The 72,089-nt window shown below is 36.6% G+C and overlaps 3 protein-coding genes and 1 long non-coding RNA gene across 4 annotated transcripts; 1 reads left to right on the forward strand and 3 right to left on the reverse strand.

Annotated features, from left to right (window-relative positions):
• Positions 1 to 2,833: 2,833 nt before the first annotated feature.
• Positions 2,834 to 11,624, reverse strand: LOC121430589. The gene is made up of 8 exons (XM_041627906.1): positions 11,439 to 11,624; positions 10,593 to 10,691; positions 9,606 to 9,821; positions 7,199 to 7,273; positions 6,262 to 6,552; positions 3,993 to 4,199; positions 3,432 to 3,522; positions 2,834 to 3,008 (listed from the first exon to the last, which is right to left on the reverse strand). The coding sequence occupies exons 2-8, from the start codon at positions 10,663 to 10,665 to the stop codon at positions 2,834 to 2,836; spliced, it is 1,128 nt and encodes a 375-aa protein (XP_041483840.1). The 5' UTR covers positions 10,666 to 10,691; positions 11,439 to 11,624.
• Positions 11,625 to 22,009: 10,385 nt separating this feature from the next.
• On the forward strand, positions 22,010 to 23,490 carry LOC121431147. Its single transcript, XR_005972104.1, has 2 exons — positions 22,010 to 22,464; positions 22,560 to 23,490. It is a non-coding gene; the product is annotated as an uncharacterized LOC121431147 (long non-coding RNA).
• A 2,827-nt stretch (positions 23,491 to 26,317) lies between these two features.
• Positions 26,318 to 34,216, reverse strand: LOC121431146 (retinol dehydrogenase 8-like). The gene is made up of 5 exons (XM_041628653.1): positions 34,053 to 34,216; positions 32,351 to 32,618; positions 30,686 to 30,865; positions 29,494 to 29,587; positions 26,318 to 27,204 (listed from the first exon to the last, which is right to left on the reverse strand). Exons 2-5 carry the CDS (start codon positions 32,613 to 32,615, stop codon positions 26,880 to 26,882), a joined length of 864 nt encoding a protein of 287 aa, XP_041484587.1. The 5' UTR covers positions 32,616 to 32,618; positions 34,053 to 34,216; the 3' UTR covers positions 26,318 to 26,879.
• Positions 34,217 to 40,765: 6,549 nt separating this feature from the next.
• LOC121430822 lies at positions 40,766 to 65,593 on the reverse strand. The gene is made up of 8 exons (XM_041628235.1): positions 65,156 to 65,593; positions 58,758 to 58,910; positions 56,442 to 56,657; positions 55,551 to 55,625; positions 54,899 to 55,192; positions 44,794 to 44,946; positions 42,381 to 42,459; positions 40,766 to 42,015 (listed from the first exon to the last, which is right to left on the reverse strand). The coding sequence occupies exons 1-8, from the start codon at positions 65,193 to 65,195 to the stop codon at positions 41,337 to 41,339; spliced, it is 1,689 nt and encodes a 562-aa protein (XP_041484169.1). The 5' UTR covers positions 65,196 to 65,593; the 3' UTR covers positions 40,766 to 41,336.
• Positions 65,594 to 72,089: the final 6,496 nt, after the last annotated feature.

Here is a 72,089-nt window from a genome sequence, read left to right on the forward strand (position 1 = left end):
TGAATCTGGAAATTAATTGGAATCGAGTCAACCAGGCTTTCTCCATGATGTTTAGCAGGTGAATTGTGGGATATACAAGGGTGGTTGTGGTCAGTGGCGTACATAGGCAAATTCGTCCGCCAAAAAATTTGACAAACAAAAAAAAGGTCTTTAAGTTAAAAGGAGCGGGCCACTTGTGGCTCTTCAGGGACCAGTTGTGACCCCGTTGTGACTCGTCAGGGGGGCAGTCTGCCCCCTCTGCCCCCCCCCGTAGGTACGCTAATGGTTGTGTTGAACTAGATGGCAAAATTACAATTTTAAAACATTCGTGTCAAAGAGAAAAGAATGTTCACAGTAAATGTCGGTAGAAATTAATCAACAGTTATTGTGATTTCGACCATTATTTTCTTTGGTATACAGTATCTTAAGTTATGTTAATTAATTTGTAAGTCGTATTCAGGAGAATGAATTCAAAATAAGGTGATAATAATTATAATTACCATTTTATGTATGTTCCATGCATAAAATCTGAGAGGCAGATTTCACCCCTTTGTATCATTTACGACCAGCGGGCGAGGACCCTCTTCAAATTATATCAATGCATGAAGACACTTCGAGCTGTTATGATTATCAGGTTTGTGATAGAGAGTACTGCAAATTGTCTCGCTAGATTTCAATACATAGCTTCATGACACGTGCATTCCGAAAACTACCTCTTTTCTTGGTAGAGGGTATGAAGTATGTACCTGGTTTCACAAACTTTGTATCTCAAACGAAGGTGGGATCCTGTCAGTACGACGCGACGTTCCTCTGCGCGAATTCTATTTCGAGTTTCCAATACATTCTAGCATGTCTAGCGGTTATGGCATCGTCATGCAGAAAACACTTTTCGGGAAACATGGCCTAAAATGCCACCCTTTCTGGCACTCCTTTTTATGTCACAAAGGAACCTCTTTGTTTGCTTTCTATTGAGTCTACTCTACATTGCTGATCAAATAATTGAATAAAAGGCGAACAGAATAATTTTTAGAGTCAAGTTCCTCTTTTACGAACACAACCTATTTAAAGATCGTGTGAGAATCTCGCTCGAACGTGATTTTTTTTTTCTTAATGGTAAACAATCCATATCCCAAAGCAACAGTGTGTTTCATTATATCCTTATACTCTTATCTATCGTTTTAGGTTGTCATTCAAAATTATTCACAGAATAATTTAGAATTATTACTATTGAAAATGTTCCCTCCCCCTCTCTCTCTCTCTCTTTCCCTCTATTTCTCCCTCTCTCTCATATACATGATGCACATTCTTGCCATATTGTCAATTTATTCAAGTTTCAAAGAACAATTTCAAATAAAAGGTGAGTTTATTTCAATATGTTTAATGAATGGTTTTGTGATTTATTTGTGTCTTCTTGTACATTCATGATATCATCTTTCTACCTCAAAAATTACAATATGGGAAGATTTTTTTTCAAATTAATTTTTCAATACAGTATCAAAGAAGAAAGTAAATAAACAATCAATGTTCATGAACAATTGTATTTCTAAATATTTTATTTGCCTAAATTTAAAATGCACATTATTTATTATTTTTTCCTGAAAAATGTATTGCTGTTATAAAGGGTTATATCATTAAATGTACACATTATACCAACTAAATAAGCCCCCCTCTCTCTCTCTCTCTCCCTCTCTCTCTCTCTCTCCTTCCCTCTCTTTCTCTTTATATTCTTGGCAATATGAGTAATTTTTTTTGCAAGACCAATTTTGAGATTTCAGATAAATACTTGCTTAATATCAGGAAATAGCCTTTTTCATCTTAGAACCCCGGGCCAAATCAATTTCCGAATGAAACAGAAATGAATAAAGTAATAAATGTATCGTATGTGTATAACGTTCGAGTATCATAGCCATACTATACATGTATGATTTTTCAGTGACGACGGGTCTAATGAACCTTCCATACATGATATACTCAAGAACACATTTGACAACCACATTCCCATGCTCCCTTTGATTGCCGAGAAAAACATTTATATTTTATTTATTTATTTATTTCGTTTTGTTTACCCAGGGTAACCCCATTGGTGGACTAAGCACTGTTTTTCTTGGGGGCCCTGCATACAAGTAACAAATACATACATGCAATAAATGCAAACAATGGAAAGGTATCAAACAAGGAAGAAAATATGTTCAAAGAGACAAGCGACCTTCAGGACATACACTCAGTCATACTAAAATACATGTGTGTATGTAGAACAAAAGTCAAGATTGTGCTTATGCAAATCCATATAAATGTAGATTCCCTATAATCATTATGTTTATTGATCAATTTTGTGTTTACTTGATTTGCCCGTCCCTGGGATCAGTACAATAGAGGCAGTTATTTTTAATTTAGTAGTTTCTTGCTCTCCAATAAGATGTAGCGAAGGATTGCCTCGAAACTGCTCTACGGGCATGACGGGTATTACTATCATGACTATCCAGCTGACTCAAAAGAATGACAGCGCTATGAGACAAATATATTTGTATAAAATATTATGTAATAAATGGTCATACAATTAAAAAGTCTTCTAAATGCATAAACCATATTCTTCTCCACTTTCACACCTGGACTATGTATGACGACACACACCCACATTCACCCACCCTACACACCCAAGCTCCCTCACACACAAGCACATGCTCTCTCTCTCTCTCTCTCTCTACACTCACATAAAATATGTGCGTGCAAGTGTTGGTGGGTGAGGGAGGGTGCATTTGTTTGTATGTGTGTGTGAGGGAGTGTGTATGTATTCCACCCTTACATCGTGTAAGAGTGGTGTAGAGCAATGGTGTCGTCAGGGTCTATCACGTTTTTATTTGTATATCTGAGAGGAGTAGTAACCATCGCCGTCAGATGTTGCCGATGGATCCGATTCCCTGATATCCTGAATATTCCGATAAAAACTTGTATCACTTTCAGGCGAACTTGATGACTGAATCAAATCCACATGTTGTGTCTTCTGATCCTTGTTAGAGTCTTTCATCATCCTGTAGAGTACAAAAATTGAAACAAAATATGAGACTAGAAAAGTCAAATGGCGTATAACAATTAAGTATTGGTGAAGGATTCTGATGAAACATAAGATGATTTTTCTTTAAATAGAGCATTTGGTATTCTAAATTTTTTCAACTTAATTGGACGTCCCTTGACCTTTTGGGTAACTGCATCATGGGTTGCAATGGTCATTTATGAATCTTGACCAGAATATTACGTTACCTTTGGGCTTAAAACCGAACATTATCATCGCTAAATCATTCCTAATAACAATAAGATCGGGTGTTTGCATTAAAAATGAATGCATGATTTTGCCTAGTTATATGCTTCAGCTCCCAGAAAGTGATGTTCCATTGTGTAAACATCTACTCCTTTATGTTAATAATACAAAACTTTGTTTAAATAGTAGGACTCACTTTCGGATTCGAATGTTGTATATTACCGAGACGATGAGAAGGACACTAAGGATAATGATGACAACACCTTCACCAACTACAGCACCAAAATCTGTAGAGATTACATATTATGCAGTATGCGCATATCAAAAATTACTAATTTTCGTTTAGGTTAAGGCATATATGTATGATATAAAGTGCATTTTATTTTTATTTTTATTTTTATTTCCATTGTGTTTTATTCATGTGAATATATGCATTTTGTTGCATTTCTGTGGTTATCCTTGTTTTATTACTTAATCAATGTTACCTTATTGCGACCGGTAGCGATATTTTTCTATTCTTCTCCTTCTTATTTGTCGTTATAAAGGGCCAATGTTTGCTATATGATGAACATAAACATATTTCTTTAGGAATGATATATGTAATTTTATTTGACTAGAGTTACTCTGACCTACAGTAGTCTTTAATGTCAAATTGACCACTTAATACCATCATTTTCATTTAGAGACACGTTGGTGGCTGCTTCAAATCAGAAAAGAATGACGTTCCTTAAAGAAATTAACAATTTTGTATAATTACAAGAGCTGTTACAATATTGCTGGAGCGTCGGGGAGAAGGTTGTGGTCAGTGGTGATGAAGTCAGCTCGTCCCTTGGACTATGATCACTGGTCTTATCAGAACTTGGTTGATAGGTCATCACTTCCGTTTGGGGGCTTTCTTCTTGTATCTCCTCTGTAGACCACGTTGACCCAATAGTAGATGTGGTTTCACTGGTCTCAGTGTGAACTATTGGTTAAGCATGTCATTATACTTTAGTCAATTGCAAAAGTCTCGCACTATAATGATAAAGATAATAATAACGATAATTATGATAATGAAAAAATGTTTCTCTTTTTTAATCAAGAGAACATATCCCAAATCATCATCATCATCATTACCACCACCATCATCATCATTATCAGTACCATCGGAGTCTCTATAAACTTGTATTTTTAATGAACATAAGTTTATACATTTCGATTCTCCGTAAGTTGAACCCGTGGAAGCAAGCCAGGAGGGCCTGCCGTCCCTGGAGGATGACCTGTCCTCCGAGACGCATGCCCTTATTATATCCTATTACCTTTCGGGAACTGTCATACCTCAAAGCGCACTCCATTGTGGCATTTTGTTTTCTTTTGCGTAAACAATATTGAAAATGAACCATAAATATCTGTTTACATTGCTTTGATTCTTTCATTCAGATGTTGCATTTTTAGAAAAAAATAATAATCTCTGTATCATCTACTAATGAATGGAGAGCAAATTTGACAAAAGCAGGCATTCAAAGAAAAATATTCATTTGTGCTTCATTCTAAATGGCAAGATCGGCTAGATGCACCATTGTCTAGGAATCCCGGGGGCCACTTCCATTCACGAGTGGATACCATGCGCGACCATGGGGTCTCGAAAAGCACCCTAAACACGTAATTTCCATATTCTGAAAATGCACCCCTTAACAAGTAGTGGCGAGTGAAACCCTACCCTTAACAAGTATAGGAAACAAAACGATACTCTTGGCAAATATTCCCTGAAATGAACCCCTAAACAAGTACAGGAATGTTTTATTCTTACGGGTCTTTCGGTCGTCGGCTCACCCTATTTGGTTTAGTACGACCCCACCTTCTGCACCTCGCGCAAATCGGACTCTAAACACGAAGTGTTGGGGCAAAAAGGACATCCTTTATGAAACATTTTAATTTTGTTTTATCATCCCCGCAAATTCGACCCTAAATACGTAATTTTCCTAGTGAAATAGACACTTTTTTTTTATTTTTTTTTGTGTTTTTGACACCTAATCACGTTACGTATGTAACGTGCCCTATCGTGAAAAAGACATCCTTTTTACATGTTTTTTTTTTGTCGCGCAATGGTATCCACTCGTCAATGTAAGTGGCCCCCCGGGCTAGGAATGATGACTTAATGCAGGGGCAGCTCCCGCCAATAAGGGGGCCGATTTTTTTCACCCATTTTCTCCCCGATCGGCTGCTCAAAGTTGATTTTTGTTTGTTTCTATGGGCGGGTTGTCCAGTGGCGTAATGAGCCAACATGTTTGAGGGGGGTCGATACGACATATCGCGTAAAACTAATAAGAAGCAAAAATGTTTAATACAAAAGTCAAAGTTTGTGATAAATTTTGACATAACATTTGGAAAATAATAGGCCTATATTTCACCCTTATCCCTTTCCTTTTCATTTTCAACAATAATGCGAGCGCAAATATAAACTGTCATAAAATGGAGATTTTAAGTAGTTTTTCATAGAGTTGATATATAAAGAATCTTATGGAATAAACAAAGACATTATGTAGCGCACAGCGCAAAAAGCTGAAAATTATATCACACAATAAATTGGACATTTTACAGAGCACTTTAAAAATCAATACGAAAATCAAACAAAATAATGAAAGCTCGATGTCCGAGCTTAAATATGCTTTGTATATTGACTAAAAAAATAATATTTTAACCCTATCTAGGCCGGGGGTGTCGGAGGCCCCCCCCCCCCCCTCCCCTCCTCAACGATTCGCGCAATATTTTCGCCGCACGAATTTTTATGGCCCCGTCGCTCGTTGACATTTTGCTTGCGCAACATTTGAGACCAACTTTGTGTCACGTCTTCCCTGCCTGATCTTATTTTTATTCACTCATCTCCCTCCTCTTGTTTTTCCTCCTTTCTTTCCCCTTCTTTTTCTTTTTTCTTTTTCTTTCTTTCCCCTTTTTCATTTTTTGTTCCGCCAATATGGGGGCCCCTCGGGCCTTCCCCGTTGATCCGCCTATGATTTACATGTATTGAGTTTAAGAGTGTAACTAACTTCTAAAGACAGTTATGTGCCCGTCTCCCCCGCAGCTCTCGGTACTGTCTCCTGAACATGCAAGTTGGCACTTCTCATCTGCTCTCACTCCATGTCTAGTATAGTTATCACTGGCTTCACCACAGTAGCATTCATCTCTGTATTCAACACCAGCGAATGTATAGTTGGCCGTGGTAGACTCATTACAGAATTGGATGCAATAAGAAATGGTCATCAATTTATCTATTAGGCTTTCGCCTGACAACACCTGGTCAAACCTCATATCCAAAAAGCATCCAAGATATCCCTCACCTATGAGAAAGAACGAAAAATGTAGGACGATACTTTCTGGTTTGACGGTTCTTTATTTGTAGAAGACAGGGCAGAGCGGGCTGAAGTGGGACGAAACAGACAAGACTGTTATACTTGAAGAAACATAATAACCCGTCTACATTTCTAATCAGTTTATGGTAAATACAGAAGTAACATGTGCTATGTGATCGATCCTTGACGAAATTCCCGATTGGGCAGTTTCTTGAAAATAATCATTACAAATAGGGAATCTGTTACAAGATTTGATCCGTACACCGTGTATCGAGCTTGGACGAAATGCTCAAGTAATAGATTTTGGGAACTTGTTTAAAATAAATGTTGGTTTATTTAAAGCCTATCTAAAAATAATAAATCATAATCTTTATACGTATAAGCCTTACTAAGGAGTATAGGCAAATGTGTCACAAGCCCAAGCTATCCCTACACATAGGTACGATTTTGCTTTCCTCATGCTCAATCATGTCAATAGCGTATGTTTATTTCATTGATTTTGATAACAATAGAAATAAAATACCGGTATATTGTTTATTTGTCTGTTTGTTTTGTTTTTGTATAATGTTAGATATTTTAGGTATAATAAATTATGATTTGCAGACAGATTACACACTTTTAACAGGAACGTTACCATGACAAGAAGCTGCCGCTGCTACAGAACATTCCGTTGAGTTTGCTACCGAACAATCAGACAGGTTGGTATCATCTGAAATATTACAAATAAAAGCTTATGACATCGAATTTATTATGCTTATCTTAACCTCGACAAATTGTATTATATATCAAGGGCGCATCCATTGTTCTTGCATATCATGTGTGGAAATATCTTGGTCGTGGTCTAGTGGTTACGAACTCGTCTATCAATGAAAAGGACGTGGGTTTGAATCTCACCCACGGTGGGTTTTCCTTCAGCAAGAAATGTATCCACATTGTGCTGCACTCAACCCACGTGAGGTGAATGGGTCCTCGGCAGGATTACTTCCTTGAATGCACTAAGCGCTTTTAGCAACTGGAGCTACAGCCGCGTAATAAATAGTGTGCCATTAAATAGGAAACTAGATAAATCGGCGCCTCAAAAAAATATTTGTATTATCATTGTTATTGCCATTATTATATCATCATTCTTTAAATAAACTTTAAGGTTGTGTAGCATCATACACACAATGATGAGCGCAGATTATGCCGCCAATTATTTTGTGTATACATATACACACTAAGATATCCCGGTGCAAATGGGGTGTACGATAGCTCTTGTGCGAGAGTACGTGTCTGTTGTACACCCATGTACTCTTTGCGTGCACCCAACCAGTCTCGCTGATAGACGTATGGTATAGGTAAAGTTGATTTGTGATCGAAGATTACTCGAAATAACAATGAACTTACGCCACACTTAACCGAAGGGAAATAATTTTTTTAATATTTAATATTCATGTGATGATAATTGTTTCCAAAACACATTTGATTACGTATACGCTTGGATAAACAGTAATTATTATTATTATTATATTGCTAAAGACCTCACCAGGTCTCAGCGCTTTTCACTGGCAGCGGGAAGAATCTTGACTGCAGATTTAATGAGGTGCGTTCGAATCGAACTAAGGTAACAAAAAGTAAGTAAAAATCGATACAGAAAGTGAATGGACCGGAAATCTAGAAAATCTTTTTATCATTTTAGGTGGTGGTACATTATGCACCCTAAGGGGTAGACGAGTACACCTTCTCAGGTGCAGATGGTCACCCTAAATAGAGCACTGCACACCCATATTCTGGGTGTACGTGTGCACCGCTAGGGGTACTCGTCAGGGACAAGCCTTTGCACCCCTAGAGTGTAAAATTGAACCCGAATTTCTTAGTGTGTATATATATATGAAGAGTTTGATTGCAAAAGAAGTTAAGTCCACTTTGGCCCATTGCGAGAAAAATCATATTTCTATTCTCACTTATTGTAATATATTAGAAACTAAATTGTCATGATGTACTACCCTATCATGTGAACATAAATTTGTGTATGAAACAAATCTATCAGTCTTCCATTTTTTTTCTATATATTTAAAAAAAAATATCATTGTGAAGCTAGCCCCTTTTACAAGCAAACTGAAATGAATCAAATCTCTTTTGAATAAAAAAGTGATTTTTCTTTGTCACTTTTATTCACGTTTTAAAGTGAATTTCAAATTGTCTTCGGGTATCATCATAGCGACTAGAAATCTATAGGTTCTGAGACAGAAAACATTAAAATTTATGAAAAATGGACCTAACCCCTTGTGACAAATGAGCTCTTCAGAAGAGTTTTGTTGCAAAAGTGGTAATTTCCACTCCAAAAAATGATTTCTCTTATTCTCCTATACTACAATATTCCTATGCGAAACTAAATTATCATGATACCCTACCATGTTAACGTAAAATTGGGTATAAAAGAAGTCTACCTGTCTACATTTTATTTTAGATATCCTTTTCCAAAGAATTTCTTTGTAGACCTAGCCTCTTTTGCAACCAAACTGTAATGGATCAAACATCTTTTGAAAAAAAAAAATATTTTTAGCCATTTTGGTCACTTTTTAATAGAAATTTCCACTTTTGTTTGGTATTGTCATATAGGGCAACTGAAAATCTATACATCGAGACAAAAAAAAAATCAAATTTGATGAAAATGGCCCTAATCCCTTTTGCAAATGAGCTCTTCACATATGTGTGTGTGTAGGGGTGTGTGTGTGGGGGGTGGGTGTGCTTGATAGGATGTGTATGTGTGTGTATGTATAATTGCAGGGAGGCTGAGGATGTTAACCCCTCCCCCTTAAAATGCACACAACACACTTCTTTTTGTAGACGTGTACAAAATACATGAAAACATAGACAAGAAACGAGGGGTTTCCAAATTGATAAAAGCTAACAAATCATGGAGATGATCTGCATCATAACACACCTAAGTTAGTCTGCCCCAATTTTATTTATTTTCTTTACCATTATAGTCACGGTAGTAAAAACAGTGACACTAAAATATCAAAATAATCGTATTGTTACTTGAGATACATCATTACCTTTATCACATAGTAACCCATGGTTTGGAGTTGAATTCTGTCCATAAGGCGTCTCCTGTATTGCCCTGCTTGCTCCCTTGAATCCCAATTTTTGGCAGATCAACATGACATCAGTGTAATTAGTGTTATTACCACATACTGTCTCCCATGTCCCGTTGTCTATCTTGATCTCAATGGTCCCTTTATTAGAATCTGGACCGCCAACAAGATGCACATCTGTCAACAAAAATAGAGTTAAGGAAAAAAAGTAAATTATTTTTAAAAAACACTCTCGTTCTCATTCCAATTTGCGGGATTTATTTTGCATCCCAATGGTGAGCAAATGAAAATTGAGGGGCCTGGACATGGCGTATTGCCTACAATTATAAACAAGAAGTTGCGAGCGAGCAAAAATTTATACATTTTTATTACAAAAATTCAAGTGTGTGAAAAATTTTGACATATTATTCGGAAAATGTCATATTTCACCCTTATCCCTTTCCTTTTCTTTCCCTTTCTTTTCTTTTTTCCGAGGGGGGGACCTCAGTCGCATTTCCCCCAACGACCGTCGTACGGCGAGCCGAAAACAGCCGTTTTATCTCATTTTATTCAGACCAACCATATGTAACTGGTGTGTTGGCTCAGTTGGTAGAGCGTCCGTCTCACAACCGGGAGGTCGGGGTTCAAACCCCGGCCGCGTCAGACCAAAAGACGTAAAAAGATGGGAGTTGCTGCTACCCTGTTTGGCGTTCAACGATTAAAGGGATAGAGCCTCGTCGATCTGGCGCTGCACAGTGGCCGCTGGGCCCATGATCAATTGGGCAAAAGCAAATTTTCGGAGTATTTCATTTCATGTCTATTTCGAACAATAAATTATGGATTTATTTAACTGATACAGAAAATTTTTAAACGGCTGTTTTCGACTCGCCATACGGCTGCCATTAGGTAAATGTGACTGAGGTATCATTCTGATGAGGTTTTAATTAGTGTATACTGGAATCTGGTTACCTGTTATGACACCAATGCTGAACCGGGTCAAAAGAATCACAAAAAGCACAATGGTGATCCGACTCTGATACATGTCGAATGTTGTAATCACTGACGAATCTGCATAAATTTGAAAAAAATTCAAATCAAACAGACTATTCAAGTTCGAGATACCGGTTGGTGGTAGTTGTAAATCAAGTCGAAGAAGTTCAATCTTAAAAATATTTCGACAAAAAATCAATACTCATGTCCGAAAGAAAACTCTCTAAATGAATAATGTTTGTAGATCGTACCCAATGACGAAGTTAACTTAATTCATTTCAAGTAATTTGGTGAAATGCGTTTTAACTTATACTGAAATATGTTATTTTTATAAACAGTGCCCTCGTTGATACCAATTATGATTGATAAAAACAAATTTTAATTTGATGTGCGATAAAATTTAGAAAGAATTCATTTACAGCCTATAGTGCAAACGATATATGCCGTGAGTGAATCAAAGCGAAAACTTTCATGTGCTGACTCAGGCGCCTCCCTCTACTCATCCTAGATATCACAATACTAAATATCATATTCCATTTAATATCAGTTATAATTTCTTTTGAAAGTCACATTCGCATAAATAGAATCATAAAAAAGAATTACAGTAATAACAATGACAATTACCTTTTTAAATGTTTTTGCTCCAAATATGCCAATGTAGTCTGAGATGGAGATTTCAAATCCCTATTCAAGACGAGCGGATGATGCTAAGTAATCTTCCAATATTTCAATGCATGTTGATACCATGCACTGTAGGTTTGCTAAAAATTGTATCGTTTAATTTTTATACAGATCTTATTCACAAACGTCTTTCGTGACACTTACCTTTCGGACTTCCAGCTCTTTTTCTTCATAAAGTTATGTGACTATGCATGCGGTTCTGTTGCAAATTAAGGATCAGATTTCAAGTTTTCAATACCTTTTGATGCCTATTGCTCCATTTTCCAGAAACCATAATTTGGGAAAACATGGCAGAAAACACTGTTCTTTATGGCACTCCCTCTTATGTCATGAAAGAGCGGGCTCATGTTTGATTCATTTGCATTGTACCTGAAATTATTGAACCGATAAGTGGATAATAGCCAAGCAGAGTCATTTTCAGAATCAAGTTTCTATTTTAGGACCACGTATTCACATGCTTATCCTATTTGTAATACGCTTGGGAATCATGAATAAAAGTGGAAATTGTAAAGATTTTTTTCCCCCTAAAACCTTAAATTTCATACAGGATCTATTTCTTTATCTGTAGTTCTCAATGCCTGCAATTATTATCATCACATGTTATGATTTCAGTATTAAGAAGTTATGTAGCACCTAGAAGTGGTAGCAGGAGAAGTAGCAGTAGAAGCAGTAGTAGGAGGAGGAGGAGTAGTAGTAGTAGTAGTAGTAGTAGTAGTAGTAGAAGTAGTAGTAGTAGTAGTAGAAATAGCAGTGTTAGTATAATAGTATAGTAGCAGTAGCAGAAGTAGCAGTAGAAGTAGTAGTAGTAGAAGTAGTAGTAGTAGTAGTAGTAGTAGTAGTAGTAGTAGTAGTAGTAGTAGTAGTAGTGGTAGTAGTATTTGTAGTAGTAGAAGTAGTACTAATAGTAGTATATAGTATCATTATTATCATCACCATCTCCCATTCTTTTGTTATTTCTGATATAGTCCAGGATAGAAGAGGCGTAACCTTGTTTTTTTATATATACAATATTTTTTGATGGTTTCTTGTCAATTCGAGGGTGCTGATTACGAATCTGAATGATGCCACTCGTGTAATCTTGACCATTTTCCGCAAATTGGCAAAATACAATATGGCCGCCAAAATATGCAAATTGCCAATAAAAATCCTAAAATTGTCCTCACATTAGCTACGAAATGCATGAAATTGTGTGGCAGGAGTGAGATACTCTCTGAAAAAAAATATTTTTTGACAAAATATTCATTTTCCTCATATTCAAAATGGCCGCCATAGTCCATTGTACACTCTATTATGTAAATATAAATAGGGAAAACTAGCTTTCACAAAAGTGAGCACTAAACAGTCAGTCGGCAAGCCCTGAAAAAGTAGCTTCTTTTATCCAAGTGATATTCATGACTATAGGGTTTTTGCATTATTAATGAGCTTGGTGCGAACCAAAACACCTCTTTTTATTCTGCCATTGCTGCTCTAAATATTAACCAAATTTCATGTTTTTGGTATCTTTGTAAAGAAGAAGAATCATTCTTTCAGGTCATGTGTTTGGAATTTTTAAAAAAATGTTGTAATATAGGGAAAACTTTTGATATAAAACATGAAACAAAATGATTTTTTTCATGCAACAAATGTCTTCAAATAACCCGCGCCTGTTGTTGTGAAAACATTATTCAGCCAATCAGAACTCTGGATTTCATGTTACTCAGAAATTTTAGAAATCTCGTCTTGCATCTTGATGGAAAAAGCTGGCTGCTGACCCATCTAAAAGATGCCACATATTAAGAGTGACATTGTAAGAAAGTATAGAGTTTGAGCTTTCTGATGATATAAATAATGTTGGTACCTAAAACACAAAATGTTGCACAATTTGCAAGTGAAAACAGAGGAAGAAAATTCTGTTTGATGCATCTTTTCTGGTAAAAAAATATTTTATTTATCAAAATATTTTATTCAAAAGAAATAACCAATATGAAAGAATAACATTTACTCTTCCCAATGGTACAAAAATAATCAATTTTACTCCAGGAGAAAGTGGTTAAATTCTTTGAGAAAAAAGTCTCACAATTCACGAGATTTTGCAGGGACATGAATTCAGCCACGAGAGGACTTGGATAAATCTTGCCCATTTGCTCATTAACACAGGGGCTTGCCGACTGACTGTAAACTGCAAAAAATCGCGATGTACGAACGAAGTGATATATGGAAATCATTATTACTAACGAGATTATCATTTATTATATCATAAATGGGAAGATTTCTGTATTTTGATATCTAAAATGGCCGCCAATGGCCCAAACAGTATTGCGTACAATGGCAATGGGGGCCAAAAAAATTGACAAGAGTGATAACTAAAATGCATATTACTAAGATCAAAGAGTGGAACACTGACTAAAAACATAATTGTTCACGAAATATATTATTAATATGTCATGTATTTGATGAATGTTGTATTTTGATATTCAAAATGGCTGCCAAAGGCCCTAAAAAGTATTATGCACAATGGGAAAGAGGGGCAAAGAAATCACAAGAGTGATCACTAAAATGCATATATATGTGATAAATTACTGTTTAAAACATATTTTCTAACGAAATATATCATTCACGTTTGAAGTTTATGTTGAATACTGTATTTTTACTTTCAAAATGGCCGCCTAGACATTAACAGTATCATGCACAATGCAAAGTGGGAAACCAATATGAGCACCATAAATGCAAGTATTAGTAAAATATTGTCTGAATTTCAGAAATTATGCTTTCAAAGCATAATTTCTATTAAGAGAAATAATTTAATCTGCCAGTTAGGTGATTGGAAAGTCAAAATGGCCGCTACATGCCTTTACGATATTATGCACAATGTGAATGGGAACAAATTATTTCAACAGAATTTGGCTTTGCTTGGCCAAATGGTGATGTATGAGTGAAATATCTTCTGAAAACATGATTTGTAAAAAAATATCATTTCTTATGTAATTTAGGTGATAAATACTGTATTTCAACATTCGAAATGGCTGCCATATGACCTTTTTGTGAACATTATTTGTCTACACTCAAATTGTATATTATACGATAAGGGCCTATGGTGGCCATTTTCAATTAAAAAATGCACCTTTTATCACCTTAAATACACAACATTATGATATATCTCGTTAGAAACCATGGTTTTAGATAATATTTCACCCTTGCATCAGAATTCACAATTATAGGCAATATTTAGAGTCAAACAAAGCTAAATTATGTCCAATTTATATGTCCAATTTTACAATGTTCATAATTCTTTTAGGATTTTTAGATTTCAAAGTACAGCATACATTACCTCCACAGCCAATATGTGATGTACTTAGTTAGAAATCATGTTAAAGACAATATTTTTACTCGTACATCACAGTCATACGCATTTTATGATTCTCACTCTTGTGAAAATTAGTTTCTCCATTCGCATTTTACATGATAAATATAGGGATTATGGCGGCCATTTTGAATGTCAAAATACAGCATTTATCACATAAATGTCATATCAACAATTTTTTTTTAGTCAGTAGTCCACTCGTTTATCTTAATAATATGCCTTTTAGTGCTCACTCTTGTCACATTTTTTGCCCCGGCCATTGCCATTGTACATAATATTCTTATGCCACTGGTGGCCATTTTGAATGTTGAAATACAGTATTTATCACCTAAATTACATAACATATATTTTGTTATAAATCATGTTTTCAGACGATATTTCACTCATACATCACCATTTGGCCAAGCAAAGCCAAGTTCTGCTGAAATAATTTGTTCCCTTTCACATTGTGCATAATATCATAAGGGCCTGTAGCGGCCATTTTGACTTTCCAATAACAGTATTTATTACCTAACTGGCAGATTAAAGGGGAATGAAACCTTTGGAACAAATAGGCTTGTGTAGAAACAGAAAAATCAAAGAATAAGAATAAAGAAAGTTTGAGAGAAATCGGACAAATAGTGAGAAAGTTATGAGCATTTGAATATTGCAATCACTAATGCTATGGAGATCCTCACATTGGCAATGCGACAAGGATGTGTGATGTCACTGATGAACAACTTTCCCTTTGGTGGACTATAAAATACCTTCAAAATGTCTCTTTTTGCTTTTTCTTATGATGATACAAACTCTTTATCCATGATGTATTCTTAAAAAATATGTATTACATGCCCTCATGTAGACAGAACACATGATTTATGGATAGATGTGATAAAAGAGGCAATTCTAGTGAATTGTCGCATTGCCAATTTGCTATCTCCATAGCATTAGTGATCGCAATATTCAAATGCTCATAACTTTCTCATTATTTGTCCGATTTTTCTCAAACTTTCGTTGATCTGTTTCTTTGATTTTTCTGTTTTCACACAAGCTATCTTGTTCCAATGGTTTCATTCTCCTTTAAATGATTTCTCTTAATAGAAATTATGCTTTCAGACAACATTTTACTCATAGATCACTAAAACCTGCATTTATGGTGCTTCTGTGAATATTGGTTTCCCACTTTTCATTGAGCATAATACTGTTAATGTCTCTGGCGGCCATTTTAAAGTAAAAATACAGTATTCAACACAAAACTTTAAACCTGAATGATATATTTCGTTAGAACATATGTTTTTAAACAGTATCCCATTGATTTATCACATATATATGCATTTTAGTGATCACTCTTGTGATTTCTTTGCCCCACTTTCTCATTGTGGATAATACTTTTTAGGGCCTTTGGCAGCCATTTTGAATATCAAAATACAACATTCATCACATACATGGCATATTGATAATATATTTCATTAGAAATTATGTTTTTAGTCAGTGTTCCACTCGTTTAATCTTAATAATATGCATTTCAGTGATCACTCTTGTGAATATTTGGGCCCCAATTGCTATTGTACGCAATACTGTTTGGGCCAGTGGCGGCCATTTTAGATATCAAAATACAGAAATGTTCCCATTTATGACATAATAAATGATATATCTCGTTAGTAATGATGATTTGCATATATTACTTCGTTGATACATCGCGATTTTTTGCGGTTTAGTGTTAATTTTTTAAAAATATTTTTCCCTATTCATATTGTACATAATAGAGTATACAATGGACTATGGCGGCCATTTTTGATATCAGGAAAATAAATATTTTGTCAAAAATTGTTTTTTCAGAGTGTATTTCACTCCTGCCACACTTTCATGCATTCCATAGCCAATGTGCGGACAATTTTAGGATTTTCATGGGTAATTTGCATATTTTGGCGGCCATATTGGATTTTGCCAATTTGCGGAAAATGCTCAAGGTTACACGAGTGGCATCATCCAGATTCGTAATCAGCACCCTCGAATTGACAAGAAACCATCAAAAAATATTGTATATATAAAAAAAACAAGGTTTGGTCAAGTTTCTATGAGGCCTATCCTGGACTAATAAACAATGAAAGCCGATATAAATTCACTGCATTTAATGTATTCCAATCATACCATGTCACGTGGGAAGTGACTTTTTTTAATTATTTATCTACTGCTGCTTGACACCAAATAAGGAATACGTAAAAACTGAGGATTACAGTTATGAAAGATTTAATCAAAGCTCTTAAATCATTCTGTGGTCTCCTTTGATTTCTTTTACAATGATTTACATGAAAATATACATAGACATGGATAATGGATAACAAAATATAACTTAACGATAATCGTTGATGTGAGCCCCCATCATCCTATCTGGTCTGACATGCCCCACTCGGCCCTGGTGGTCGGTCCAGTTCCTGGCCTCCGCAGGTTGCGATGTCTCTTCCACTCGGCCTCCGCAGACTGTGTTACCCCTCGATGAGTAGCCCCCAGATAAGAGAGATGTGGCTTCAACGAATTAGTGGACGAGATCGAGCCCCCAATGATGACATGATTTTTGACCAGTCATGTCGGTGGAGAACCGGCGGCAGCTGGGGTCGTTATCTCGTCACCGACGTAGTCCCTCAGTTTTAACTTAAGACTGCCTACACGAACATCTGTAGTCTATTCTGGCTTAGGTGGTTCTCCTCGAATTACTAAAATTAACCTCCTAATATACCCTACCGTTACTAGGACTAACTGTGAAATTTCTATTAAGTAATTCAAAGAATTTCAATGACAGATGAGTACATAAAGCAACACATTTTTAATAACAAGGGACTTCCTGTGCATTTGTATACCTATATTTTGTATACATTTTGTATCAGTATGTGATTTATCATTCATGTTACGTTGAACTTTATGCGTCAGTCTGATATTTCATGGAATAGCTCGCTTCATACTGTTCTGATAATCCTTGCCTGATTCACCATGCCTGTACAACTAGATGACAAAAGCGTTGTATCGATCGTAGATGAAGCCATTCAGAAAAGTTTTCAGAAATGACAAGTTTTACAATACTGTGAGACTGGCAGTGCGTGAAGCGACTGCAAAGGAGGTGGCGACTTTTATTGAGAGAATGGAGCGAGCCGAGGCAAGAATAATGGACTTAGAATCAGTGATGGATTCCAAAACAAAGGAGATTGAGCACCTTCATAAGGTGATCGATGGCCAACGAAGTTCAATCCAGTCCCTCAATGCATTAGTGAACGATCAAGAACAATACTCAAGAAGGAATTGTCTTCGGTTTTGGGGGATCCCCGAAACAGAAGGAGAGATCACGGATGAGATAGTCTGTGACATAATCCAAAGTAAAGTAAACATCCAAGTAAGCAAGAGTGACATCGATCGCTCTCATCGAGTAGGACCAAGGCAGGACAAAGGAGGACGTGTGACCAGGCAATCAAAAACATAGGAATCCAAACCAAGAGCCATCATCGTGAAGTTTGTGTCATATCAGAAGCGGAGGGAGGTGATGAGAAACCGAAGAAGGCTTAAAGGAACAAAAATCGCCATCGAGGAAGACCTCACGAAAGTGAATGCTGCCCTGCTAAGAGCCACAAAAAACTGTAAGAAGGTCATCGAAGCTTGGCCATCCGATGGAAAAATAATCGCGCTCCTTCCAGCAACTGGAAACAAGACTATTAAACGAGTCATCCGAAACAAAGCTGAACTGGATTCGATATGAAGAAGTTATGAAAAGACCAATGGGTAGATAATCCACGGTTTCGCCAATACGTTGTTTGACTGATGCATATTGCCATGCATACACTGAATTTTTTTTAAACCCGTGTTAAATCTTTTTTTTCTCATATAATTTTGCTAAATTTCCCTTTTTTATACTATTCTGTAAGACTTAAATGTTTTTGTCATTCTAGTGTTTAATTTGTAACGTTACGTTGTTTAATGTGGAAATGTTTTCTTCTGCTAATTGTGTGATAAGCAATGATGAGTCACTTATATTCCCATTTCAAAATATTGATAATGAAGAGTTTGTTCAAATTAATGTATTCGAAGAAAAAAATGAAAATCGTGTCAATCTAGACAGATTACGACTTAATCTAAATTCTCATTTCGATAGCGACGAAGATATGAGCTTTAAACCAACGTCCGTTGAGTATATTTATGACTACGAATTCAAAAAAAAATAGATACAAAAACTGACAGTCTGAGTTTATTGCACATTAATGCAAGGAGCCTACCTTGTAATTTCGATCATATTTGCAATTTTCTCCTCACTCTTGAATTTTCATTCTCTGTTATAGGGATTTCAGAGACCTGGCTATCCCAATTCATATTACCTGCATTTGATATTAACGGATATAATTTTATTCGATCCGATCGTCCAAATGGGAGAGGAGGAGGGGTTGGGTTTTTTATACGAGATGATTTGAAGTTCAAAGTGCTAGACCAGAATCACACATGTGAGGGTGTTGATAGCCTTCGCATAGAGATAGAAACCAATTCACCTAAACATAGTATAATTGAAATTATATACAGACAGCCAAAAAGTAATATCCAAAATTTCCTAACTTACTTTGAATCCATGATTAATGAACCATATACTCAGAATAAACCCTTATATATAATGGGAGATTATAACATTGATATTTTAGATTCTCATAATAGTGCTTATACAGATGCTTTTATAAATTTGATACTTTCTACTGGACTATATCCACTGATTGATAAACCGACTCGCGTGACTAAAGACTCCGCAACTTTAATAGACAACATCATGACCAATGTTCTAGACAATACAATCAAGTCTGGAATATTTGTCAATGACATCAGTGACCATTTCCCTGTATTCAGTGTAAAGTATTTCCCTTCCACAAAAAACAGTTCCAATAATAAAGAGACATTTTCAATCCGTGAGGTCAATTGTAATAATATAACAAAGTTTAGCAGCGCTTTGCGAGATATAGACTGGGCTTGCATTTATTCCGAAAGTCATGCCGATAAAGCGTATGATATGTTTCTTCACTTGTTTTGTGAAAAGTACAATGAATGTTTTCCTAAAGTTACCAAAACCTTTTCAAGGAAGACAGGCATAAGAAAACCATGGGTTACCAAAGATTTATTAAATTCTATAAAAAAGAAGAACAAATTGTTTAAGAAGTTCAAGAAGAATCCAACAAATAAAAATAAGGACTTGTATAAAATATCTCGTAATGAGCTTAATTCGCGATTGCGACGAGCGAAAAGAGAATATTATTACTTGAAATTCCAAAGCTTGAAAGGTAACTCGAAGAAAACCTGGTCCTTGATAAATAATATTCTATGCAGAAATAATAAAAACAAAATTCCCTCGGATTCGTTTACTATCGATGACCAAATAATCGATGATACCCCAACTATCGTAAATGAGTTTAATAATTATTTTGTTAATATTGGAAATAGAATTAATGACTCTATTGATGATGGTGGGAATAATTATACCGAATTTATGAACAATCCAATTTCTAAAAATCTATTTTTAAATCCTGTATCTACAAGCGAGATTTTACAAATTTGCAAAGAGTTAAAAGGAAATTGTAGTCCTGACTTTGATGAAATCGATAGTAGAGTAATAAAGCAGGTGATATACTTGATTGTTGAACCAATTCAACATATTTTTAACTTATCTCTTGCCAGTGGTATAGTGCCATCCCAGATGAAAATTGCCAAAGTTGTGCCAATATTCAAAAAGGGAGATCCTCAATATTTTAATAATTATAGACCAGTGTCAATTTTACCATGTTTTTCCAAAATTCTAGAAAAAATAGTGTATAATCGTTTGTACCAGTTTTTATTAGAAAATGATGCGCTGTATCAGGGGCAATATGGATTTCGTAAAAACTTCTCCACTGAGATGGCAGTTGTTGAAATACAGGATAGAATAATTTCTGAAATAAATGAAAATAAAAGTGTAATAGGGATATTTATGGATCTTTCTAAGGCGTTTGATTCACTTTCTCATGTCATTCTTTTAAATAAATTGCAGTACTATGGTGTCAGAGGTATTTGTTTAGAATGGTTTAGGTCTTATCTTTGTAATAGAAAGCAATATACTATTTTTAATTCATTCTTATCTGATTTTAAATCAATCAATACTGGTGTGCCCCAGGGATCAATTTTAGGGCCCTTATTATTTTTAATTTACATCAATGATATTGTCAATTCTTGCCACTATTTTCATTTTATTTTGTATGCTGATGACACTACTCTTCTTGCCTCCAATACTAATTTTAATGATCTATGTGCAAATGTTAATTTTAATCTCTCAAAAGTCGCAATTTGGTTTAAGTGCAATAAATTATGTTTAAATGTAGATAAAACAAATTACATTCAATTTTCAAAGAATGGTTCTAAGAATAATGATATGTGTGTGTTGAAAATTAATGATAAAATAATTAAACGTTGTAATTCTTTGAGATTTCTGGGAGTAATTCTTGATGAATTTTTAAATTGGAATGAACATATTGATAACATATCGAGAAAAATATCAAAATATGTTGGTATTCTGAATCGTTTAAAGTATGAATTACCTTTTAATATCTTATATCAATTGTATAATGCATATATTCTACCACAACTTATGTATTGTAACTCCATCTGGGGAAATAATTATAGTAAAAGGATCGAGGTGTTATTCAAATTACAGAAAAGAGCAATTAGAATCATTACAAAATCTAATTATTTAGCACACACCTCTCCCTTATTCAAACGTATAAGAACCCTCACAATATTTGATATTAATAAATTACAAATCTTATCTCTTATGCAACGTTTCAATTCACAAACACTGTCTCCATATATCATGAATATGTTTTCTTTTAATGCTGAAATTCATACTTATAATACCAGATCTCGTCATAAATTTCATAGATGGAAATATAATAATAACAGAAGTAAGCAAACTCTTCGCCACACTGGCCCCTTTTTATGGAACTCTTTAGACTTAACCTTATTCAACCTCCAACACAATAATTCGTTTAAAAAGCAATATAAGACTCACCTTTTAAATTCGTACTAGTACTCCTCATTACCCCCTTGTGTTTGTTTATTTGTGTCATTTCCTGTCATTTAATGTTTATTTCCTAGTTTCCGATTCTTTGGTTATTCATTTCTCTTGGTGTATTTTATACAAGCCATGCCTTGGCTTTCTCATATACACCATTTTCCAATCAATGAAATACGCTGCATTTTTTTGTGTTAAATTGTACATTTGTTATGTTTTTCTGCTGTTTTTTTTTAACCTATTATTGTACATTTCTGTTTATTTGTGATTATATGTTTTTTATCGATTGCTTTGAATTGATTTGGAAATAAAGTTTACCTTTACCTAAAAATATTCATCCATGCTAAAGTACAGTATTAACTATTTACGACACCTGTAGATGTTTTGAAGATTGTTAGCAGTACGAAATATTTTTAACACTTGAACAAAATATGGCATCCACCTGATTTTGTACTATAGGGGGTATCAAACGTTTCCAACGCTTGCCTTCGAAACATCCAAAACATATGTACATTGAAACATCAATTGAAACATAAACAATAAATGCTAAGCACATGTTTGAACTCAATTGAAACATTACAATTGTATTAAATTTCTTTCCTGACATACCATCACCATAATAACTGTAGGTAAACAAATCAAAGAAAGAAAGAAAATTTTAACTACTTTTGTATGAGAATGGTAGGTCGCTACAGTCAATATCTGCACAAAAATAATCAAACATGAAGTTTAATTCATTTTACAATAAATTCAATTAAAGAATTATCGTTGTCATGAAAAAGAAAAAAAAAGTAATATTACGTCTTGAGTTACACATACGCACTAAGACATAGGGGTGCAAGAAAGATGCAACTGTGCGGGAAAAGTGCAGAGCAAGAAAAAAAAGTAATATTACGTCTCGAGTTACACATACGCACTAAGACATAGGGGTGCAAGAAAGATGCAACTTTGCGGGAAAAGTGCAGAGCAAGAAAAAAAAGTAATATTACGTCTCGAGTTACACATACGCACTAAGACATAGGGGTGCAAGAAAGATGCAACTTTGCGGGAAAAGTGCAGAGCAAGAAAAAAAAGTAATATTACGTCTCGAGTTACACATACGCACTAAGACATAGGGGTGCAAGAAAGATGCAACTGTGCGGGAAAAGTGCAGAGCAAGAAAAAAAAGTAATATTACGTCTCGAGTTACACATACGCACTAAGACATAGGGGTGCAAGAAAGATGCAACTTTGCGGGAAAAGTGCAGAGCAAGAAAAAAAAGTAATATTACGTCTCGAGTTACACATACGCACTAAGACATAGGGGTGCAAGAAAGATGCAACTTTGCGGGAAAAGTGCAGAGCAAGAAAAAAAAGTAATATTACGTCTCGAGTTACACATACGCACTAAGACATAGGGGTGCAAGAAAGATGCAACTTTGCGGGAAAAGTGCAGAGCAAGAAAAAAAAGTAATATTACGTCTCGAGTTACACATACGCACTAAGACATAGGGGTGCAAGAAAGATGCAACTGTGCGGGAAAAGTGCAGAGCAAGAAAAAAAAGTAATATTACGTCTCGAGTTACACATACGCACTAAGACATAGGGGTGCAAGAAAGATGCAACTTTGCGGGAAAAGTGCAGAGCAAGAAAAAAAAGTAATATTACGTCTCGAGTTACACATACGCACTAAGACATAGGGGTGCAAGAAAGATGCAACTTTGCGGGAAAAGTGCAGAGCAAGAAAAAAAAGTAATATTACGTCTCGAGTTACACATACGCACTAAGACATAGGGGTGCAAGAAAGATGCAACTTTGCGGGAAAAGTGCAGAGCAAGTATTCGTCGAGAACCTTTCACATGCCACCGTGCCTGCGCAGACCCCCAGCGGGTGGTTCGGGTGCAATTTTGAACCTCGAGTATAATTTTCTCGGGTCCTGTCATCCATATCAAAATGCTCGCAAAGTTGAACCTGCTCAGTAACGAAAAAAAATACTTATTTTGTTTACGTATGTGTAAAAGTGTGCCTCTTTGCATACGTGTAATGACAATAAAACTATATTTCTACCGGGATTTCTACCTGCGAAATTGCTCCTAAATAATATCGTATAGTTATGGTCTGGAAACAATCTACGTAGAAATCGTACGTTTGAGGGGTATGTCAATTAACAAAATAATTGCATAACATGTTACGCTTATCATGACTGTTTTGGGAAAAGTAATTGTAGAAAAACAAAATGTTCTAAGCATGTTTTTAAGTTTTATCTTGGGAATCAGATCATTTGGTAAAGATAGTCACTTTAGTAACCGTTTCAAAAAGCTTTTTGTAAATCCTTATACACAGGGAACCAAGCGTTGCAGTTTTAGGTGTGTTACCCCATACACACGATCCGCCATTTAATTCCTATTTGTGTCAAATAATTATTGCCTGATTAAATGTAGAGTTGGAAATCACTTCAAATCACCGACTCTGATTATGTACAGCACAGCAGAATTTCATAAAGGCATGGTCACACCGCCCGAGCGTTGTTGGAGCGGTCGTGCAATGGAGCGGAGAGAAAAAAAATCATCACCGCTCGCTACCGTTCACCATTTTCAATTCGATTGTTGTTTTTTTTCATGTTTTCGATTTTTTCCCCCAATTTTGAAAGCGAAATTCGACCCTCTTTCCCTACCGCTCCACGACCGCTCCAACGACGCTCGGGCGATGTGACCAGGCCTTTACCCACTTGGCAAAACGGACAACGCGGACGACCAGGCACGATGAATCCTGATAGGATCCATAAGATCCATAGTAGTCTTAGGTTTAACTTTGCACCTTAATGTGACCGCTCACGTTACGATTGGTCTGCGAACCGATTTTTTAATAAAACGTAGTAGAATTTGATGTTGATATTGAGACATGGAATATCTTACTGTGTAATGTTCTAAATCATCATACGAATACCTATGTTCAAATCTGTGAATATGCTATCATCCATCTTAGAATAAAAGCGAATTTAATATCTAGTCGTAATGACGTCATAGCAGTCGTACGATTGGCTACGATTTAAAACTAATTTGGCTTTTACTCCAAAATAAAGGCTTGCAACCTTTCAAAGTGGTTATATTAGTATTGTTTTAATTAATTTTAACCTTAAATAAAATGATATGTTCCATTCATATTTTCAAAAATTGAGCAAAATGCGATTTGTTCAAAAATCAGATCGCGAACAATCGTAAGGTGTGCGATGGCCTTTATAATTGCTAATTTGGGGAAGAGTGTGTACCCCCACTAAAATTGAAAATAAATAGGAGAAAGTTCAATATAATATATCTAGCCCTAATGTAGAACATACATGATGGGAGAGTGAAAATGCATACCAAAATATGGATTATTCTGTCAAATGTTCGAGCAGGATCGAGTGCGTGTAACTGTCCATAGACATATGTTTATTTAATCAGTAAATGGTCTGTAAGTCTAGACTAGTCCATAGACATAGGTTTATTTAATATCAGTGCTTCTCGCTAGCATAGCGGGTAGATGTTTTGACTACAGTTACAACGATGTGAGTTCGAGCAAGGAGATATCTCCTTGGTTCGAATCCCAAGCAGGGTAAGCAACACTTAAAAAAACAAAACGAAATAGTGAGTGAAGGAAATCATCGACTCTCTCATTTGCATGTTAATGATTTGTGCATATCACTTTTTGTGAAAAGTAAGCGAAAATTTGAAATATCATAACTTTCTTATTCTACAGTGCGGTGCGTGTCAAAAAAAGTTTACACTTTGAAAAAGCCCTGGGAATTAAAAAAATATACATCATTCGGGTAATTTTTTTCATATATAATATTGGATATGGGTCTCATTTATCCGATGAAAGTAAAAGTTTTGACAGAATGTTACACTTGAGTTCGAGCACGGTCCGTTTTTGTAAAGCTCGCAGAAATCTGTGCGCGCAGAAATGGTCGTTTTCACGCTGTGTCAAGGGGAAAGGGCGAAATCAAACTTACCCTGCGAAACATTTCTCATACATTTCCCTTGCACTTTTAGTCACTTTAAATAAAACGAATACATTCAAGCATTTTGTAACAATTTTGCCACCCAAATTGAAATTTCAACACTTAGTAAGCACAACCTTTACCTTTTTGTGTCAGCTGGATCTGAGGACATAACTGAATCTGAACAAAGGTTTTTATCAGACATCTCCAGCATTTTTTCACTAAGTTTTATCATTTGAAGGGTGTTTACATTTCATGTTTCATTTAATACTTGTTTCTCCACACTTTTCCTAAGCTTGAGAATGATTAACAAAATGAAAATTAAGCCGTAGCCATTTCATGTAAATCACAGCTCAGTGTAATAAAGCACATATCGTCACGATGGCCTCGGTGTGTGCGGGAGTGGGGTGGGGCGCAATGCACTCTTCGAAGTGTTTCGGGCAAGGAAACAAGTTTAAAAGCTAATAGATATCTTCAAATCAACTTACTAGCTAAATTCTACGTGTTCATCATGATTAAGGTCTACTTTTATTCTAACTATTACAAAGTTCTGCGCAAATCATTTTTCACTTACTTTTCAAAAGTAAGTGCTGCTCATTCAAGCGGATATATTTTTCGACAGTTATATCGTCATTTGCATAAATGGATCTGTACCAATGTTAAAATGTGTAAAAAGAAATCTTCGGGATATTTCAAATATATAATTTTACAGGGTTTTTTCTAAGTGTAAACTTTTTTTTTGATACGCACTGTATATTCGATTCGGATGAAGTTTTCAGCCTCGTGGTAGTTTGATTTTTCTCTATTTATTCAAGTCAGCATTTTTCTAAGGTGGACTTGACCTTTACAACCGAAGGTTGATGTCGACGTGCGATGAAAACTGGTCGAGTAAACTTATAGGGAACTTTCTCGGTCCACCTTTAAAAAAGGGTATTATTTATTCTCCCCATATACTACACTGTATAAAAAAGATGATTTAACAGAAGGTATTTTAAAGAACAGAAGAAAAAGGAACTGAACAGAATTCTTGTTAAAATAGGACATTTCCTGCAATTCAGGTCTTAAAAAAGGCAAAAAGAACTTTCATTACAGGAAATTTGTATAAGTTTCGGTACAACAAATACCAATTTTCTAATATATAGCATTGAATGTAAGATTACAGAGTACAGTAAGATTACAAGTGCGTTCGGAACTCTGTTTTATCAGGAACTTCTGTTAAAATTCTCTAGCAGTGTGGATGTGCAGAAATCAGAACATTTTCTGCGAACTTGCGACAGCCTTTTCTCCAGTCATATCTGCCAGCCCCGCTTGTACGTTCTCGTAAAACTCATCAGCAAGGAAATGCCTCAACGCCGGTTTCTCAGGGTCAAGACACCTTGTCATTATGGCCTCGGCGACAGTATCAGACGTGACTTTGGTGGGGCCCTGATCTTCGCCGATTATACCCATCATTCCTTCGAGCTGACGCCGATCGCTTTCTTCGATGGAGCCATCTTGGAGTAAATGTTCGACGCTTTTTACCGATTCTCTCAGTAGATGAGTTTTAACTCCTCCGGGCTCGACGAGACAAACTCTAGGATAAGGAAAAAACGATGGTGAGAAATGCTATAAACACTGCTAACAGTTTGCTTACCTGTACCTGAATAGGCACCTTTCGCAAATCTCTACAACGCGAGATTAGAGTCGGGTAACTCAAAAGTTAACGATTAATCATAGACTCGAATTTCTAGATTGATTATACATTACAGTCAATACAATCAAACGTAGAAAATTGTTTACGATCATTGCCAAGCTTTGTGATACAGGCCCTATAGATCTTGCTTTTCGTGTGCAAAGCTCTTTCATACGATACCAGCATGCCATGCCATGCCATTTGCCTGCCTAAGCTCGCGGCGGGACTGTACCTGTATCATGGCTATGACTCCAGCTGGCTGGAGACATGCGAAATGTAAATTATGACATGGATAAGAAAGTGGTTTTTCAAACAAATCGAGTACATATTGAGTAAGGAAAAACTTACTGAATTAAGGCTTAGATATAGATCATTACAGTCCATCGAATCGATATTGCATTTAATGTGCATTATTTGTGGATCACTGGCAATTGATTCCATGGGTCAGTCACCTCTCAAGCCGAATCATTTCCCATGCGTTGACATGTACACAGCATGCAACAGGCCATAAACCGTCTAAATTTGCGGAGTTTTTTTCTTTTGCTAGCACCTTCTACATAAACAATATGCCTCTAGCACACAATGTAATGGGCAGTATGTTTTACTTTTCCGCAGAAATGGGGGGTTTGCCGGGGGGTACACTTCCATTGATGAGTGGATACCAGGCGCGACCATGGGGTTTCGTAAAGCACCATAAACAAGGGAAGGTCTTTTCCAGATTATGAAAATGCATCTCTCAACAAGTATTTGGGTTGTGACACCCTACAAGTAGTGGAAATATATCCCTTTTCAGTATTTTAATCATTGTTTCTCACACCCTCATAACGCTACATAGGCCTATACGTATACCCACTCTTCCCTTTTTACATGTGGTCGCGCCTGGTATCCACCATTCAATGGAAGTGGGTCCCCCGGGCGGCCTCTCGAGTTCTGGGAGGAAGCAAATTTGGATTTGGAAAGTCGTCCTAAATAAGATATATCGCTGTTACCATAGTAGCAACCAGAATTTTGCACACGAAACGCAAATTGAATGTTTCCGTTCCAGATGCGAAACGAAAAAAAATCCCATGTCACACAATTTGCATTACAGGACGGAGTTTTACGACCATGACGACGGGCCCAAAAGTCTCTCCCAAAATGAACACCGTTCTAAATAAGCGTACGCGTCCTCAAACGAAAGGTCGGGAATGTTGCAGGCAGGAGGACGTGAGGCGATATCTTTTCGTCAAATCTGGAGGGGAGGGAGCAGGGTGTGATAGAAGACTTTTTCTCATAATCTCAAGTATCTGGAGAAATTTTCAAAGTTCCATATTCCCTCACCATTCCCCCAGTCGCCCACCCTCCCCAATGTTCACACCCCCTTTCCCATGCCCCCCTTTACCGTGAATCACCTCCTACATGGCAACGAGTCTTTCTCTATTTGTTAGAGTGAATTAAGACACCTTACTTTAAATTGAATTATATGTTATGCGTGGTTTTGTTTTCTCCACATTTCATCGACTCGATAATATGATTGATATTCCGGCTTTGCGGTGATTCGTTTTGCTCTCCTTGATGTCGAATGCCGATAAAATGCCATTTCTTAAAATCACTGTAATACTCTCCCTCTCCCAAGATTGCAAACCTCCATTAGGGAATCTCTCCGGACCATTTGATAGCGTAAACCGACTTTCCTTAAGCATGGTTGGCAACACTGGACGACATTCGGAAGACACGATATCAAGGTTTGAAATCTGTCATAGTCAATATACTTCCATTTCCATAATACCCAATCGTGCAAGCCTGCATGATGTTTCAGTTTCACTGGTATACGAACCTCGGTAAAAATATACTCGGGTAAATCCTTGATCATTGGGTGAAATGACGCCATTCTCGCTCCCTACACGAATCTTTCTGACATGTTCAAAATATTTGAGTGAACGAACAGTAACAGATCAAGTTCGAAGATCATGGTAGTCTTGTATGCGATTACCTTGCCCAACTATACAGTACAACGAAGAAAATAAAGTGATTTGACTTCATTGATTTGATCAGCTTTCCAGAAAGTACCCACAAATCACACGGACTCATTTATTCTTAGTACGAACAAAGTGGGCGCCACCTTTCTCAAAATACCAAGGGACGTTTTCATGAAAAGGCGGGTTACGCAATGACAGGACCACCTGATGGTTCGAAGTAAGCTTGCCTCACCTGATATTAAATGCACGTAGACCAACAGCAAGGGCTTCAAAGTATCCTTCCAATGCGAATTTGTTCGAGCTGTATATTTCAAAATAAGGCCATGCTATTGAAAACAAAAGAGAGATGTGCAAATTCCGATCAAGATTCTCCTTCAAGAAAATTAATCAAGTTTTCAAAGGAAGTTTTATTTCTAAGAGAACGCATTGTGAAAATAGGCTAAAATAATATAGACCTAGTACGGATACGGAAATTATTTCTTAAAAATAAACAATGAATCCTACGACATATATAAGAACAGACCTAAGATTTACCAGTAATCGGGGCTCAATAGCCAGCCATATTTATATTTTGCAAGAACACAATGATAAATCTACAACCATTTTCAAGTCTGACGCAACCTTTGAGAGCGTATTATAGCTTTGAGACACTTTTCCGGGACCTCATGTAGGGTTAGTTTGTGATTGGCCATTTGTCATTTACAAATTTTCATTTAAAAACACTGGAAAACAAAAAGGTTTTGAAAATACTTTACAAATCTTATGAACATATTTTGAATTCAATATCATTTTGCAGTGTTTTTTCATGGATTTACACGTTTTGATCAGAAAAGTATTATTTTAGTCTTGTTTATTTCTTTGGAAATGTCCGTGTCGAATTCGACAATGGATGAGATTGGAAGTCCTCAACACTTTCAACTTAGCCCAATCCTTATAGGAACAACATAGTGATATTCAGCAATATGTACAGCGAGATTATACAAATCCCAAGAATGTTCTGCATTCTAATTGGTACCAAACGGATCACATGATATTCGGCGAATTACACTATCGAATCCAAAATGCACCCTCCTGCACTCATACAAATACCATGACGTCATACAAATGTACTCCTGCAATCTGACGTCAGATTGCAGGATAGTTCGAGGTCTGGAATCATCTACAATTGTCTAGATTTTAGATCAAAATATGGCATTCGGGGCAACTCAGCAACATGGCAGCGGGGGTTGTATAAAACAAACAATGCACGTATTCTTTTGCATAGAGGACCTGAATAATGAACTCTGTGCCCGACTCGCCAAATAGATATACCACACTCGGTCCTGCAGACCTCGGTGCGGTATATCCATTGGCTCTTCTCGCACATTATTCATTTATTGGCCTTGCATGCACGCGCTTAAGTGCATTATTTGTGTGATATCTACCTGTCCTTCCTGCTATACTTGACATGACTATGATCTTTCCCGCCTTTCTTCGTTTCATCTGAGGTAAGACTGCCTGAGTGAGTCTAATCGCACCAAACACATTCACGTTGAACATCTTCTCCATCATGTCCCTCTGTACCCGCTCGGGAATATTGACGGAGCAGATACCGGCAATATTGACTTTAAGAGAAATATAGCAAGGGAGATTTGATTTTTTTTTTAATATTATTACATCACCTATTCATATTTTCTCCTAAGAAATTTATAATCTTTTCAATGTCTAATACCATGGTCACATTTGCTCTACGGCGGCCGTACGGCGAGTCGAAAACAGTCGTTTCAACATTTTTTGTACCAACTGCATATAGGTGGTTTGAATTGAAATTAATAAAACGGCTGTTGTCGACTCGCCGTACGGCCCCCATAGATCAAATGTGACCAAGGTATTGGGTCCCACTTACGTTGCGAAAGGAAGCCTTCATTTCCGTAGAAAATAATTTTCCCGGTGCAAAGAAGGGTTTCACACTGTAGAGCTCAGAATAAAGATGTAATGATGACCTTACACTGTGGATGCCTTCACAGTATGACATGGAGCTACTAACACAGATTGTTCATAATGTATTCACATAGTTGACTTTGTGTGCACGATATTCAATGGGTTTAATTTTAGTATTCTATCAGTTTGAAGATGATTTCATGTTATGTTCCACATGGTGGTCACATTGTAGAAGACGCTGAGTTCTTTCCAGTACGGTTGTGTACAATTTATCTTGATTTCTAATACCGTTAGATATTTTTTACATCTATATTTCTTATTAAGCAATCGGACGGTAAATACTCACTATCGTGAATCCATAGTCATGAAAAAGCACATTGAAAACTCCAAAGAAATATAGGCCTACTAGCCCCATGTTATGCCGTTAAGACATAGACCGTTGATATAGACAATGTCGTTAACTGTGGTCATGCCATGTCAATAAATCTTTAAAGTTCAAGCCCAACCCACAAAAATATTGATTTGAATAAATAGAGAAAAATCAAACTAGCATAACGCTGAAAATTTCATCAAAATCGGATGTAAAATAAGAAATGTATGACTTTTAAAGTTTCAGTTATTTTTCACAAAACATTGATATGTACAACTCAGTGACATGCAAATGAGACGGTCAATGATGTCCATCATTCACTAATTCTTTTGTTTTTTAATTGTTTGAATTATACAATATTTCATGTTTTTACAGATTTGACAATAGGGACCAACTCGACTGAATCATAGTTTAAAGCGATCCTAGTTCCAACTTTTCAGGGAGGAATCGAGCGTTGTTTCACTTTACAATGAGGAGAAAATTTAGAATATTTAATGTAATAGAATACAAAAGAAATAGTAAGTGGATGACGTCATCAGTCTTCTCATTTGCATACCGACCAGGATTTGCGTATAACTGTTTTGTGAAATTAAGCAAAACTTTAAAACTTAACTTTATTTTACACCCGACAGTGTTTGCTTGTTAGTTTTTTTTCTCTTTTTATTGAAATCAACTTTTTGTTGGGGTGGACTTGTCCTTTAAAGCGCCTTTTCCAGAACAGCAATAACCTTTCTTTTCTTTAGGCCCATATACATATATTTTTTTTAATGAATTACAAAACGAAAAACAAGTGACTTACGAAGGATATCTATTCTCCCGTATTCTTTGAGGGTTCTCTCAACTACAGTTGTGATGTCAGTATCCCTCGTCACGTCTAATTCCTCAATAAAAATTGTTTTGTTGAGAGCGTCCCCTACAGCAGTTACCAAATCGTTCTTCTCCGACATCGCGATAATGGTAGCGATGACGATGTATCGCTGATCGGGGTCCAATGAGAGTCGTTTAGCTGTGGCAAGACCAATACCCGCTGAGCAGCCAGTCATGAGAACGATTTGACGAGACATTTGCTATACAAAGAAAATGGTTTAATAGACTGATTTTTCATGATATTCCCATCAGACCATATTAATAGAGTACTGGGGTCGAACTTTGAACAATAACGAGCATTAATAGCCATACTTCTGATTTTTTTTAAGTACTATACCATGTCCTTTAATTATAAAGCATCTTTTACACTCATTAATACATTGCGGATGCATTTTTAAAAAGATATAGGCCCGTATTCTGAAGTCGGGTTTAATTTAAACTAAGGTTTAAAGTTATGGTTTAAGTATGGAAAGCTAATTGTTATAGAAATCACTAACAATAGATTTCTGCTCATTTGGCTCTCAAAGCAATCATAATTGTCTTGTTACTATAAATAGATGATTGTCTTCACCATCGATGAATCAGGAAAGAGCACAGTAAGCATAAGCAACATACAACTTAATAAAATTTTTGACGCTTTTGGCCTCCCATAATTTTAGCACAGAGTTAGACCATGGTTTAAGTAAACCCTGACTTCAGAATACGGGCAGTTTAGTGTAAAAGAATGACTATTTGTGTTCTTGCGTGTATCATGCAACAACGAAAATGCACAACTGAGAAACCACCTTACCACTCCAAGGTCCCATTTCACAAGGACTTCTTAAAATAACAATCCACAGTTTCTTTAACAAATTTACTACTAGTCAATAAGATAAAGGATTTCAATAGCTTTTAACCGTTATTGCAAATTAGCCATCATATCAAGTTTTAGGAAGAAGACAGCATACAGTCAATATTATGCATATTGAAGTGGTGGTAAAATCTCGCATGCTTTCCATTGGCTAATTCATTTTACGATAAACGAGATCACTGGTTTGCTTAGTAATATTTGTAAATATCAAATTTTTCAGTATCGGGATCATAATTTATCATTTCCCGACAATATAATTCCTTTAGTTCTTATTCCTAATACGTGGAGATGATTATGATAAAAGAGAAGTTAAGTGTAAGAAACCTGCCATTCTTGTTTTCTATCTAAAAAATGATTAAATCTATGGATGACAAATTTTCCACAGTTCCATAAATGTAGCAATAGGAATGCACATCTCGAAAGTGACAGAGTGACATCCAGTATGAAAAAAGTTCTTGGACATCATTTTGTCTTTCAAATGAAAATGTACTCGCTCTCTTCGCTCTCTCTCACAATGATATTAACTGTTATTCATTACTTAATATCGTGACAGATCCATTACAATATAGATATAAAAACTTAAAAAATGTATAGGACTTTAACTGAAAGCTGGTAGTAGTATGTCCACGCTTATATACCCCCGTATTCAAAGTCCTTGCTTTGGGTGGGGGTGTCCCGAAAATCTTGAATTTTCAGGTCAATATATTGTTATCATCCCCTCGCACCGGATTTACGCCAGTGGTTATGATACAATATGAATTTATCGAGAAATGTATTGGCCTACCTCAGCCTTTGGATCACAAGATGAGGGAGAAGACAAATATCTCTACACGTAAATGCAGCTCACTGAATAAAGTCTACCTGAGCAAGCTCAACAATATGAGTGTGTAACCTCATACCAGTCAGTTATATGTTTAGCCTGCATATACACACTTATATTTCAAATCCCTAGAAATAGAGGTACGTACTGTATATTTCTGTTGATACGGTCGACCCGATTGATAAAGCCTATAAAGTTCCCTGGGGTCAAATGTCCATTGTTGATAATCGACCGACTGAACTATTTGTTTTCCATGATAGTATGATTATTTGAAATGCAAGGTCAAATGTTAAGAATAGACGCAAATATATCAGATGAAAATAGAAGCCATATCTAATGTTGGACAATAGCCAGGGGGACCAGGTGGGTGTTTCATAAGGCTGTTCGTAAGTTAAGAGGGACTTTAAGAACGACTGGCGATCCCTTCTTGCGGTAAGCATGGTAAGTGGTATATTGAATCGGCGATGGTTTTGCGCGTAAGAAAAACTTACCAGTCCTTCTTAAAGTCACTCTTATCTTACGAACAGCTTTTTGAAACGTCCCCTCCCCCCCCCCCCCCCGATACTAAATACATGTATAACCTCTTCGCTTGCATTCATATACCCTCACATACACACACTGGTCCCCACCACATACATGACATACGCCATAATAACAATTATATATAAATATATATATACAGTGCGTATCAAAAAAAGTTTACACTAAGAAAAAAATCCTGTAAAATTATACATTTGTAATATCATGAAGATTTTTCCTCATTTAAACATTGGTACGTACAGATCCATTCAAGCCAATGACGATATAACTGTCGAGAAATATTTCCGCCCCGGGGGGGAACTTACATTGACGAGTGGATACCATGCGCGACCAAAAAAACACGTAAAAAGGATGTCGTTATCATGATAGGGCATGTTACGTACGTAACGTGATAAGGGTGTCAAAACACAAAAATATTGAAAAAAAGGTATCTATTTTGCTCGGAAAAATATACGTGTTTAGAGTCAAATATGCAGGGATGATGAAAAAAATCCAAGTGTTTTATATAAAGGAAGTCCTTTTTGCCCCAACACTACGTGTTTAGAGTCCGATTTGCGCGAGGTGTGGAAAGTGGGGCCGTACTAAACCAAGTAATGGTGTTTTAGGTAAAACCGACGACCGACAGACGCATGACATAACAATAAAATATCTCTGTACTTGTTTAGGGGTTCATTTCAGGGAGTACTTGCTAAGAGTATCGTTTTGTTTCCAATACTTGTTTAGGGGTGCATTTCGGAATATGGAAAATACGTGTTTAGGGTGCTTTTCAAGACCCTGTGGTCACGCATAGTATCCACTCGTCAATGGAAGTGACCCCCCCCCCCCCCCGGGATTTCCGCTTCAGTGAGCACCAGTTACTTTAGAAAAGTTAGTGAGTTAGTGAAGAATGATTTGCGCATAACTATGAAATAGTTATGCGAATAAAAGTAGACCCTAATTATGAAGAAAACGTGGAATTTAGCTAGTAAAATTGATTTACCTTTTTTAATTTGTTTCCTTGCCAAAAACACTTCGAAGAGTGCATTGCGCCCCATCCCACTCCCCCACACACCGAGGCCATTGTGACGATATTTGCTTTACACTGAGCTGTGATTAACATGAAATGGCTTACGCTTGATTTTCATTTTGCTAATCATTGTCAAACTTGGGAGAAGTGTGGAGAAACAAGTACTAAATGAAAAATGCAAAGTAAACCCACTTTAAACGATAATGACTTCGTGAAAAAATGTTGGAGATGTCTGATATAAACTTTTGTTCAGATTCAGTTATGTCCTCAGATCCAGCTGACACAAAAAGTGTAAAAGTTGTGCTTACTAAGTGTTGAAATTTCGATTTGGATGGCAAAATTATTACAAAATGCTTGAATGTATCCATTTTATTTCAATTGACTGAAATTGCAAGGGAAATGTATGAGAAATGCTTTGCAGGGTGAGTTTGATTTCGCCCTTTCCCCTTGTCACAGCGTTAAAACTGGCATTTCTGCGCAAACAGATTTCTGCGAGCTTTGTTCACTCAAGTGTAACATTCTGTCAAACTTTTACTTTCATTGAATAGATGAGACCCAAGCCCAAGATTATTATGTAATAAAATTACCTACATGTATATTTTTTAATTCCCAGGGCTTTTTCAAAGTGTAAACTTTTTTTGATACGCACTGTACATGTATATGAGACCATTTTTCCTCCCTATTAGTAAATAGCGAGTATTCGCGTCCACGGCGCACAACGGATTAAAAATATAGAAAATACATTGTCAAATGTTCTTCATGACAAAGCACAACCAAGAAGTCTTTGTTGTTAATTGGTCAATCAAGACAGCAGTATCGTCTTGTGCTTTGGACAACGACATATTTGCAATTTTTCGTCAGCTCCAGAGCTTAAAACGAAACTGCTGTTCCGGATTACCAAAACGTTCGACAAACACCTCCCAGTTTGCTCTTTGTCATTTGACGGTCACTTTCAATACGATTACTGTGTTTTCTTGAATCCGTCCCGGAAACAGATTCGAAAGCTCTCTACTGACTTGGTAGAACCCGTTGCCTGACTGAGTCCGCTATGGCTTGGAGACCTGACAGGTTTCAAGGACAGCACGAAATTTCCTTAAAGGTCAAGTCCACCTCAGAAAAATGTTGATTTTAATCAATAGAGACAAGCACAATGCTGAAAATTTCATCAAAATCGGATGTAAAATAAGAAAGTTATGACATTTCAAAGTTTCGCTCATTTTCAACAAAATAGTTATATGAACGAGCCAGTTACATCCAAATGAGAGAGTCGATGATGTCACTCACTCACTATTTCTTTTGTTTTTTATTGTTTGAATTATACAATATTTAATTTTTTACGAATTTGACGATTAGGACCTCCTTGCCTGAAGCACAAAATGTTAAAATAATGGAATTCCACGTGTTCAGTGAGGAATGAAACTTCATTTCACATGACAATGATGAGAAAATAAAAATATTTCATATTTCATATAATAAAATACAACAGAAATAGTGAGTGAGTGATGTCATCAACTCTCTCATTTGGATGTAACTGGCTCGTTCATATAACTATTTTGTTGAAAATAAGCGAAACTTTAAAATGCCATAACTTTCTTATTTTACATCCGATTTTGATGAAATTTTCAGTGTTATGCTTGTTGAATTTTTCTTCTTTTTATTCAAATCAAGTTTTTGTTGGGTTGGACTTGTCCTTTAAGTAGGTGGGGACCAGCGCTAGATGGAGAAAAGCAGGACACATTGTAAAGTCGAATTACTTACTAGCTTTTATATTAAAGTTTCGAGTAAACTTGAAACACTGTATAATAATTTATTACTTACTGGTACGTTTAAGCAATTGTTAAGTAATGGGTCGAATTTTCTAGGAAAAGGGAATTCCATCGGTAGTCCAAAACCTCCTGTACTCTCCTTCCCCATCCCTCGCTCTGCACGCCGACTTTGCTCTCCTACACCTTTCCACATTCTCTCTCTGCCCCTCACCTTCCCCTCAACTCTCTCTCTCCCTCTCTATCATTTCCTCCCCAATCTATCTTTTATCCTCTCCTCTATAAATCATCCTATTCCTCAAGTAATTCCTTAAGTGCTCAGTAAATATCGATTCCAGCGTTAAATAATTACGTACTCAATTCATTAATATTATTATTATTTTTATTATCATTATTATTAATGTTATCATTACTATCATCATTATTATTTGATAGGTTAGTACAATGCTACCAAACAGATGTACTGGCTTTGTTTCAAGCGTAACAATTGATCGAGGATTGCGATCACATCACCTTAACAAAAAGACGTCACCGGGGAAAACTTACATCGAAAAATTTGTTGGAGTCCGGATTGCCCTTTCTCGCGTACGTTTCAACAAGGAACAATTATTAGGTGCAAACAATGTCGACGCTTAGAATCTCAATCAATATCACTTATAAATGGCGACTTCAGCACAGGCCAAAACATCGTTACCTTTTGAGAGATAAAATAATCTAAAGATGATAAATAAAGTATGTGCAGTGCACACATTTTAATCTTTGCCACCATTATACTTACATGAATGAAGGTGAATATCAACTCTTTTGTATTTTACTTCGGGCAAATTTTTATGGCCTATACAATTATTTTTAGAGAGAAAATGTGATTTCACAGCTCTCTCAATATATCGCCAATGGTTGTCACATCAATAAATAGCCATTGAGTTCAGGGGCGGATCCAGGATTTTCCCAGAGCGGGGCACATTTTTCCGAGGGAAAATTTAACAAGTAAAAAAGAAAGAAATTTAAAAGGTTTTTAACCAAAAATCAATGACACTTCGTCACCAAAAAAATGAAAATGCCCCCCAAAAAAGACTTCACTTTCAAAAGGGGGCACACCACACTTCTGTTCTAATGGCATTTTTTACATTACAAATTGTTATTTTGCTTCTCAACAAGGGGGGCAAGGGCCGACTGTGCCCCCCCCCCCCCCCTGGATCCGCCAGTGATTGAGTTATAACTTATATCATAATTCCAATAATTTAAATGCACAATAATAAATACCTAACATTGGTCTTTGTCGTTTTCAACAGTAGATAGCGAAAATTGCGACTCATAATATTTACCAAACACAGGCCCATATTCTTTAAGCATCAGTAACGCTAGACTTACTAGGATGCTTGGTAAGTACATCAAATTAGTAAGCTTACTAAAGTCATGACCTATTTGCAAAGGCATACTAGTACCTAACTAAGCATACTAACGTTAGTAAAATGAAGACTTCACTTTATCACTTACATGAAATTAGACATGCAGTAAGCTGACAAAAGTGATCGGTATTGCTTCGAAAATAATAATATTGAATGTCTTTCTTTTTTAAAGAAATTGGGAAATCCACCCGGACACCTATCCACTTGTTTTTTATGTTTTGTTTTGTTTTTTAAGAACAAAACTAAATAAGAAATCATGTCAATGGAGCTTATTGACGCCAGTTCATTAAAGATAATATATTTATTGATAATTTTCTAAAGAAACTGATAAATACTTTACGTATGCATCCAATATTTGCATCCACACAATTTTTACCTTACATAGTTCTGTGAAAACCGCATGCAGCTAACATTAGCCATCAAAAGTTGGCAATTAACTGAATTTCGTTGTAGCTTATTTTTCATTTTCAATTTCATTTCATATGGGATATCACAAAATAAAACTGACTTTAAAAAATCATTACTCAGGCTTTTTACCTCTGCTTATGTTAAACATAATTTGATGTAAACATATGGCAAAGATATATTTCCCTACGCCCCCTTACCTGATTGATAACAGCACCAACATTCAAGTTCGTATAAAATTATGAATATATAAAAACATGGCATAATCGTGTTAACGATGAAAGAACGTTGAAAGAACACAATTAGAATAATTAGGAGTAAAAAGGAGTAACAAGTGGATTGCCTCTGGCCGTCTCACCTGCATCACGCAGTTCAATATAGCAGCAGTGCTGACTTTGAAAACTACTCTAACTCGCACAAGATGTTCAGTGATACATGGTTACTCTTATGTCCACTTTTTATGAACTAGACCAATAAACTTACAGAGATATGATGGTTATTCAACAAAAAAACCCAACATGGCCAAAGTTCATTGACCTTACATGACCTTTGACCTTGATCATGTGACCTGAAACTCGCACAGGATGTTCAGTGGTACTTGATTACTCTTATGTACAAGTTTCATGAATCAGATCCATAAACTTTCAAAGTAATGATGGTAATTCAACAGATACACCCAATTCGGCCAAAGTTCATTGACCTTTGACCTTGGTCATGTGACCTGAAATGCGCACAGGATGTTCAGTGATACTTGATTACTCTGATGTCCAAGTTTCATGAATCAGATCCATAAACTTTCAAAGTTATGATGGTAATTCAACAGATACACCCAATTCGGCCAAAGTTCATGGACCTTACATGACCTTTGACCTTGATCATGTGACCTGAAACTCGCACAGGATGTTCAGTGGTACTTGATTACTCTTATGTACAAGTTTCATGAATCAGATCCATAAACTTTCAAAGTTATGATGGTAATTCAACAGATACCCCCAATTCGGCCAAAGTTCATTGACCCTAAATGACCTTTGACCTTAATCATGAGACCTGAAACTTGCACAAAATGTTCAGTGATGCTTGATTACTATTATGTCCAAGTTTCATGAATCAGATCCATAAACTTTCAAAGTTATGATGGGAATTCAACAGATATCCCCAATTCGGCCAAAGTTCATTGACCCTAAATGACCTTTGACCTTGGTCATGTGACGTGAAACTCATGCAGGATGTTAAGTGATACTTGATTAACCTTATGTCCAAGTTTCATGAACTAGGTCCATATATTTTCTACGTTATGATGACATTTCAAAAACTTAACCTCAGGTTAAGATTTTGATGTTGATTCCTCCAACATGGTCTTAGTTCATTGACCCTAAATGACCTTTGACCTTGGTCATGTGACATGAAACTCTAATAGGATGTTTGCTAATACTTGATTAACTTTATGGCCAAGTTTCATAAACTAGGTTCATATACTTTCTAAGTTATGATGTCATTTCAAAAACTTAACCTCGGGTTAAGATTTGATGTTGACACCGCCGCCGTCGCCGCCACCGGAAAAGCGGCGCCTATAGTCTCACTCTGCTATGCAGGTGAGACAAAAATGTAAAATGTTTCATTTCAAGAAAATACCTGTAGATTTCCTTGAAAATAAAAGTTCATGGTTAGATAAATACAGCTATTATATTACGTTCAGAGTATTGATACAGTGTTCATGATGATTTAAGCATAGTAATAAAATGTGTTCCATCTAAGGTGGGACAAACAGTAGGCCTAGAACACGGTCGAACAGCGGGGCGCCCTGTCGGAGTCACCACCATGTTTGCGCTTATGAATATAAAATAATTAAAATCATTTCATTGACAAATTGCAAAAGGAAATTGTTTATGTCACATTTCGGACTTTCTTGTGTAAACACTGTCCATGTGATGTACATCATTGATTTGTTACAGTAGAAAAAAAATGAAGTTTCAAAAACGTGCATACCATCTCCTATTGAGGACATTACAAGTATGTTTTCCATATTGATCCAAATAAAATTATTGCTGGAATGGACTTGGCTCAACATGGCGGATATATGTTCAGTTCATATTTGTTCTCGCAAGAATATCAAAAAATAACGAGCCTACATAGCATATAGCTCATTATCAACCATGACAATGCCATATTCATCCGGATCTTCGCTGACTATATGTCCCGGTGCGGTTGACATGGCATAAAGTCCTGTATCGTCATTATCAGCCAGTGAGTAGGGTCCCTCCTCGGTATTTTCCCTATTTTCCAGTCCTGCTGGGTTTGTATCGACATCCTCGCGACCTTCCGGCGTTCCTCGGCTCTTGTCGGGCATTGCGTATAGCGCGGCGAAGTCTTCCGGAGCCTGTCCGTCACCACCCTTCCCCGTCTTGTCAGGCTTCGCGTAAAGCGCGCCAAAATCCTCCTGCTGCTTGCTTTTCGTCGTCTTGTCCGGCGTGGCGTACAGTTCGTGAATGCCGCCATTCGATGGCATTGGCGCTGCTGCATTATCAGGCGAACCGCCATCTTCTGTGTGCGGTTCATCCGTATTTCCGTGCTCTTTTACAGACGAATAGTAGGTATCCTCGGTTCCTGGCTGCTCTCTGTCCGTCATGGAAGAGTAATAGGTAACATCGTTATCCGTGGAAGATTCCGGGGGAGCCTGCAGGGATTCATCTGTCATGTCTACGAACATGTCGTGGTAGAGGTTATCCTGCGTGCTGTTCGGGCTTGAAGGTTCCATCATGGTCATGCCTTGTGACTGTGGTACCCTTTTTTGTTCCCTCCGGGATCTGTAAGTTAAAGATTGAATGAATTTTATATCAAGTGTGTATCAGTAAAGTGAATATTGTGAAATTACATCATCGCTCATTGTTTTCTTTTTTGTGTTTGTGCTTAGACAATCATGGGGAAAGTGGTAGATAAGCATAAGGTCACTATTTCATTCGTTCAAGTATATCAATGTATTACTCTCAAATAGGCACATCGCAGCGCTTTTCAGGGTTTCAGACACTTCCTATTGCTTGGTTTCTTAGTAAATGTCGAGATGTACCGTTCCCGCATAGTAGAATACCCATCCCAACGGTTTTCGTGGTTTAAGACATTTCATACTATCTGATTTCCTCGTAAATGAATGTCGAGGTATACATGTACATACCGTTTTCTCATACAAAGAACCACAACGATGACGATGATGATGACCACAACCACACCGCCGGCGACACCAGCGTATAATCCTGTAAAAATATCAAATAAAATGAAATAATGACATGCTTATATAACGTTCAATTCCCTATGAGTCAGCAGATTTCCCTTAGCAATACATTTATGATCCAGTACTACCGATTTGAGCGGAGAAACTGCCATATGCCTCTATTTTAGAGAAATATCCAGCAAAGTCCAAAGATCTAGATCCAATTGTCAAGTAACTGACAAGGACCATGAAAAATCGTGTCTTTTACTTGAGATAATGAATTAGTTTATAATCCATTTCACAAAACAAAAGTCACACTTTCACAAAACAAAAGTTACACTTGGTGATCGTGCATTTACACTTGCTGCCCCCAAACCATGGAATAGCCTGCCAATTGATATAAGAAGTTCTCCACCCTTGGCTCTCTTCAAATCAAAATTAAAAAACATATCTCTTTATTCAAGAAAATATGCTGTGTAGACCAAAATAAGTAAAAAGAGCTCTGAACAAGCGCAGCTAAATATATCCATCTAAAAGATGCGCTATATAAATTAATGCTTATTATTATTATAAAATAGATTTTTCCTCTAATTTTTTGCGATAATAAGATGATGACATCACATGGCAAAACACTCCTCATCGCATTTGCTAAATCAGGGCTGTTCCACTTTTTAATTCTATTCTAATAACTTTCAAAGGAGATTTTAAAGCTCCGTTACCAAAATGTGCCTATTGTTAAAAAGATGAAGGCAAATTAAGTTTTAACGAATGGGTAGGGTCACCATGGATCATTTTAGGGTGATATATTTGATGTTATCCGAAAGTAGAGCCGTTCAATATTACTATCATTATTAATATCATTACCCAAATCAGATATCTGGGGGGGAATACTTATACTAAATGTTTATAAAGCTCTGAGCATTACCATTGTGACAAACTGACACAAATATTGCACGAGCTGGAACTCGCAATGCTTTTTGACCGCCCCTCACGCCCACTCACGCACACTCCCACGTAGGCGCCCACCCACGCAAACATACATACACATTGTCTCCCTCATTAACAGGCACTTTTCGCAAACCTCAGGACGCAGACATTAGGGTCCCGTAACACAAGAGTTAGTTGTACACTTGATTTTACATTATAATCAATGGAATCAATCGTTGAAAAGTGTTCTACAATCATTGCTAAGCTTTGTGTTACAGGCACTAGATCTGCGTTTCGTGCGCAAAATTATTTCATGTGACACCATGTATGCCACTTCAAGTTGTGAGACTATATCCCGTGCTTTCAGGCTTTCATTTATATACGACTGGTTATCATACCATGTCCGCCTTAACCCGGGACTGTACTTAGGCAGTTGGACTCGGCTGGAGATATGAGAAACGCTTGGCTTACATGATAGACTATGACATGGATAAGAAAGTGGTTTTTCAAACAAATCGAGTACATATTGATTTGGAAAAACTTACTGAATTAAGGCTCAAGTATATATTATTACAGTCCATCTAATCGATATTTCATCTAACGTGGATTATTGGTTGATCACTGGCAATTGATTTCATGGGTCATATTCACCTCTCCAGCTAAACAATTTCGCATGCGTTGATACATGTATGTGCACCGCATGCCATATTCGTCTCAAAGACCATCCGAATTTGCGGGGAGGGGTTGTGTTTTTGTCCCCCGTTTGATCGCTCCTCCTCCACAAATGGTTAGCCATCTCGTGAATGTGACGGGCATTATGTTTTATTTTCCCCCGAAATGGGGTTAAGATTTCCAATTCCCGGGGACCAATTCCATTGACGATTGGATACTAGGCGCAACCATGGGGTTTCGAAAAGCACCATAAGCAAGGGAAACAATTCTTTTGCAGATTATGAAAATGCATCCCTAAACAAGTATTTCGCGTGTGAAAACCCTTATTAGGTTACATATATATAAGTGACGTGTCCACTCTTAAAAAAAAGAATCTCTTTTTACGCGTGGTCGCGCCTGGTATCCACTCGTCAATGGAAGTGAACCCTTTGGCCGTTGGGCGGCTACCTCGAGCTCTAGGATGAACAACATGCGGTTCTAGAAACTCGTCCTAAATCGGAAATGTCGCTGTTGCCATAGTATTTTGCACACGAACCGCAGATTGAATGTTTCCGTTGTGGATGCGAAAGGTAAATAAATTCTCATGTAATACAAGATGCACTGTGGGACAGTCTCGGATCGACGGGCACAAAAGTCTCTTTCAAAATCAACTACCGTCGTAAAGTTCCGTGCGCGTCTTCCACCGAAAAGTAGGGATTAACGGACCAACGGTAAAATGGCATTACGTATGAATAAATTTCATTGTATTGTTTTACGAAAATAAGTAAAATCTTCTCACCTATATCACCACCATCGCCACCCTTCCTGGGACGGTCTACCGGTGACTGGCTCATCGCTGTCGTAATTGGAGGTGCTGTTGTTGGGGTGCCACTCCCCGTTACCATGGAGATGGTAGGACTTACATCTGGGCTAGCTGTAGTCGGACTAGGAACTGGTAAGAATAATAGTATTCAATTTAATTGTTCTTGTTAGTTGAAAGCTTTTACATTTCATATTTCTACTATACTATTACGTCATTGCATTTGTCTTGCTTTTGATTTAGCCATTGTCACTGTTATTAATTGATAATGACGGTATTGGGGTGACACAACATAAGCTCCTGCGACAATTGCTCCGGGCTTAATTCGTGTAAGATGTAGGAGTAGGGTTAGGATTGCAATAGGGTTCTATGTTGGGTTTAGGTTTAGGGTAGGGTATGGTGTTAAATTCAGGGTTGAAGTTGGTCATTCGATTAGTGTGTGGAATTTAGAGCGGAGCGATTGTCGCCGGTGGAAATGTCATGGAATCAAAAAGACAATGACTGGTGTATAAATGGGGGCTTGGGGGATATTACCCCTCAAAAGTTTACTACCAAGATCCGGGGAGAAAAGGCAAAAAAGCAAAAGAGTGAAACATGATTTTCTAAATGTTATGTCAAAATCTCTCTCAAAAAAATTATTATTAAGAATGTCAAACCTCTCGCTCGCTCGCATCTTTTGCTCCATTCACCATAATTATCTGAACCCTCTTTTTTTTTGGGGGGTTCACTATGATACTGATACGATAATGATAATATTCATGATATCCCTCGATCTTGTTTTAAATTCCCAAATTAAAATAATTGTTACAATTATTACTAGCATTATCATCATAATTATCAATTTTACTTTCATTGTATAGATTTTATCATCATTACTATTACTAATTATTAAAAGCAGTATTTTATCATCATTACCATCATGTTCATCATTTACTATCATCACCAACAAACACTCTAAAAACCCTGAGTAAATTTTTACCCAATTTTGGATAGAAAGGGAATATGCATGTTTGCTTGGTATTTTTGTTGCCCCATATTGGGCTATTTCAATGCAACATTGCGGGGGGGTTTAATGGTATCTTTTTTACCCAACCAACATGCATGTTCCCATTTTACCCAATATTGGGTAAACTTTTTTTAGAGTGAATAGTATTTATAATCATTGTTACCATTTGTATTATTGATAGTTATCATTTTGATACCCGGTAGTAAAAGAACAATAAAGGGCTGGAATTTTAAGAAAAGGAACGACGAGTGAACGAGCAAAAGAGGTAGAGGATTTGGAGGAAGATAAGGAAAATGAGGAGGAAAATATATATTGAACCTATACCCTTACCGTTTAGAGGAAATTTTACAAAAGAAAAGTAAATATGGTGAAAAGGTTATTTCAACCTTGCAGTATCCTTACATGCATATGTAAGCATATCGCAGGCTGACAATTAAAGAGATTTGATTAGAAATACAGTTGGACTAAACCATAACAAAAATCATAATTCCAACAGTAATCGGATGAAATGTAATGAAGTCATCGATTTAGTCACACGTTGTTCATTCTTCAACGAAATATCGAACTATATGCATGTCGTCATATGATCTCCTGTCTTTACATTCGTACTTTGGCGGCGGAAGCAAAAACAAATAGGGGGACCATCAAAGTTTGTTGACAAGCCCAAAAAAGGTTATCAACCAAAATTTTAGGGGGACCATCAAAATTTTAGGGGGTCCACCTGAATTAAGGGGGGTGAAGGAAACAAATTGACAAGGAAAAAAAAGTTGTCGACACAAAATTTAGGGGGGATCGTCCCCCACCTCAAATTTAGGGGGGACGAGTCCCCCGTCCCTGCTTCCGCCGCCTATGTTTATCACGTATAAAATAACAATAGTCAATTTCTTTTCCAGAAATTGTGAAAATAAGATGAAGAACAGATTAAATTGGTGAGACCGTCAGTGTTGCGATCGTTTGTTACAAGTGAGATAACTTCATAATGCAAATGTATGAAGAAATCGAGGAAGGACTTCATTTAACATGGACAGAGCGAGTGACAAAATATCATCAGCCCGCTCAATTGCATATTCATGACGAAAAATAAAAATGTTTCCTGAAATCATTCAAAACTAATACTCGATGGCTCCGTTATTGCTCATCCGATTTTTATGAATTTCTATTTATTTGATTCCTTTATTTATTATATTTTCAACCTGCAGTGCACTCTAAGCATTTTTTTTTTTCATTTTTAAAGTATCTTTACAGTTTCACCATGCAAAAAAGGGCAATGTAAAGAATAGTCTCAGAAACATTAATATTTAAACTTTATTAAAAAAAAAATGATTGCGTCAAATCATATTTGTGCCGGTGAATAATCATGCTCATTATTAAAATGGATGCAGATTGTTTAATTTCCGGTCGTACAACTAGGGAAAATTATTTGATATCTTTTTTTCTATAATTTTAAAGTAGGTGTTGAGTTGCCCCTTTTTGAACATTTGATAAATTCATTCTAATTCAACACGTTATTATAATGGGAGGCTACCCAATGATGAAAAGAAGAGATTTGAGAGAATCTTAGTAGCTGTTTCAAAGAGATTTATGTGTGGAAGAAGATTCCCAAAGTTGATGGCATCCACCGTGATCAATGTGACTTTAAACGATAACCCATATACCAAGGAATTCTCAAGTGTACAAAGGCAATTCGATAAAAAAAGCAGGGGCGTCGATCCATATGTTTGATTTGGTGGGGCAAAGTTAAAACAACGGTCTAAAATGTTCGTTGCGCTGAGCGTGCTAAAACGTACAACATTTTGCACACGAAAGCACACCAAAAGTTGTAATAGCATTTTATGCTAATTAGTTTAATATTGTACAGTGATTGCCAATGCTCTTTAAAACATATATTTGCATTGCATATTATGAATAGTCCAACTTTAAAAATTATCGGGGGAAATCGATTATTGCCCCCCCCCCCCACAACAATGCTTACAATGGGGCAATCGCCCCTCCCCCTTCCTTCAGGATCGACGTCTCTGAACAAATTCATTGGATAGAAGGTAAATATTCAGCCAAAACAAAGAAATTAATGAAGTAAATAAAAAGAGGAATTGTTGCACATTATCTAATGAGCGACTAACAATGCTGAAAAGAAATAAGTGTATATTACAATTATTATTATAGTAGAATGCTTATTTCCTATTACCAATTACCAAATGCATGAACTGAAATGATGGCCATATTAAAATATAGGAGCTGCAAATTACCAGCAATGAAAACAACGCTTAAGGACAAGTCCACCCCCAACAAAATATTGATTTGAATAAAAGGAAAAAATTCAAAAAGTAACTTAACACTGAATAATTCATCAAAATCATGACATTTTAAAGTTTCGCTTAAATTCACAAAACAGTTACATGCACATCCTGGTCGGTATACAAATGAGCAAACTGATGACGTCACCCACTCACTACTTCTTTTATACCTTTATACCGCATCTACTGGAAAAATACAGTTGTGTCTGCAGTCAAGTTTCCAGGTCTATCTTCATGATCTTGTACTGTACGTTGTCTTCCTAGCTCGGATAAATCGCTATCTGTGCTATTTGTCCTTTGCTGTGACAATGCAGTGACTAGTATTAATCCCATGCATGAGCATAATGCCATGCAGACCAAAACTTGTCTAGTTTTGTTTTGAAGTGATTGACTGTTGATGCTTTGACTATATCAGCAGGCAAAGAATTCCAGTCGCTCACCACTCTAACACTGAAGGTGTTTTGCCTCACACTCAACCTACTCCTTTCCAGAAAAAGCTTGTAAAGATGACCACGGGTTGCTTTTGTATTTTAACACTCTTATTTTCTCCTCATTGTCATGTAAAAATAAAATAATTCCTCTCTGAACATGCGAAATACTATTTTTCAACAGTTTATGGTTATGTCAGGTTGTACCTTACTATCAAATCGGTAAATTAAAATAAAAATATTTTATGATTCAAACGATAAATAACAAAAGAAATAGTGTCGAGTGAGAGACATTATCGACTCTCTCATTTTCATATCACTGAGTGGTACATAAGTGAAAGATAAGCGAAACTTTAAAATGTCATAAGCTTCTTGTTTTTCATCCGATTTTGATGAATTTTCCAATGTTATTCTTGTTTGATTTTTCTCTATCGATTCAAATCAACGATTTTCTGGGGTGGACTTGACCTTTAATGCATTCACATAAAAAGCCGGCGTCTGAAGTGTGATTAATATTTTATGTTAAGCCTACCTGCTGTACTCTGAAAGGTTGATGAACTTGTAGTCGAGACAGCTACCGCAGTCGATGTACCAGTAAAATTTTGTACTGTTTATGTATTTTTCAAACACAGTCATCAAAATGAATAAAAACGAATAAAAATGGGTTTGGGAATATCCAACCGCGTAGCCAGGATTTCATTTTGGAGGGGGCGGTAAATGCACGCGAAGCGTGCAAACACTTACAGAGCGCGCTTCGCGCGCTCCCTTGGGGGTGGGTGCAGGGAGGGGAGTTTCACCCTCCCGCGCGAAGCGCGAAGCTTTTAGTGTTTCATAAATTAAAATGAAAAGGAGCCGTTTCTCTTGTCTCTAGTACCTCCAATTCGGTTGACTATATTGCAATTTTGAACCTTGTTTTCAAAAGTGATTGTGAATGCACAAAAGAGGTATACAATGGAGGAAATTAAAATGATAACTCCGCGCGAAGCGCGGAAGCTAAAGCGTTTTATCAATTTTTCTTGCCATAAAAAGGGTCCCGAGAAAAGGGTTTTCTCAAAGATATATTGAATACTTTCTTTGGAAAGATCAGATTTGATTACAAACAATTTAGCAACAGTGCATATTTTTAACTCCCAAAACAGAGGAGAAGATTGGTAGAGGAAGATATTCCTCCCCGCGCAGAGCAATGAAACTCTGAAATTTCAAAGGGCTGACGTTTCATCAAATGTAGATATCTCTTATACCCAATCGGCTCTAATTCAATTGATTTTCTAAGATTATTGAACTTCATTACAAGGAAAATAGTGCGCAAAAAGTTGAAACTTCTGCGATGCATTGAAATGACATGAAGTTTAATACAATTTGATAAAAAAAAATATTGTACTTTTTTATTTAATACGACACGAATTTCATACCTTCCTCTTTTTAAATTAGGAACCTGTTTGCCCCAAAATTATGGTTGTTTAGTAATGAGCTGAAAAGCGGGAGAAGTTGACTTTATGGAGGTGACGGCAGAAACTGATATAAAGATTTTACCCGCCCGGAGCCGACCAGACCAGAAGTTGCGCGATCAATTGAAAAAAAAGATAACTTCATATATTTACTTCGGCCTAACCTTACTCAAATTCATGCCCTAATATTTTAACTTTAACTGGCAAGAAGCACATAGCTGAGGTGGAAAAACAGGGTTAGAGAAAGGTGGGGGAAACAATGGAGAACTTCAATATTGTCATTTAACCGCGCGCAGCGCGGAAGCAAAATTCATATATAAATTTAGAGCAAGAAGAGTGAAAGAGTTTCTCTTTTGAGAAAAAAATAAAGAATAAAAAGGAAAAAAAACACAAAGCTACCTTCCTTTCTTCCCTTTCCTCCCTTCCCTTTTCCTTTTCTCCTCTCTTTTTTCCCTTCTTTTTTTTTCTTCTTGGGGACGTTTTTTTTTTTTTTGGGGGGGGCGACCGCCCCCACCGCCCCCCCCCCTGGCTACGCGCCTGGGAATATCGGATATTGATATTAGCTCTATATTTCATTTCAACGTCACATTTATTTTTACTTCACTCCCAACTGTCAATGGTCGTTTCCATTTTGTACAAAAATGATTGTTTAACAAGTAGCTTGTTGTGGTTTGGTGTGCATTATGTAACCAAATACAAAACATCTCAGTTTGATGAACATGATGAATTATATTAGAACTTCCATTTAAATGGAGCAGAACTACGAATTTATAATTAGATTCTAAGACAAAATCAAGATTTCTCAGATTTCTAATAGCAGAATATTTCAATAAACCTGAAAGAGCAGTAAAAGACATGTTATCAAATGAATAAATAAGAGAGTCAAAAGGGGCCTTAGCTTTCGATCCTAGCAGAATCTTCTTCGGAGGCAAAATGACAAACATATAAAGTGGAACAACCATAATATAGACCACAGACATTCAACAGCAACACTAGAAACAAGGAGACAAAATGGGCATTAGTGAGAATAGATGACCAATCAGGTATATGAAGGGGATGAAAGAAAAGGAGTAGGCAGACACAAAGGGAAGTTAGTGTAAGGCCAAAGAAAGACCTCAAGCGGAGAGGGATTAAGAAATGAGGCAGGCAACATCAAACAGGATCTGGAACAAAACAGCGATAGAGGGTATGAGGAAGAGATGAATAACAAGAGAATTAATGAGAGGTGGGTCAAACCGTTAACAAAGAAAGGCATGATAAACTGGTGCATAAGAGTAGGGATAAAAGGGAAAGAATGGGGAACAACTGATAATGTGTAAAAGACATAAGTATGTATGATAGAGCATTAAACTAAGAGAAGAAAGTGTAAAAATAAATCTGTAAGTATAAAAGGATATAAATATATCCAAAGAGGAAAAAAAGTATATATATATATATATATATATATATATATATATATATATATATATACAAATGGTGTAAATGATATTGTAATCCGCTGGGTGTGAGGGGAAAAAACAGAAGACTATATAGTAGAAAAAAAACCTGTATATATGAATGGAAGGGAAGCAATGGCCTAAAAGGGTAAAAGCAAATACAGAAGCTGATGCTGTATGAGAGAGGGGTGTATTAAGAAAAAAACCCATAGTGAACATGAAAATTAACAAAATAAGTGGTAAATCTGAGAGGTGAAGGGAGAGAAACAAAAATATATGCTAATTATTATATAGCCTGAATAAGGGAAGGTAAATTAGAGCTGAGCTTGTATGAGAATGGGAGGAAGCCGGGAGGAAGGTAGAGGCAGAAACTATAATGTAACTAATCTAAGAGAGCTGAGGGGAAAAATATATGTGTATATAAATGGAAAGTGTATAAAAAGGATTAATCAGTCGTTCCCCTCTTAGATGTTCAGGCCATGAGGTTGGATGGTGCGAAGTCGTCTCATCCAGAACTTCTCTCTGCTAGTACGGACTGAGTCAGGACGGGTACCTAAAGATTCGATGCCCTGTAGCATCATGTCAGTGCATGATGGAGTGGTTGGGAAGGTTAAAATGGCGGCCAACTGGAGTGTCCAGCTTTGCTGTGTTGACGGTGGATCTGTGCCCGTAGAATCGTTTCTTGAGTGTCGTCTTGGTTTCCCCTACGTATTGTACCCTACAAACTCTGCAAGTGATGAGATATACAACATTAGTGGTAGTGCATGTGATGTTGCCCTTGGTTCGGTGAGAAAGGCTGGTAGAGTTGCTGGTGAGTGTCGCCCTCGTGAATGTGTATTTCACATATAATACATCTGTTGCTGGTGCATTTGAAGGTGCCATGCTGTATGGGAGAAGAATGGTTAGTGAGGGGGGCAATTCAGCACGAACAATCAGGTCTCTGAGATTCGGTGGGCGTCGGTATGCTAGAATGGGGAGTATCGGAATGGCCTGTTGGAGACGATCAGAAGTGTGTATAATGTGGTGGTTATCACACAGGAATTTGCGGAGAGGGGTAGATTGGGATGGAAGGTGGTCACAAGAGGTATTCTGTCGGTAGTCGTCTTGTCACTTTTGGGTTTGACAACTTCAGATCTGGGGAGAGAACGAACTTTGTCGATTGCCAGTTGGACTGCCGTGGCCCCTGGCACAGAGATGTTTCTGTAAATTCCTGGTATGGAAGAAAAAAAATCAGGGTCCTCGGAGCAGATACGGCGAAGTCTGAGGGCTTGACTGTAAGCGATGCCGGTTTTGCAGTGACGGGGGTGGCAGCTGGATGAGTGGAGGTACTGGTGGGTATCTGTGGGTTTAGTGTACAGGGTACTGGTGATACCGTTAGGCCTTTTCTGGACTGAGACATCAATGAATTTGTGGAGGCTATCTTCCTCCTGGTCCCTGATGAAGAAAATGTCGTCTATGTAACGCCACCAAATCCATGGGCGACAGGGGGCGGAATCTAACATTTGCTGTTCCAGCTTGGTCATGAAGAGACAGGCGACAGGGGGCAGAATCTAACATCTGCTGTTCCAGCTTGGTCATGAAGAGACAGGCGAATGAAGGAGCCATCCGGGTGCCCATTGCTGTGCCGAATATCTGTAGGTAGTGCTGGTCCATGAAAGTGAAGTTGTTTTTTGTTAGTACATGAGACATCAGAGATTTGATATCGGATATGGGGGGACTGGAATGGCCACTGGCGGCCAAGGCTTCACATGATGCTTGGATACCTTCATCGTGGGGAATATTGGTGTACAGTGAAGAAACGTCCAAAGTGCCGATGATCGCAGTCTCGGGTATCTGGTCCTTGATGTCATTGAGTTTCCTGAGAAAGTCTGGAGTGTCGTGGATGTAAGAGGGTGCACGTGAGACAAGGGGTTTAATGTGATAATCAACAAAAAGTGAGATGTGCTCTGTTGGGGAACCATTTCCTGAGAGGATGGGTCGACCAGGGTTGCCAGGTTTATGGATCTTGGGGAGGAGATAGAAGCGGGCAGGTTTAGCATTAGTAGGGGAGAGAAATTTGTGGGCCTTCTCAGATAGATGCTTGCGTTCTTTCATGTCATTCAGTGTCGATTGGATCTGTAGGGAGAAATTACAAGTGGGGTCAGAATCAAGAAGTGCATAGTGAGATCGGTTATTGAGATGTTTCATGGCTTCATCGATGTACTGCTGGCGGTCCATGACGACGACGGCTGATCCATATTTCGTCAGTTTGCTTTTTTATTCATGAGCATGCATGAAAAGTAAGAGTATCGAAATGTCCCCTGTGGAATTGTGAAACTATTGCCCTCTATAAAGTGGTCACTTAACGGCTTGTTTTTTTCTATTAACTTCCCATGGAAATTGATCAATCAGGTCAGATAATCAATGATTATTCATCAATAAATTGTTATAGATCTTATGCATTGAAGTCACCGCGCCGCCATCTTAAGGTCACCGCACACCATTCGTCCGTGAGTCGATTTTGTAATAAAATGCACTTTAGAATTTTATGTTGATATTGATGCATCGAATATCTTACTGTGCGTGCTGTGTAGTGTTCGAAATTATCGTACGAAGGCCTACATTCAAATCTCTGACCATGCTATCAACCTTATTAGAATAAAAGAGAATTTAATATCTAGTCGTAATGATGTCATAGCAATCGTATGATTGGGTACGATTTGAAACTAATTTTGCATTTACTCCAAAATAAAGACTTGCTTTCGTCGTAAATTGTTATTTTAGTTAATTTGAACCTCAAATAAAAAGATGCATTTAATTCAGTTATTTAGAAGGGCTCCCTTGTAAAGCAGGCCTCTGGCTTGAATGGGACTACCCTGCTTTTTATAAAGAAAACATGAATGAATAAATAAATAAATAAATAAATAAATGAATAAATAGAAAATGAGCAAAATGCGATTTGTTCCAATATCGGATCGTGAACCAGTCGTACATTTAAAACTTTGTTCCCACTATCATGCGATCCGTTGCGAACGCCACGATAACCCTTTCGGCCCTGATCAAGAAAATCATTTTACCATTCATATATTTTCTACTATCTATACGATTGCCTCGACTGATCTGATACGATCTAATACGTTCTGATACGATCATCACGACTACTCCAGGATTTTAAGAGCACCGCTTCAATCGTGGCGTTAAACGTGACAATGGGAACGGGGTGTAAGATTTGCTGTAACCTTTAGAATGCAAATCCCTTACCTCGCGCGTGTTAGAGTTGTTGCATCTCGATCAGACAACTCCTTTTTTGCGTATTCCTATAGCCTCTAAGGAAAAGACGCTATGAACTTATGAAATAAATGTGTGTCAGGACTAATGATAATTTAGAAAAGTCTTCAAAACGACAAAATGTGTCATCAGGACTACCTGATTCGGAGGCGAATTAAAACATTTCACTTTTATTGATTATTGCGTCCAAAAACATTGTACTCACTTCTAAAGACGGCTATGTATCCTGAACCGCCACAGCTCTCGGTATCGTTCCCCTGGCATGCAGTTTGACAGCTCCTGTCTGATGCTACCTCATGCTTAGTGTAGTTATCACCTTCTTCGCCGCAGAAACATTCATTGCCATTTTCAACGCCCGCGTATACATAGTTAGATGTGATTATACTGTTACAGTACTGTATGCAGTAGGAAATAGTCATATCTGGATCACTAAGTAAACTGTCGCCAGGGAAAACTCGGTCAGTAGGTTTGTCACCATAACATCCAAGATAATTTTCGCCTGAAAAATTAACAAACAGATGTGTTGCGATGATTCAAGGAGCATCTCGCATGTCGTTGTGTTTTCTTCTCTTGGAGAAAAGGGTGGTCAAAAAGATACCTTGTTAGTCATGATTCTAGAAATACAGTACTATATTTATTCTTTAATCTGGGGCAAATTATTCATGAAACTTTGCATCGTAATTAAAATCACCAGAAACAATAACATTTGACATTTCCAATGATGGAATTACCATTGATGGCAGAGTTGATATTTTTGCGAACTTATTCGAGCAATTATTTAACACCCCCCCCCCCCTTAACTTTATTAAAATCAACTTAAGGGAAACTAATCTCTATATGATGAATCTATAGCCTACCATGACATGAAGCTGCTCCAGCGCTTTGACAAGTTGATGCCGGAAGCAATTCGCACCCTGCTAAATTTTTTTCATCTGAAAAGAAATATAATAAAAAAAAAACATTAATTTTCTCTCTTGAAAGAAAATAATTTGGTTTGGGTCTCATCTTAAAGAGAAGGTGAGCATGATAAGGGCAACAAAATTAACAATTCTTTTTTTTTTGTAAACATGCTTCAACATAATTGCCAAATATAACGACTGCAGCTGGTCTTTTACCGACTAGAGAGAGTAAAAATATGTTAAATCATTCTGCTCATTGCCAAGTTCCACCAGTCTTCTTAAATGAATTAAATTAATCGAATTAATACACGGCAGATGATGCACTATTATGAAAGCTATTTTAATTGGACAGCAATATTTACTTGTATGATTGTACTCCGCAAAAAGAGAGATAAAACGATAAAACATACCAAAAAATTTCCTGAAACGATCATCAGTACCATCTGTTCCAAGATGCACCGGAAGTCCCGTAATGCGTGATTTATGTTGTTGTATGGTTTAATTGTTATGTTAATGCTATCTTCTATTGTATTCATTGTATATGACTTTTTTGTAAAGGTATATGATACAAAAGTGAATAGCGTTTCTTGAATATACGAGTACGAGTATCATTATTCATTATCATTAACACCACAAAAATGCCAAGCACTATTTTTCCGCGTTGGCAGCCTTAGTCAGGATACTGCATTGATTTCAGAATATCTTTGGTATGAATCCATAACATCATGTCATTCAATCATGCCATAATGTCATTCGACTATCAATTAAACGTTTTGGAACAATGTTAGAAAATTTACTTGAGTCTATCTTCTTGTAAATTCCCCGGAGAAAATAAAGGGGCCTACTTACCACCATTACAACGTAGCCCTGTTTGTGGAGTTGAATCTTGTCCATATGGCGTGCTTATTATTGCTCTGTTTGCCCCCGTGTACCCCAATTGCTTACAAATGACAATGACGTCATTAATATCAAAATTTATTCCACATGTTGTGTTCCATGTGCCAATATCTTGCATTATCTGTACTGTCCCTTTATCAGGAGATGGACCGCCAACAAGACGTACATCTGTAGATAAATTGGTCGAGAAATTATCAATACGTTAACTGCATGACGCCCCTAATCTTCGATGGGAGGTATATTGATAGCCATGGTTTTAGATAAACCTGCATTTAGACCACACTTTTGTGGAGTGCCAGTTCACCAATTGAATTATTCTTATCCTGCTGCAAAAAATGCAGACAGAAATTGCTGGAGTTTTGAAACGGAAGAATAGGAAAATTAAAAAAATTATATAATGATTTTTAATTCATTAATAGATAGGTCTACATTATCGTCATGAATATGGAAGAAATGTTATGAAGCCTAGCATCAGTGTGGTTTAGAATAAGACTAGAGTTAAACCTATGTCCCGGGGGGGGGGCACTTCCATTCACGAGTGCATACCATGCGTGACCATGGGGTCTCGAAAAGCACCCTAAACACGTAATTTCCATATTCTGAAAATGCACCCCTTAACAAGTATTGGCGTGTGAAACGCTACCCTTAACAAGTATTGGAAACAAAACGATACTGATACTGAGAGTGATCACGAATTTCCTTGTTGACCATAGTAGATTGCGAGACAAATGAATACCCTCTAGCGATTATTTCAATCCGCAATATATACTCTTGGCAAATATTCCCTGAAATGAACCCCTTAACAAGTGCAGGAATGTTTTATTGTTACGGTCCTTCGGTCGTCGGCTTTACCTTATTTGGTTTAGTACGACCCCACCTTCTACACCTCGCGCAAATCGGACTCTAAACACGCAGTTTGGGGGCAAAAAGGACACCCTTTATAAAACATTTAACTTTGTTTTATCATCCCCGCAAATTCGACCCTGAACACGTAATTTTCTTAGCGAAATAGGTACCCTTTTTCATTATTTTTGTGTTTTTGACACCCTTATCACGTTACGTAAGTAACGTGCCCTATCGTGAAAAAGACATCCTTTTTACTTGTTTTTTGGTCGCGCAAAGTATCCACTCGCCAATGTAAGTGGCCCCCCGGGACCTATGTTTAATTATTACAATACCACTAATGGCCCGTATTACTCCGGCAAAGCTTGGCTTCCGATTCCGTACGTGCTCATTGCTCTTTGGGAAACTACTCCTGCCGGTACCCATCTACCTAACCTGTTCGGCGCACTGTGGATCATTTCCTTACTGAAGGAAATACATGTATAACGCCACAATTCGAACCCACAACCCTCTGTTCCAGAGGTTGGAGACGAATCCATTGGCCGGCCACAACCCTCCACGTGTTTCATGCTTATTTACTTCATTTTCGTTGTTAAGGTCTCCATTCGGAAAGTTGTCAGCACCAACAATAAATTATTATCTGAAAGTTGCCATCGTAATCATGGTAATAGACAGACTCAGGTAATTTGTTTAACAAATTTTCGGCATTACTCCTATTTGTTTAAGGTCAGTATGCTCGATCTGTAATGAAAATCATAAATCATAAGTCAGAAAAAATTGGAACCAGATGGCAGGTTCGAATCCCACTGGTTCAAATTTTTCTGACTTATTATTTATGAATTTCAAACAGATCGAGCATACTGATCTTATGATTTTCATTACAGATCGAGCATACTGATCTTAAACAAATAGGAGTAATGCCGAAAATTTGTTAAACAAATTATAATTTCCTCCTATAAAAGCCTCTTAATTTACTAAACTCAGGTAAGTGTTTCTTGATAGCCAATCCAAATCGAATTTATTCGCCGGTCGACAAATGTTGATGCATCACTTCCCATTAGAGTGGACAATTTTTTCACCTTTTGATATACGAATACGTAACGTGACATGCTTTATAGTAGTTTAATAAATATTGATAAACTATAGAGTTGGATATTGAACATTTCAAGTCTTATCAATGTTCCTCTCTGCTTTTATAAATACCATGGGAAAATGGATTGAATTGTTAAAGGGAATATGAACAAATGAAAAGTTGGAATAAAAGCTAGCACCAATAATGGTGGTTCCCGGAGCACTTCCTAATAACAAAAACGTCTTTTTAACAAAAGTTTATACACTATTCTAGATGTTGAACACAAATTTATTTAATTTATGTATTTCAATGGGTTTCAACTCTTGAGACGTGATTGGCAAAAGGACATTTACCTGTTATTACACCACTGACGAAGTTGTTGTCCCCGCAGTATGCAAGAAGTAAAGTTATGATGATCATCTTGATAGTAGCCATATTCTTTAGATATACGCACGATGTCCAGTGATATGGGTGACTTGGAGATTGCACACGGCGGAAGAAGCTTTCTGGAGAAGTAAACTAATGAAGAATTAGACTATAATGTTAATAAACCCATAACGAATGACCGGAACTGTATCACTGGCGTATGAATGGGGGGCTTTTGGGATCATCCCTCTCTATGAGTTCGTGTATAACAGAAGAAAAAAATGGGTACATGGTATCTTTAGCCCACCTAATGAATATCCATGATGGCTTACATATTAAAGTATTTCCACAAAATATTGCGAAACTTGAAAATTCAGTAACTTAATTATTTGTTATCAGATTTTGATGAAATTTTCAGCCCGGAGTACCCTATAACTCAACCGGTTAAAATATGCTTTGAAAACAGAAATCAGCAATTGATTGCAAGACTTGCAATAGGCACGAGCAAAATACGACAAATAATATTTGTGTCATACTGAATGTGCACAATTGCGCGTAATATGTTTGTTTGAAGACCCGAACATTGAGTGGCTTAAAAAAACTGCAAATTTTGCCATTAGTCGTATACTTTCACCATGTTCACGTCAGCTCGTGCGAGCAACAGCTTCTTAAATGGTTATGCGTGAAAACGTTAGGGCGCTCGAAAGAGAATTAAAGAGAAAATGATGAACGAGAAAAAATACTGACATGGTAAATGTAAGGGGATTAATAATAATAATAATAATAATAGCGGCATATTTACCCAGGGTAGCCACTTCAGTTCCGAAAACTGTTCTCCCAGCGGGCCCTGTTATTATTACCCCGGCTTTAGCACGGCTACCTTGATGGGGCGCTCGAGCATTCGAGGAATTTCTTCCTACCGGGTACCCATTCACCTCACCTGGGTCGAGTGCAGCACAATGTGGACAAATTTCTTGCTGAAGGAAATTACGCCATGGCTGGGATTCGAACCCACGACCCTCTGTTTCAAAGTCCGAAGACTAATCCTCTGGGCCACAACGCTCCAATGATTCCCCCCCCCCCGGCCGAATTGTAATCAACACTGTAAAAATTCCACCAGCCCAGAATCTATTTATTTATTTATTTATTTATTTATTGATATATTCATATTCCACAATCATCAAAGTACATTTCATAATCATGTTTACAATGAAAAAAAATGCATAACATATGCAGGATTGAAACGTAGCAATGAAATGAAAAAAGTGGAGGGGCCTACTAAAAAGCAGAGCTTGTAAAATGTAGACCCCCTATCAAAACTTTATACAAGGGTAATATGATACAAATAGAGTAAAATAATCAGCAAAATTCTATAAAATTATATAGATATAAACACTGTAACACAAATGTATTTACACTATATACAAAATTAAATATTGACTTAAAAAAATAATCAATACTACCGTGGATAAGTATGAAGTTCACAAATATTAGATTGAATCAATAAGAATTCAGGAGAAATTTTTTGATGAGTAATTTAAATCGTATAAGATTAGCTGCCTCTTTCATTTCTCTGTCCAGAGAATTCCAGAGTTTTGGTCCTGTGAAAAATACAGTTTTGCTAGAAAATACTGTTTTACTTTTAGGTAAGTGATAGTCATTTGATTGTCTCGTATTATATGAATGTAAAGTATTGTTTCTCATAAATTTCTTTTGTAGGACATTAGGTACACTATTTCTATCCAGCTGATACATGAATTGGAATAGTTGCAAGCGGTACAGGTCATTGATTTTAAGGATACGTTTCTGACGAAACAATTCATCCGTATGAGCTCTAAAGGACATATTGCATATTATTCTCAGTACTTTTTTCTGAAGTAGCAAGACTTTATTTAGTCTCGTTTGAGAGGCATTACCCCATGCCAGAATTCCATAATTAAGATATGGTAGAATTAATGCACAATACAACATGGATAGCGCCTGTGCTGGTAGAACGTATTTAAGCTTATTGATGACTCCAATATTTCTTGACACAGTTTTGCAAGTATTGTTGATATGAGCATTCCACGTAAGCTTGTTATCAATAGTAAGACGTAAACATTTTGTTGTTTGCACTTCTTTGATTTCAGTATTATCTAAAAGTATTTGATGCGGTAGATGTTTCAATGAATGACTAAAAAGCATATAATTAGTTTTTTGCAGATTCAGTGACAATTTGTTGGCTTTAATCCAGTTTGTTACTTTTTTAAATTCTGTATTTATAGTGATCACAAGTACATGTGGATCATGGTGTGTATAGAAAATATTGGAATCATCAGCAAAGAGAATAAATGAGAGAACATGAGATGAATTTTTCATATCATTAACATAAAGTATAAATAACAAGGGGCCAAGAATACTACCTTGTGGAATTCCACAGGAAACTGGCCTTGTTGGAGATTCTGATTCATTTACTGTAACAAACTGAATTCTATCAGTAAGATAACTCCTAAACCATTGTAAAGCTGTCCCTCTGATACCGTAATTTGATAGCTTACATAACAGTATTTCATGATCTATTGTGTCAAACGCTTTTGAGAAGTCAAGGAATAATCCTACAGTATGATCAGAATTATCAAAAGACGTAGATATTTTATTTATTAATGCCAATATAGCATGAGTTGTATTATGTTTTTCTCTAAAACCAAATTGGTTATCACATATAATACTATATTTCTTAAGGAAAGCAACTGTCCTTTTATAAATGATCCTTTCAAGAATTTTTGAGAACGAAGTTAACAAAGATATTGGGCGATAATTACTAGTAATTAACTGGTCCCCCTTCTTGAAAATGGGTATAACTTTAGCTATTTTTATCTTCTTTGGGACCTGGCCAAGCTGCAATGATAAATTAAATATATGAAGCAGGGGATCAGCAAGAGAATGTATAATGTTTTTCAATACTTTATTTGTAATGCCATCATATCCGGGTGTCTTTCCTGCTTTCAAATTAAATACAATCTCAAGTAATTCTTCTCTATGAACTGGAGTAAGAAATATTGAATTATCATTTTGTTTGTCCAAAAAGTCCTTAAGCGAATTTTCTACAGGGATAATATTTCCAGCTAACTTTGGTCCAATTTGAGAGAAATATGAATTAAATTCATTTGCTATAGAATGAGTATCTTCAACCATATTTCCATCTACACATAATTTATTAACAGCACTAGATTTGTTAATTTTGTTTAGAGCCCCATTTATTGTTTTCCATGTATTTTTAAGGTCGTTTTTATATGATTGTAATTTTTCTGAATAAAACCTCTTTTTTGCTATTCGGAGAGTAGTTGTTAAGGTATTTTTATAAGACGTGTATCTATTCCGTGAAACATCATTTGGATTTGATATATAAGAAACATACAGATTATTTTTCCGATTGATAGACCTTAATATCATTTTTGAAACCCATGGTAGCTTTGGAACACGTTTATAGTCGTAATTTCGATATTTCTTTAAAGGAACACAAGAATCTAAGCAATCATTGAAATATTTCAAAAATATGTCAAATGAGTCATCGACATTCTCTTTCGAGTTATAAACGTCAGACCAATCAACAGAGCTTAAATCTTCTTGGAGGCGTTCAATATTTTTGTCACTAAAGTTGCGACAGATCCTATATTTCTTTTCCATTTTTGCGAGTGATTGCATTGTTTGGATATGGGTAAAAATAAGAAAATGATCGGATATGTCTGTCGTTACAATGCCAGCTTTCGGAAGAGGGTGAGAGTTACAGAATATATTATCTATAAGCGTAGCAGAATGATCAGTAATACGGGTTGGTCTAGAAATAATCGGCAAAAAAGTAGAAGTTAACATTAATTCAAGGAAATCGTTTGTTGCAGAGTGATTACTGGTCAAGAGACTAATATTGAAATCACCAGTGATGATACAATTGTTATTTATCAATTCTCCGTTTTGCAAAAGTTCATTAGTAGCAAGTAAAAAATCTTCTATACAAGAAGTTTGAGGAGGTCTGTAAATGACACCTATTAGAGTTTTCTTATCTTTTTGAAGTTTTACTTCTACAAATAAGGATTCGATGATATCATTTATATATTCAAATTCATGTCTAATTGCATAATCAAATGAAGACGGAATATATAATGCTAGTCCACCTCCAATTTTATTTTTCCTACTGTTTATAACAATATCATAATTCGGGATGGTGCATAAGGAATTCGGTGATTCCGTGAACCAAGTTTCAGTAAGAGCAATAATTGGGGATTGGCAAATTGTGTATTTTCTAATAATAATCGTAATTTCTCGAAGTTTTGGTTAGCGCTTCTTATATTCAAATGCAAAATAAAAACATCATCTTCTCCAATCAATTTAGCATAGTCTTTGAATGAATTTTCTGTAAAATATGGAGAAGAGGAAAGATTGTATGCTTTATCATGAATATCGAATTCAACTTGAAGTTCATCAAAATTATTTGTAAGAATATCAGTAGAAAATCTATCAAATGGAGTATGATGATTTGAGATAATATTGCTTTTATCCTGACTTGGATGATTTAGTAATAAGAAGTCATCATTATTCAGATGATAAAATGGGAAATCACGCATATTATCCACCATTATGAAATAGAATATATTGCCATTTTAAATCAAAATCTTTGTAAGCTGAGCATATAAAGCATCTTTTAGATTTGATACCGTCATGACCCCAAATTCGAGTTTGAAAAATACTGCAGTCGTAATAGTTAACAAAATAAAGATTTGATACAATTATTAACGGTCGATGAAGAATATTTGCACACAAAAATAAGTAAAATGACCTCCATGAAATGTCTGGTATTGAAACATTATTGAAAGGGCAGTGAAAGAATGCAAAATATACCACGGAAAATAACACAATTATTGATCGATGCGAAAAATTTTGTGACGTGAATTTCATAAGAAATAAAAAGAATACTGGAAAATGGAAAAACATGGATAGTCCTTCTACAGCTTAGAAAAGTCCTCTCTGGAATGATGATGGGTTGACACTTCTCATCCTTCCTTACATAGATTCGGCCATTCTGGGTCCACAGGAACTTGTATCCGGCATCTCGGCGGGCCTTGTTGACATCTTTCATTAGCTCCTTAGTGGAAGCGATCAAGTTTTCATTGAGGTAGATCTTGCCATCGCTGTTGTATCCAAGATCCTTTGTGGAGAGAGTCTTCAGCTTCCTTCTCCCATCGTACATGATGTTCCGAGCTCGTCTTGTGGTGAATCGCACGATGATTGGGCGGGCTTTGTTCTCAGCTTGACGTTTGGAACCCAGCCGATGAACCACGTACATCGAAGTCGGATGCTGCAAGCTCAGGGCTGATGTGTTTCGCGATATTAAGTACGATCGAATCCTTTCAGGAACCTCGCCCTGTCGTTCTGGTACACCTGCCACCTCCAAGTTGACTCTTCTGTGGTACTGGTCAAGTTCGTTAAGCTGGAAGGTCAACTCACTGAATCTCTTCTGAATGCAGATGTTTTGTTCCTTCAGTTCTCTGTTTTCCTTTTCTATCTTCTCGGCCTTCAACTTCATTTCCTCAAATTTCTCGTTGAGGAACGACAGCGAGTTGACAATGCTACTTTGTCCCTCTCGTATACTGTCGATCGACTGCTCCAAGACGGTCAACTTAGCATTCAAGGAATTGGAAAGTTTCCCTAGCTCATTCTTGATCAGAGATAGTAGATAATTTTTCATTCGTCTCTTCATTATCACCAGAGTTGTTTTTCGACGACTTTCTCTTCCCAGACATCTATATCCAGACATCTATATCTGTCCACACTAGAGAAGTATTGAAATAACACCAGTTTGGAATCAAACCGATGCTGTTTTGATACTAATTGGTGTTGTATAAACACATATCTGGTGTTAGGCCAAAACCAACTGGTGTTAATTAACACTTCTCTGGTGTGGACAATAATAGGTTCCGGGTTTGTGATAAATCAGCACCGGAGTTTTTGCAGTGTTCTGCGGTCGCAGGGGACGAAAAATATCAAATTACCGCACTTCGTCATTTTGTATTCTGACAGTGACATAAGATGTTGTCTCGTAATTGACAGTGACCACCACCAGTACCATCACGCAATTAAGGTCATGTTCAGGAGACTTGATCAATAGTTGGGAAAGTTATATAGCCACCCCCCCCCCCCCTCCTCCTCCTCTCACTACATGTAGGCCTATACATAATCACACCGCAAGTCTGCAGCTATACTTGTTTAACCTTACTCTTAATGTGCACAAACGTAATAATGAAGTTAATGCCGGATATACATTATTTTTTAATCTTTACATGGAACTCGGCTTTCCAAGTATGTTAAACGAAATATAAAGAGTAGAATATGCACGTACAGGTCTACATACCTATTGCAGTGCTTCTGATATATCCGACTACACCAAACATGCCAAATTTCAGTCATTTAATTGTCATGATGATCGTGACAACTTTTCAATCCACGGCGTCAATCAAACATCACTTTCCACAAAATTGGCAAAACATGGTAGTAAGTCAATTCAATGTGTTTGGCAAAAATAACATAATAGTTCATCAGGAATACTAGCCCGACATCCTGAAATAGCTTACACGGAAATACATCACGGTCGGTGATTTTGGTGGTGTTATCTTCCTTTTTAAAGGGGGTGAGTGTGTATAAAAACTTGCTGTCCCATTCAAATAGTTTCTTTTGAAAATGAGGGACGGTGATTTTTGTTCATCACTCAGCCATGGAATACACAATAGCATCTACACAATAGGCCAATACAGACCAACCCCTGAGACCGACATTCCAAAAACAATATTTTCGCAAACAGACGACAATGCGACGTGGGCTTCTGAGCTGAGGTCATCGCTCGGTTGTGTTGTGCCAAGTGTTCATTTCTCTATATAGATAGAACAACTTTCAATGTTGACTTCCCATTTTCATAATTACATATATCATAGCACCCGCTGGTGGTATTTCCCCGCCCTGTATCCACGCGTTTGTTTTTATTTCGGTAGGCTATTGTGTCAAAAGAATATCGCGCTATTTCTGTATAACCGGTATATATTGGCGGATCCAGGGAATCCAGTGAGGAGGAAACACCCCCCCCCCCCCTTCCACCTTCAGGGGCGCTAAAGAGAAAATGAATGAAGAAAATATGGAAATACAATATCAATTTAATACATAACGAAATAAAAGAGAATAAACTCCAGAGACGTATGTGAGCTTGCAGAATAAAAGAAAATGTTACTCCATAAAAGGGACATTTTCATTTGGAGAATTTTTTTTTCCTAAAGGATTTTTTTTTTTGGAGAAGATTGCCCATACCCCTAGGGTTCCACATCCCGCTCCTTGCATTCAATTCAGTTCAACTCAATCTTGGACACGAAGATCATATCCGTTTTCACTGACGATGTTCAATCGAAATAAATTTTGTTTCGATATCACTTTAACAGAATAGCCTTGGTTAGTTTTTTCATAAGTCGCTTCTTTATTCATGAACAAGATACTAGCAATGTTGTTGCATGCATCTATTCAAACTTTATTTTTTAATCAATTCCGTCTTTTATCTTACTCATTGCCACCCTTGATATAATTGAGGTGAAACTCGATTGAATAGTCATATATATAAGTTTGATTATCATTTCGTATATTCTCGTATACATGGTATAGGAGAATAAAAAAAAGAAATTAATAGGAACTAAAGAAGAGAGGGGAAATAGAGGTAAATAAACTTTGCTGCCGACCGTACTTTGGCAATAGGAAGCAAGTTACAAAAGTATTTTGTTGTAAATGACCGATGCGTGTTCGTCATTTACATGGGCGTCAATGCAACTTTAGAGCATATTTTCTTTAATATCTTTCAATATACAGTGCGTATCAAAAAAGTTTACACTTTGAAAAAGCCCTGGGAATTAAAAAATATACAACATGTGGGTAATTTTTTCACATATAATCTTGGGTTTGGGTCTCATCTATCCAATGAAAGTAAAAGTTTTGATATAATGTTACACATTTTGTAAAGCTCGCAGAAATCTGTTTGCGCAGAAATGCTCGTTTTCACAATGTGTCAAGGGGAAAGGGCAAAATCTAACTTACCCTGTGAAACATTTCCTTGCACTTTTAGTCAATTAAAATAAACCGAATACTTTCAGGCATTTTGTAACAATTTTGCCACTCAAATAGAAATGTCAACACTTACTAAGCGCAACCTTGATCCTTTTTGTGCCAGCTGGATCTGAAGACATAACTGAATCTGAACAAAAGTTTATATCAGACATCTAGCTCTAGCATTTTTTATTTGAAGTGGGGTAACATTCCATTTTTCATTCAATACTTGTTTCTCCACACTTTTCCCAAGCTTGACAATGATTAACAAAATGAAAATCAAGCCTTAGCCATTTCGTGTAACCCACAGATCAGTGTAAAGAAAATAACGTCACGATGTCCTCGGTGTGTGGGGAAGTGGGGTGGGGCGCAGTGCACTCTTCGAGTAGTTTTGGGCAAGGAAATAGGTTAAAAAGATATCTTCAAATCAATGTTATTAGCTAAATTCCACGTGTTCTTCATGATTAAGGTTTACTTTTATTCGCATAACTATTTAAAAGTTCTGCCATGCGCAAATCATTTTTCACTAAGTTTTCAAAAGTAAGTGGTGCTCAATAAAGCGGAAATATTTTTCGACAGTTATATCGTTATTTGCTTAAATAGATCTGTTCCAATGTTAAATGTGGAAAGAAAAACTTCAGGATATTACAAATGTATGATTTTACAGGATTTTTTTCTAAGTGTAAACTTTTTTATATGCACTGTAGAACGATTATTATTTTCCCCAAAATTTTGCCTGAACGGGTGTTTCAGAAACAACTTAAATTTGATACGCCGGTCGAGACGTCACCGTAAAGCACAGTTCCAACCACCCCCCCCCCCCGGAACCGCCTTTGCAACCGGGAAGCGTGAAGTCAAATATTGTCAAATTAGTTCCTCTTTGGTTTGAAACCGGAGAAGCATGCGAAATACAACTTTCTATTTTGGCACATTAAAAGTAGCTGCCTTGTAATAATTGCGAAGGATCGGGTCGAACTAAGACGAGTTATTCCATTTCCGCAAAATATCCTTCTTCATTCTTCTTCGAATTCTCCTTCTTCCCCCTCTCCTCCCTCTTCTTCTTCCCCTTCTTTTTTCCTCTCCGAGTCCTTTTCTGTTTATATCATCTCTGTATCGTATTCATTTACTGATGGTAAATTCTGATTTGCTTTCTTTGTGTAAATACTATGATTTTACATTTTATCATCGTAATTCTTTACATGCCGATGGCCTCACTGGCTTTCAAGCTTTCGTGGGTCATCTTGTGCAAGCCTGTTGTTTATCATTTATGCTATATGTGTGGTAACTTGCCAAATAAAATCAATCAATCCACTGACAGTAGTGAATATGGCAGGGGATATACATGAAATGAATAAATTTCAACCGACTTTGGAATAAGGGGGCACTTGACCTTCTCCCAATTAGCTGCCTGCAGTATTAAAGTTATCATTTTATAGCTCCTCTACACACGGGTCTACACAGGCCCCCTTTTTAAAAAGGATTTTATGTAGAAATCAATGATTGCATGCAGACGATGCAGTTCTTCAATGATGTAAACATCACTATGCTTCTATTTACCAATTACGTCCGCCGCATATTTTGGGCCTCGTGCACTGTAAAAATCACGTTGTGACTCTGAGAACTATTGCTTAACTTATTAAACAAGCTATTTAAACTTAAACAAGTGGATTGAACATATAAACAAGTTATTTAATGTTATAAATAATTTGAACTTAAAATCAAGTTGTTTAAACTTATAAACAAGCTGATTTAAACATGTAAAACAAGTTGCTTAATCATTTAAAATGTTTAAACACTTTTGTTAAAAGTTTAAACAATAGTAGAGTGACGGTTTTAATCAGCACGCTTAAGATTTTAAACAAGCAGAGAAAGGGGTTCATATGTCGTTTTGCTTGCCAGTGTCGGAACTCCTTTGTCTCAACTCGAGGGTGCACGTGCATCCAATGCAAGCCCCCCCCCCCCCCCCACCTCTGCCCATAATTTTGGTCAAGTTTCACTTTGGGTTGAAAAAAGAAAGAGGTATCCGGAACATCATGCAGTGTATTCAACTTTCGGAGCGACGACTTCCGTTATAGTCTTCTAACTGTAATCTTTTTCCCAGGGAATTCGATGAATTACACTGGTTTAAAGGGATAATCCATGCTGGAAACATTTTATATATCAATGTATAGAGTAAAATTCACAAAGCAAAATGCTGAAAATTTGAACAAAATCAGATGATAACAAATAACATGAATAACAAAGTTATAGAATTTTTAAGATTTGCATTATTCCGTACTGTAACACTGCGGTGTTATAACTGACACCAATTGGTGTTAATAGAGGACCACACCCTGAGGTGTTAAAATTACACCCTAGAGATTAAACATAACACCAAAAGAGTGTAAATGTAACAATAAAATGTGTTGTAATAACACCTATAGGTGTAAAACTAACACCACCAATTTAACACCGGTGTAAAATAACTGGTGTGGTCCTCTATGTACACCGGTTAACACCACAATTTTTGCTGTGCGGTGAAACAGTTCTAGGCTTGTTTTTATCTTATGAATATTCATTAGATGAGCTGATACCATATCCCCTCTTGTTCTATAGTTTTATATGAAATTAGTTTTATTCAAAATTTTTCTACCAAAAACTAAAACGATTGGATCGACAACTGATCGATGAAGTGCAATAGTTATCACAATGGAGACACATCATTAACACATGTATGAGAAAAATGAAACATTTATGATTTCATGTAATAACATAAGAAAAAGAAAAGTGGGGATGTGACATCATCAGTCCACCTATTGAATATTCATAATGATGTGCATATAAATGTATTCACAAAATATTGATAAACTATAAAATCCAATAACCGTATACAACCGGCTCCCGTTGGCAACGGGTTAATATTTAATATCCGATTTTGATGAGATTTTTCAGCATTTTCCTCTGTGAATTTGACCCTATATATTTATTTATATATAAATATTTTCAGCCCTGGCCATCCCTTTGAATTTGGGGGCTCCATAATTCCCACATTTTGATGAAGATTGTTGTTTCCAAATCACTAATTTAGTGTACTGTTTAGTATTATTTTTTATATCCATGTGTTTCTTTTGCCATGTGGGATCTCATTATCTGCGATCGACTTTCAAATCTGGAAAATTTGACTATATTTTGCTATTAGATTTCGGATTCATCTGATTAAATTCACTTTTGATAAAAATGAAAGAAAACAGAACGAAAAGATAATAAAATGTAAATCTAGATTTTTTATAATGATGATAACAATTAATAATAATAATAATAATAATAACAATAATAATAATAATAGTAATCAGTGGCGGACCCAGGGGCCCCTTTTGAGAGCCCCCCCCCCCCTTGAGAGCCATAATAAAAAAATGATGTAAATATGCCTTTATTACCCAGGATGTCCCCCCTTTCCTTTTGGAAAGACCTGGATCCGCTCATGATAGTATATGTTTTGATTAGTTGTGATTATTTTTTTCATAGATTATACAGGCCTACATGTTGTCCGGCGTTTGATGTCATGTAGTGAATATTATTAAATTGGTAAATAAGCAACAAGCCATGTAAGAAATAATTGGCTATTTTCCTATCGGGATATCAATTCACATTATATAAAGACAATTGAGATCACTATACGATATTTTGTATTCCCAAGTGGGATATTGCTTCCTATCTAGGCATTTGATGTACATAACCGGATATTGCCATGCATATTGCACTACGGTCACTTTGAACCCACATTTTTCAGAATATGTAGTCTGGAATTCTTATGTGGATCGACTGCTGAACGAACTATGAGTATATATAATTTCATATGATAACATGAGAAAAAGATAAGTGAAATATTACTATATAGTCTATAATTTTTATGCATGTGTTTATATGTTATGACTCTCTAACGCAATTATATCGGCCTACCAATCATACTATTAAAAAGCAAATGATGATTGATTATAGCAGTGGACAATCCCTATGTGAATTTATGGTGTAACCATGGTAACAGACCTTAAAATTCGTCACATTTAGCACGGTTCTCATTTACCACTATCCAAAACATATTTTATTTCCAGAAATAAAGGGATTCCCTAAAGTTATTTATGCACCGGGCTTTCAGAATTTCCCACAACAGAGCCAGTTCTGCATTCCAGCAATACATAATATTTATACTAATGATAGATTTGTAATTACACAGTGCAAGCTAAATAAATAGAGTACTTATTACCTTATTACCGGATCTACTGAAAAAATGCAATTACTTATGCAGTCGTGTTTCCAGGTCTATCACTGTTGCTATCTCCATCTAACTATTAAAATAATGTGTGCCTGTGTGCTGTGCCAGAGTTACTATTCCCAAGGGTGAGTATATTGCACTGCAGACCAAAACTTGTCTAACTGTACTGTGACTTGAATCTGTTCAACGTTGATGCAGTAACTATCTTACTCTGCCGACAAGGAGTTCCAGTCATTTACAACTCTGGCACTGAAAGTATTTTTTCTAACATCCAGTCTGCTTAATTCTCTTCACATACAATTTGCATAGATGTCCACGTGTCGTCTGAGTTGATGCAGATGTAAAGAGCATGTCCTTGTTCAAATCATCTATGCTATTGATGAGGTGTGACGTCAACATCCGTCACCAATTTTCCCTTTCTGCATGTGGGGGCTAAGTTTTGATTTAAACCATTTTGGTAGAGCATGCTCCACAACAAATTTGGAGGGAATTGGTACATGGGGCCCTATATTAATAGGGTATGGCCTCATGATTTGCCCCAATTAAAGTCAATGTATTATTGACCTTGCTCTAAAAGTCAGAAATCAGGCCATATGTCAACTTCAATGGGGCTAATTATGTATTCATGTGGACCTTATGAACACCACATGATGTGGTCATATCTGAGGCCCCCATGCATGGATGGACCGATTCCCACCAAATTTTGGCATCGGGGGTTAATTTCCATCCCGTTTTCATCATACACTCTATACCAAAAAAAATGGTATCAAAAAACTGTAATGCACAAAAAAAAGTTTTATTTTACATCATCACTTCGGTACTCTATACTTCAAATGTAGTTACCTGTACCTTTGACTTTGGTTTTGGCTTTGCCTTTAACAAAATCATGCTGTGATGTGCTAAATATTAATTTGTCGGAATATTTTAGTGAATTGAATGGAATTGAATTGAATTCATT

This window comes from Lytechinus variegatus, chromosome 17 (assembly GCF_018143015.1).
Source record: "Lytechinus variegatus isolate NC3 chromosome 17, Lvar_3.0, whole genome shotgun sequence".
NCBI lineage: Eukaryota > Metazoa > Echinodermata > Echinoidea > Temnopleuroida > Toxopneustidae > Lytechinus > Lytechinus variegatus.

Excerpts from the sequence above, each read along its gene's own strand:
- LOC121430589 (XM_041627906.1), bottom strand. The coding sequence starts at position 10,665 with ATGTATCAGAGTCGGATCACCATTGTGCTTTTTGTGATTCTTTTGACC. Across the intron at positions 6,553-7,198 it reads AGCGGCAGCTTCTTGTCATG|GTGAGGGATATCTTGGATGC; the intron begins GTAACGTTCCTG and ends TCTTTCTCATAG. Across the intron at positions 3,523-3,992 it reads GCAATATTGTAACAGCTCTT|ATTTTGGTGCTGTAGTTGGT; the intron begins GTAATTATACAA and ends TAATCTCTACAG.
- LOC121431146 (XM_041628653.1), bottom strand. The coding sequence starts at position 32,615 with ATGTCTCGTCAAATCGTTCTCATGACTGGCTGCTCAGCGGGTATTGGT. Across the intron at positions 30,866-32,350 it reads CGGGAGAATAGATATCCTTC|TCAATATTGCCGGTATCTGC; the intron begins GTAAGTCACTTG and ends TTTCTCTTAAAG. Across the intron at positions 29,588-30,685 it reads AAGTATAGCAGGAAGGACAG|CATGGCCTTATTTTGAAATA; the intron begins GTAGATATCACA and ends TGTTTTCAATAG.
- LOC121430822 (XM_041628235.1), bottom strand. The coding sequence starts at position 65,195 with ATGTTTGGTGTAGTCGGATATATCAGAAGCACTGCAATAG. Across the intron at positions 56,658-58,757 it reads CGTCAGTGGTGTAATAACAG|ATGTACGTCTTGTTGGCGGT; the intron begins GTAAATGTCCTT and ends ATTTATCTACAG. Across the intron at positions 42,016-42,380 it reads GTTCTTTGTATGAGAAAACG|ATCCCGGAGGGAACAAAAAA; the intron begins GTATGTACATGT and ends TTTAACTTACAG.